This window comes from Pinus tabuliformis, chromosome 1_1 (genome assembly GCF_031772625.1).
Source record: "Pinus tabuliformis cultivar Carrire ecotype Pingquan chromosome 1_1, CPIR1, whole genome shotgun sequence".
Taxonomy (NCBI): Eukaryota; Viridiplantae; Streptophyta; class Pinopsida; order Pinales; family Pinaceae; genus Pinus; species Pinus tabuliformis.
The window spans coordinates 48,384,103-48,456,191 of NC_142297.1; positions in this window are offsets into that span (position 1 = coordinate 48,384,103).

A 72,089-nucleotide genomic window follows, 5' to 3' on the forward strand; every position below is an offset into this window, starting at 1 on the left:
TTCCAAGCGCTTTGGTGAAGATGTCTGCAATTTGCTCGTTTGTGGAACAATGACGGAGATGGATTGTTTTGGCCTCAACATGATGTCGGATCATATGATATTTAGTACTGATGTGCTTAGTACGATCATGGAACTTTGGGTTCTTGGCCAACTTTATTGCAGATGTGTTATCAATCATGAGTGGATTTGATTGTATTTGTTTTACCTGCAAATCTTCAAGAATTTTCCTGAGCCACACAATTTCTTTCGTTGCTTCAGCTGCTGCCACATATTCTACTTCTGTTGTGGAATCTGCTGGTACTGATTGTTTGCGTGATCTCCAGGAGACAGCTCCCGATCCAAGACTCATAGCATATCCTGAGGTAGATACCCCAGTTTCTTTGTCTCCATCGAAGTCTGAATCAGAGTATCCAATCAAGTTGAAGTCGTCCACCTGTGTATACTTGATTCCAAGGTCTTGAGTTCCGTTCAAGTACCTTAGAACTCTTTTTGCAGCAGACCAATGTCCCTCACAAGGCTTTTGCATAAACCTGGAGAGGATTCCAACAACAAATGAAATGTCTGGTCTGGTAGTAGTGAGGTAGATGAGACTTCCTACAAGCTGTCTATACTTTGTTGCATCCTCAAATTCCTTTCCTTCAATAGATGTGAGCTTCAAGTTTTGTTCCATTGGAGTAGAAAGGGGATTGCACTCTGTCATGCCAAATCTGTTTAACAAATCTCCAATGTATTTCTTTTGAGAAAGAAATATGGACTTTGGATGTTGGGTTACTTCAATGCCAAGATAGTAATGAACATAGCCCAAATCAGTCATTTCAAAAAATTTTCCTAATTCTTTCTTTATGGATGCAATATAGCTTTCATTGTTCCCTATCATTAAAAGATCATCTACATATACCACAAGATATACAACTGTTTTGCCAACTTTCTTGACAAATAAATTTGCATCATCAAGATCAAAATGATTGAAGTTGAGTTTCAGAAGATGCTCAGTTAGTTTTTCATACCAGGCTCGTGGTGCTTGTTTGAGGCCATACAAGGACTTCACAAGTTTGCATACTTTGTGTTCATGTCCTTTCACAGCAAATCCTTCAGGCTGGGACATAAAAACATTCTCCTTTAGATCTCCATTCAAGAATTCAGTTTTTACATCCATTTGATGGACTTTCCAACGGTTTTGAGCAGCTAGTGCAAAGAGTGTCCGGATGGTGGCCCATTTTGCTGTGGGAGAAAAAGTTTCCTTATAATCGACCCCTTCCTTCTGTGCAAAACCTTTTGCCACCACCCTAGCTTTGTGCTTGTCAAGTGAGCCATTAGCTTTGTACTTGTTCTTGTAGACCCACTTACAGCCATTTGGTTTTGTTCCAAATGGAGGATCAACCAGCTTCCAAGTGCCATTCTTTATGAGGGCATCATACTCCTTCTGCATCGCTTCTTTCCATTCATCATGAGAAGCAGCTTCTTTGAAGGAAGTTGGTTCAAAATCCGTAGACAAGTTCAATTCACAATCATAAGTAACATCCATATCAATAGGTGAATTAGAGTTATCTACATCACCTCCATCTTGTCGGTTTGTATTTCTGGTTCCTGTTTTTCCAATTTCATCAGGATGAACACTTTCAAGTGTCTTTGTCAGCCACTTTGGGGGACCTTTTGGAGATGGTCCAGGCTATTTTGTTGATTGAGTTGGGACTGAATCAAGATTAAGTCTCCCAATTCTATCAATTACATCACTTAAAGCATCATCCGTTGTTGGAGTGTCATGCAGGGGAGATTGTTCTTCAGAAGAAGATTCCACATGCTGATCTAGTATAGGAATCCCCCCTTCAAGATGTGGAATCTGATTATCAAACTCTTGAAATGATTTTGGTTTTGTGAATTTATCCAAGCGATCAAGTTGCCGCTCAACAACACTGTCAGATTTGGATGATTCAAGAAAAATGACATCTCTGGATAAAACAAACTTTTTATTTACTTCATCATAGAGGCAGTATACTTTAGATGTGTTTGAATACCCCAGGAAGATACACTTACGACTTCTAGCACCAAGTTTGTTTCTATGTACCTTTGGTATTAAAGCATAACAGGTGAAACCAAAAATCCTGAGATGTTTTACCGAAGGAACATGTCCATACCATAATTCATAAGGAGTCTTGTTTCTTATAGCACTAGATGGACATCTATTCTTTATATATGCAGCACATAGAACAGCATCAGCCCAAAACATTGTCTTTACATTTTTGAAGAAAAGCATGGATCGTACCATATTCAAAATTGTTCTGTTCATTCTTTCAGCTACACCATTCTGTTGAGGATTATAATGCACAGTTGTTTGATGTTTAATCCCATGTTGGCGAAGATAGTGTTCCATTATCAGTGCGAATAGACCCAATATGAGATTGTGCATCATTTTCAATCCACTTATGAAAATTCTTGAATGTTTGAAAAGCATCAGATTTGTTCTTCAATAAGTAAACCCAACACATTCTGGTGTAATCATCAATAAATGTCATGATATATTTATTTCCATTTGCAGAAGGAACAGGCATTGGACCACATAAATCTGAATGAATAAGTTCAAGCTTCCTATGTGCTCTTGAATGTGAATCATGAAAAGACTGTTTGCTATGCTTTCCTAGAATGCAAGCATCACATTGTTTATGTTTTCTAGGAACTGTAGGCAAACCAGCAACACCATTTTTCTTCAACAAGCGGAGACTATCATAGTTTAAATGTCCAAATCTAGCATGCCATAATAAACTTGATGGAACTGTACCTTCTTCATGATGAGAAATATATGAAAAATGTTGTGCATGAGCAGAGGTTCCTTGCAGTTTAAGAAGTCTTTCTTATTCTATACCCCTCATGACAAGTGAGTGGTCAGATGCCTTTCTTACCTCAAGCTTGCCATCAAACATATGAATTGAGTGACCTTGCTGGCGGATGTGGACCAGGGAAAGCAAGTTTCTTTTGAGCTGTGGGAGATATAGAACATGATCTAGAAGAAAGTCTGGAAGACCAGGCAGTTTAAGCCTGATTGTGCCAAGCCCTGATGGCTTGATTTTTGACTGATCTGCAAAGTATACTGCTCCATCAACATTGTCAGTGAAATCTTCAAAGAAATCTTTCCTATGATTCATATGACAGGTTGCTCCTGAATCAAGCAACCAGTCATTTTTCGAAGAAGCAAGTGAAGCATTAAACAACTCTTCATTTACTCCAATGTTACATTGTGCCTCAATATAGTGAGCGGATTCAGGTGCTTTACCTTTGTCTGTGTCATCAGTTTTACCTTTCTGCTGGTTTCTTCTCTGCTCAACCTTGTCCCATGGTAGCTTGCATGTAGAAGCATCATGTGATCCATTTCGTTTGCAGCAAATGCAATGAAGATCTGCCTTTTCTGCTTGAGGATGTCTGCCCCCCTGCCTCTGAAGTATCTTCCTCTTCCTCTTCGTCCACCTCTTCCTCTTGTAGAATCTTGAGTAGGATGCTTTTCTTTATGAGCAAGGAAAACAGTCTCTTCAGAAGATTCAGGGACTATTTTCTTTCCAAAGGCTTTCTCTCTTTCAGCAAACTTTTTCACAAGAGTGTCAAAGGTTATATCTTTAAGATTTCCATTTGCTTGTAAAGACTCAAGATAATTAGAGTAGGTAGGATAGAGTGCTTTGAGAAAGGCAATAAGAGAGATATCCATCTCAACCTTAGTGGATTTAATAGCATGCATTATATACTTTATTTCAAATGCAAGAGCAAGAGGATCATTATTTTTCAGTTCAAGAGTGAAGAGTTTAATCATGAGCTGAACAACTTCAAGTGCAGAATGTGTATCATAGAGTTCTTTCAGCTTTTGTAAAGCTTCAAAGGTAGTGGAATAGGATGAAATATGACGACTTACTTCCTCATTTACAGATGTTGCGATGAATGCATAGGCTTTGCTGTTCTTGTTTTCCCAAATGACAAGTTCTTTATCTGATGTAGGCTGCACATGGTCTTTGTCTTCTTCTCCGACACACACTCCTTTCCACAGCTCATTGTAGATGAGGGTGTGTTTTACCATTCGATACCATTCAGAATAGTTCTCCTTGCCAGTGAGAACTATTCCTACCATAGAAATGATTGAATGCATTTTGTAAAAAAAAAATACTTCTGCTGATAGAAAAAAATATTCTGCTGATATACAGTGAAACTGTACTCAAAAGGGTATTCTCAAAAATTTCAAATCTCTTCCAATAAGTACCTCAATACTTCAAGCTGCAACATATTTTCTCCAAATTTATTTCTTCAAATCCCTCCAAAAGCATCCAGTATTTCAAGTATTAAGTGTTACATATCACTTCAATCTTTTTTTTAAATGTAATAAATGGCCATAAAATATTACATATTGCTTCAATCTTTTAAATGTACTGCAGGACATTGGATAGAATAACAAAATATGTAGGAGCTTTCATAACCATAACGCGTTCTTTAGTAGCATTACTATACCATCAAAACAATCCTTGTACTCACCGGATTTTAGAATATTCTGAAAAACCACTTTAAAGTTGCATGCGCCGACTGAAACACTGTGCCCTTCTTCCTCCAACACCATAACCTCTGCCACTTTTCCAAGATTCAGAGAATGGAATAAATTTCGATTTCGATTCGCTTGAAGAGCATTCTCTCTGATACCACGTGGATTTATGAAGCTACAAGTCACTTTATCAGGCACAAATAGTGAAAATAAGGAAATTCAGAGCAGTTAATTTCCCGAATAAACAAGTAGCAAGTTACTTTGTTATAACCATTAAGAAGGCATATAAAGCATCCTAATAGTAATAGTTCATAAGATTATTGTACGTGATACTTGCTAGAAGTTTGAAAAGCCTATCCTTGTTTTCATTGCATTTACAAGAATCATATTTGACTGCATTAACCAGGAGGCACCTCAGGCACAACACTATATTCCGTCAACGCTTCCATGCATCAGATTGATGTATCACAAATGCTCGTCTTGAATCGACTCTCAGCATTCACGAATTTTACATTAGAGGCACAATCGAGCACTCACAATAATCAAGGCCGCGGTCTCTCAGATACGTGATGCTGAGTTCAAATTTCCGCAGAAGAGAAAAACAAGAGAGAGGTGGTCCCAGCTATTGAATCGGAAATGGAATAGAGAGCGTCATGGAGAGATTGCAGTGGCGTTTCATGAACCAAAAACGATGCCAGAGCACTAGAGCATTGGCAGAGAGAACAGAGAGAGAGGGGCAGCATCGACAGGCAGCAAAAAAAATGGTATAACAATGCTCAGGTGCATTCAATATCAAAAACGCACATTCAGCAGGGCAGAGGACGCAGTGTCAGGAATGTACCTGAATGTTTCTGAGAGTAACGTGTTGCAGGTCGGCATCAATTCTCCTCAACGGAAGAATCTACAACGTTCTCAGAGACAGAGGCAGCGCTGGTGCGCCAGAGAGCAGAGTGCGTTATGTCAGGCAAAAGCTCAGGCAGATGCAGTGCTAGTGCACCAGAGAGCAGAGGAGTTACAACTATTTCTGGGACCTGTTCTCTAATACCATGTCAGGCCAAGGTAACTCCAGAATGAGCGAGAGAGAAAACTGATTGATTTTATTCATTAGTTAACTTATATTTATATACATAAATACAACGGATCAGTTCATCTTCTAGATGACTGTCCAGTTCACCCATCCGTTTCGGATTAGGTGTCAACAGATGCTGGGAGGATGATGCTGGATCAGACAACTAGGTTGTAATTCTCCCTTCTATTAAATAAAGTTCTTCAAGTTTTCTTCAATATGATTATGAAATTGTGAATGTTCTTATTTGTGAATGCTATTATATGTTCATTATACATCTGATTCTGTAATTCTTATGATATAATAGATCAAGATGATTTGATGGTTTTTTGTTACTATGTCTCTACAGGTACTCTCCAAGCAGGATAAGTACGGGGAGGAGTTGCAAGCTATGTCAAGGTGGGGAGAGATCAAACAAGGGAATAAGAAAAAGTTCCAGATTGGTCCCTTTGTCTTTCTCTTATCTGTTATACATAGAAGAAATCGTGAATTGCTTTAAACTGTTGTTTCTAGGTGTTACACAGTAATTTATCACCGCTTTCACTCCTGGTCTTCTCCCTGTGTCCTGTGTCAAAGTCAAACATGTTCATGATAGACAAATTCTCTCCTATGTTGCCAATTGACCCACTTTTCCTAAGTTATCTGCCTCATCGCGGATATTAGCTTAATAAGCACACTGAAAGGCACTCATGAATAGTCCATTCGCGCTGCCAGCACGAAAGTATACTTGATTCCCACGATGGCCTGATTTTAAGCACCAACGCGGGGCTATGAGTTTCCTTTGGCGATGATCTAACTAGTTGCATTTATCACTTGCGATGTCAGCACTGAAACTCAGTTTTGTGCCTGCGATGATCCAGATTGGGCGAATTGTTTCCAATAGTCAGCCTTCCAGATGACTCCAGACCTGGTTGTTGGGCTAGTTTATGTCGCCCTTTGTTGTGGGGAAAAGTATCCGACTCGGATGACCCTATCCCTACTCTAAGGGTGACAGTACTTAGCAACAACTGAAAGTAAAGCTTTGATATTTTCCTTTATGAAAGTACAGAGAAGGAAGAAAATATTGACCAACCGGTGTCTTTCGCTTTTGTCGATCCTGTCCTCTCTCTCTTTGTCTCTCGTTCCCAGCTCCTTGCTCCCTTTGCCGGCCCAGCTACACACAGATCCTGCACAAACAAGAGAGGGAAACTACAAGAAACATATACTCATAACTGATGCATGGATTAGAGTGAATCAGATATACAAGTAAATACAATACATCAATGCAATACAAGTATATAGGAGAACATTCAAAGCTTTATTGATAGAAGTAAAAGGGTTCTGAGAAGGTTACAACCATCAATGGCTCCAATCCAGCAGCACCTCCCCAGCAGCAAGAAATCTCCTCTTCACCTCTATAAAAGCAATCACCCAATAGCTCTAACTATAAACCAACAACACTTCCTTGCTTTGCACAAAATTCCCGCCTCCTTAGACCTCATAGAAGAGCTCTATATATAGGATAGAAGAAGAGAGGATGAGTCAGCTTGAGACATAAAGCTGCCTTGTGTCCTCTCCCTCTTCAGTTAATCTTCAGTTCTTGAGTCCACTTGGAGATCCTTGCTTACACATGGATATCAAGTACCTCTTACTCATCACAGGGCGAATCTCTTGAACCAAGTGTCAGTTTGGAAGCTTCCTGGGCAATTGACACCTTGCAGAATGACTGTGCCACTTGGCCAATCTCGCCCAACGCAGGTAGCCTTCATTAGATTTGACTTTCAGCGCAGGTACAAGGAGGAGCAGTTGCATTACAGCGCAGATGCTCAGTGGAGCAGCTGACATGATCCAAAAATAGCCCGTTTCTGAGTGTTTTCAGGTGGAGAACTGATGGGAAGTGCTGTGGTTTGCTGACCTTGTTCTTCTAGGGGTAAGAACAACATGTTTAGGGACTGAGGATCCCTGTAATTATTGACATTTCATGCTCCATGCTGCGAGGCACAAAAATGTCTATAACAGTTGCCCCCTAAAGTATGAGGCCGTTTATCGGGTGAAATGCTTTATCTAGAGGGTTCGAAGTTCATTCCAGTGCTGAGGAGGCGCCCTGTAATACAATACAATACAATACATTATTTTTCATTTTGTTTTTCATGATCTAGCTGTGGTAGGCATTCCCATGCTCAGCTTTATAAATACATTTTGGTACATAGAACAGACGATCGTCTGATAGTAGACTGACAATTTTCTGCTGAAATTATCATCCTTTGAATAGGATGATCATCTGCTGCAATGATGTACATGACAAATGCTTTTATATTTCCTGAATATATATCGCAGCCCGGATGGATGAAACTAGATCCGGGGTCTTCAAACTCGTTCGATCTTCACTCTAAGTACAAGTCGATCCATGTGAGAATTGCGCTGAAGTCGAACATGGAAAGACATCGCTTGATTACCGGCCAATAATGAAAACTGTTAACAAGCGCGAGAGGAATCACCGATAATGATAATGACCCTCAAGGTACTGCAGTAAAATTCACGTGGCGTGAATAAAGGACTTGGCGTCGAACGCCACGCAAAATCTCCTGGTCGAAGGTCATTGATGTATACCTGTCGCCGGAAGTGAGAAACTTTCCATTGAGGCATGCAAGCTTCAAAGTACTGATGGGGTTGTTCCTAGATCAACTTCTTGGATAATGAGCTGAAGTCGACAAGAAGCGATCCGTCAAAGGAGAGCCTTAATGAATCCCACATCAATGACACGGAACGGAGCTAATGATTTTAGTGGAGGTGAAAACAAACTGTGACATATGATTCAGGGTGGCGATCATGAATGGATGAAGGATAATGTATGGTAGTGGATGGGACACGGTTGACACTTTCAGAATGACCTCTCTTGAACATATAACGACACTGATGCGATGGATCGGTAGCATTACCCAAAATGTGGATGGTTTGGCGAGGACCATGGTGATGAGACCGGTGAATGAAACAACCCAACCCGATGTGGTATGGAGGAAAAGTGTCATGTTCAAGAGCGACTTGCTACCATTAAACTTTGATGTTCTCCCAATTTTTCCCCAGTCATTTCTGACCAGTACCTCTTTATTTTTGTCAAGCTTGAGGAGGATAACATATGCTTGTTCTATAACCTGCCCTTCGGGCAAGCCCATCGCTATGTTTTAACGAGCCTAGCGATAGGGAAACTCGTTCTCGTCTAAAGACAATTTTGTCGCTATTTAATCATTTTAACGAGTCTAACGACAAAGAAAACTCGGTCCTTTTCATTTTTAGAGAGTCTGAAAAGGTACAGAAAGTTAACTCCATAATTCCTTTTTCTTCATCTAATCCCTTAAGTCCGAAAAAGTATAAAACAATACATAAGGGATGAGTTTTCGATTGCTTTAACGAGCCGAACAAAACAAGCGCTCGATCTTTTTGTGTAATAATCCCTCAGGTCCAAAAAGATTAAAATCTAGAGGAGGGATAGCGTTCCGGTCGTTTAACGAGCTGGAAGGCCAAAACTCGGCAAACTTTTCATATTTTACGAGTCAGTGAAAAGAGCTCAAAGAAGACTCGTCTTTTGAGGAACGAGTGATAAACAGGGATAGCAGCAGATTCCAGGTACAGGTTGGAATTTTCCAATCACGGCAGTGTCACAAGGATGGCTAGGTGAAATCACTCTTCGCAGCTGTTTCTCAAAAGAGGTAAACACACAAATGGGGGTGAATGATCGGCCAAATGAACAGTGGAGGTGACGGTGCACAAACACGACCAAGGCTTTTATGGCTGATGAATTTACGATCTCAAAAGGTTATTTACCGGTTCATTTTTTCTGAATGAGCTTGAACTCTGAAGGAAAGCCTGCTCATAAACTTATGTTTATTTTTTAACGAGCATGAACTATGCGCTAAAACTGCTCGGATCTTGCGTTTATTTTTTAACGAGCATGAACTATGTGCTAAAACTGCTCGATATACCAGTCATAAGAACGCCTCCTGTGAGATAGCTATTTTTTAAGGAGCTTTACCTCACGAAGCTATGCTCCAATTTTGGCAAGTTTTTACCTTTGCCCCACAGGCTTTCTTCATGTAAGGTCAGAAACGGCTAATCCTACGAGTTTAAAGGGTTAGACCTACAGGTTTAAAGGGAGGACCTAAAAATTTAAAAAATAAATAGTCGTCCCTTGCTTACATTCCAAAAGTTTGCATGCCCCCAGGCATAGGACCCCCAGGCATAGGACAGAATTTCGAGGCTGCCCCTCCTCTCCCCTACTTCTTCTTTTCTTTGGGTGTTCACAGCTACTTGTCATCTTGCCAATCTAATGTTAACGATACTAGTCTTCTCGTTATTTTAAGGGGTCTTATGCGGTACTCAGGCTTCCTGTCGGCCCAACTTTTAACAAACAGCTATTTGTGACAAGAGAAGAACACTACTCAAAGACAAAACATTGGTATTATTGAGGGAGGCTTGCTTCTTTCTTATTATCCGAAGAGGGTTCTATTTGCTGCCGCAAATCAATCTCTTTCTTCGGCGATGTCTAACATTAGGTTACTAAAGATGGTGGCCACCTGTTGTAACAATAGAATCTCTTTCTTTGGAGGCTGCCCCTACTTATCCTTCAAAACATATGTTTTAATGGGTGAGGCTTGTCTTCAAAGATGGTTACTACTTGCTACAGCAAATGGTCCTCATCCTCGGTATCCTGATTATCTAGACAAGGGGAGCGAGAAGCTTATTATCTCACTCACATAACTTTGACAAAAGAATATTATTCCAGAACAACCCCTCTTCCATCCACGGACGGGGTACGGTCTAGTCATATTTTTTGCGGAAATTCTACCTTATACCCAGGGTTTCTTCTGCGCGAAGCAGACCAGGGTGCATGCCCCCTGGGTCCTAGTCTTTCTTTCCGAATCACTCGCACTCATCAGGAAGGAGGACTGGGGGTGGAGGCGAACCTTGAGTGAACAGACCATTTAGGAATGGTATTTGACTATTTGCGATGCGAGATCCCGGAAATGAAAGTTGGTCTACGAGCTTGACCACCCTTCCTTCGTGTGGAAAACACATTACTCTAAAGAGTGAGGAGACTATCGCTCCCATGCAATAAATATAGCCACGTCCAAGGAGTAGGTTATAATCCAAGGGTCCTTGGATGACCAACACGTTCATATTAACGGTCTTCCCTTTCAATGTAACATGTACATTGGGGAGGATTCCTAATGGTCGACTGGTTCCTTTATCAAAACCTGAGAGATTTCTTAACTCAGGTAAAAGCGCTGGGGAACCCAGTGCTTTCCAAGCAACAGAGGAAAGGATACTCACAGATGCCCCCTCATCAATGATAGTACCAGCCATAATCATTCTATAGATCTGGACAATGATTCTGAATGGTATACTGGCTGGTAACCGGGGTCTGCCTAGTTGATTCCAATCAAAGGATACAACCAGGTTGCTTGGTGGTGGGACCGAATATACGGCCGGGTATGAACCTGATGATGTTCCTTCCTGCGATAAAGGAATGGGCGCATTGCCCTGACGCTCATCAGAGTCGGTGCTAATGAAAAGAACCTGGATGGTGTCATCCTTATTCTCTTCAGTGAGGGTGTCGCATGAAGATGACTCTTCGGCGACGGTGTCATTTGAAGATGGGTCTTCAATGACAGAGTCATTGGACGATGAAACCTCTGAAGGAAGAACCGGGTCAACTGCCGTTTCGACCTTTAGACTCTCGTCTGGTCTGGATTTAGTAGGTTCATTCTCAATGACTGACACTTCAGCTGACCACTTGAGCGGGTCAACTGGATTTTCAACTATCAAGGGATTAGGCACGAGTTTTTGGTATCCAGGAGGAAGTCGTAACGGTGAAACCGGACGATCTTCCAAAACTCTCTTGGCCTCATCTAAGAATGGACATTTGTGGATGGCATGCTCGCCTTCACACAATACATAGGGTGATCTTGGTCTCCCTCTTCGTCCTTCACTCTTGATAGTTGACGGACTGCAATCAACATGACTATCAAAGGTTGATGCTACCGGATTGTGCAACCTCGGGGACCAGTCCCTTAGTATCCGGGGAATACAAGGACAATCACGATGGAAGTGGATCCCTTTGCAAATGACACACGACGATTTAGGCCCGGTCGGTGCAGTGTGTGGGTTTTTGTCAGTTGTCTTTTGCTTGCCCCCAGCTGCCTTCGCCATAGGCTCCTTCTGCTTCTTTTCTTTCTTCTTCTTTTCCTTCTTCTCCTTGGGAGGTTGACTTTTGCCAGCTCTACCTTGCGAAGATGAAGGATCAGAGGAAGTATTGTAAGAAGTGGAAGGCTGGTGGGTAGTTCTAGACTGTTCTGACTGTTGATTCGACTGCTCAGGATTAGTGGCGATCTGGACTACATTAGTTGAAAAGAGCCATACAGGTAGGCCAATTGTCAATCCTGGAAGTGACAATGTCGCCATATGAGGCGCACCAACATCTCCCCAAGAGGAGAAGGGATTTGGACTTCCGCCAAGGTTGCCTCCTTGGTTGGTGGGCTCCATACTTTTCAACTGAAACATCAACGTGGGAATAACAGGTGATTTTGTTCCGCTTAAAATAAATTTTATTAACGACGCTTTTAGACACAAACTTGCTTTTTCATGTTTTAAGAGTCGAGAAAAATCTAAAGATGACTCTAGTCGCCTTCGATGTATTAACGAGCCCGAAGTGACAAATGCTCGGTTGGACTTTTTCAGTTATAGAGTTTGAAAAAGGCCAAAAGAAACTGCTCTGGAGATCTAGGCAGAGGGTGTGCCAAACCTTTCGCGAAACCACAGAATACGTTTTACGGTACGGGTGGTCGATCTTCGTGAATGCTGTGTTCACTGCATCGCGATCAGTAGGGCGGCCGACACGGCTTCCTAAGGATAAAGGATAATTGCCTATAGGGGTCTCCCAATATACGCGACGGTACGCGGGAGCACAAGTCCGTATTAGTGCCACCGACTCTCAGGAGGAATCACCCACCTTCGTAGAGATCGACAGTCACTATGTTTAACGACGCCGGAACACGTCTCTACCTAGACCTCTAGATGTTTGCGTTATGTTACAAAGCGTTGTTATGTAAATTGGGTTTATTTTAATGTTGATCTTGCTTAGCAGTTTGCCTTTAAGGATCACCACGAGATGTATATATACAACTTCCTAAATGCAATCTAAGATGAGAAGCAAAACTTTTCAATCTTTCAACTTTGAAAACCTTAATCTACTGAGGGAAAAGAAAGACACAACTTTTCGCACAGATCATAGAACACACACTAAAATGCAAATTTTCCTAAATCGTCAAGCACACAGTCAAATGCAAAATGCACAATGCAGATATTTCTTTTCGTTATCCTTAATGTTGATGTAAGACAAAAAGGAAATTGTTGTATAACTTTGAATCTAATTTCGAGCGAAAGTAAACAAGCTTGTCCAAAATCAAAAGACACCTTAAGATCGACTTGTTTAGACACTGGAAATGTATAGATTCAAACCATAAAATGAAAAACAAACAAACTCAAACAACCATGAACAGTAATAAAACTAGCTCTTAAGATCACAAAGACACTTTTACAGTTCAGGATCTAATAGGTCACAGCTATACTGGTTTGATTTTCACAATGGGAAACTGTAACTGAAACAAGAAATACTGAAAGAACAATCACAGCTTCATCACACAACTGAGGCAGAATAATGTCAAGGAAAGTTGGTTTACAGCAAGTACAATGACAAGCAATCAGCATCAAAACAACAGTGAAAACAGGGCTAAGACACAGTGGGAAACCTCAGGAAGACATAGCCTAACTGGATCAGCGCAGGCTCTGGTCTGTCAAATTGACTCTCAGCGCAGTTCCCGAAGGGAGTACCTGCGCTGGAATGCAGGCTGCCTGTAGACAGCCTGCACTGAGACACGAGAGTTGCGTTTACAAGGATTTCCGGGTCATAAAAAGCTCAAAAATGCACTATTTTTGCTGAAATAAAAAGCTATAGGTCAAGTACAAGCTAAGGGATGATCAAGAGGATGAAAATCTATCACAAAGAGTACAAGAGTCTTTTGTAGATCAGCTCTTCAAATCATGAATCTGCTAAAAAATGAGCAAGAGTAGCAGCCCCTCTACTTCGCTTTTGATATAGTCAAAAGCTTTTCGATTCGGTACTCTTTGGTTTAGGAAATGAATAGCAAAGATACTACAAACACCAACAAGATACTAGGCTCCCCAGTATGGTCGCCAGTTTGTTGTGGGGAAAAGTATCCGACTCGGATGACCCTATCCCTACTCTAAGGGTGACAGTCCTTAGCAACAACTGAAAGTAAAGCTTTGATATTTTCCTTTATGAAAGTACAGAGAAGGAAGAAAAGATTGACCAACCGGTGTCTTTCGCTTTTGTCGATCCTGTCCTCTCTCTCTTTGTCTCTCGTTCCCAGCTCCTTGCTCCCTTTGCCAGCCCAGCTACACACAGATCCTGCACAAACAAGAGAGGGAAACCACAAGAAACATATACTCATAACTGATGCATGGATTAGAGTGAATCGGATATACAAGTAAATACAATACATCAATGCAATACAAGTATATAGGAGAACATTCAAAGCTTTATTGATAGAAGTAAAAGGGTTCTGAGAAGGTTACAACCATCAATGGCTCCAATCCAGCAGCACCTCCCCAGCAGCAAGAAATCTCCTCTTCACCTCTATAAAAGCAATCACCCAATAGCTCTAACTGTAAACCAACAGCACTTCCTTGCTTTGCACAAAATTCCCGCCTCCTTAGACCTCATAGAAGAGCTCTATATATAGGATAGAAGAAGAGAGGATGAGTCAGCTTGAGACATAAAGCTGCCTTGTGTCCTCTCCCTCTTCAGTTAATCTTCAGTTCTTGAGTCCACTTGGAGATCCTTGCTTACACATGGAGATCAAGTACCTCTTACTCATCACAGGGCGAATCACTTGAACCAAGTGTCAGTTTGGAAGCTTCCTGGGCAATTGACACCTTGCAGAATGACTGTGCCACTTGGCCAATCTCGCCCAGCGTAGGTAGCCTTCATTATATTTGACTTTCAGCGCAGGTACAAGGAGGAGCAGTTGCATTACAACGCAGATGCTCAGTGGAGCAGCTGACATGATCCAAAAATAGCCCGTTTCTGAGTGTTTTCAGGTGGAGAACTGATGGGAAGTGCTGTGGTTTGCTGACCTTGTTCTTCTAGGGGTAAGAACAACATGTTTAGGGACTGAGGATCCCTGTAATTATTGACATTTCATGCTCCATGCTACGAGGCACAAAAATGTCTATAACACCCTTCCTTCCCTGGTGTGGTAGTTTCGTCAATTGTGCTACCTTCCTTGATGATAAGCTCTCTCTTCCACCTTTCATGGAGACTCCTTATCCTATTTAAACTCTCACCATTGATATGCATTTCTAGTTCCAAATAGTTGGCTAGTTGAGCAGTGCTGTTAGTGCTTTATGATTTTGCTAGATAGCTGGTGTGAGTGTGGCAAGTGTGGGATTGTTGAAAGCTTGTGGAAGGTTGTGAAGTGCCCTTAATACTGTGTAAAGCTTATGAGTGAGAGAGCTCTTGTATGTTGGGAGATCCATCTTCAAAGATTGAATGCTTGAAGAACATGCTAACTGGACCCTTCTAAGAAGGCTTGTGACGTCAAGACTTTGGTTGTAAGCTTACTCTTATTTCATTATTAATGCAATCAGTGATGTTTTCCTATGTCTTGTATGAAATGTACTTGATAGCTCATGACTTCTTGACTTTGTGAGTAAATAGTTCATTGTTGTGTCCGATTACGTGCTTTGTTGTATTTCCTTTGCTTTGTTTCAGGTTGATCACTCATGAGGAGAAGGAAGTGGAAGCTGGAGCAGCACAATGGAACTCCATCGACCACCAGTTGACGTAGGCCTCCAACTTTAATTGTTTAAGGAAAGCTATTGTTGATCTGTCCTTGTTTGTGACTAGACCCACTCTAGGGCTAGAGGGCTTGCCTCTATCCACAGAGGGAACACTTTCCTGCATCACAAATTGGCAACTCCACTGGGGATCCGTTTCGGCCTTTGTTTTTCTTGTTTGCTCTTTCCTTGGTTTTTTGATTTGGTCTCTTTTGAAGTTTTGGGGGATTAGTTATCAGTGCTCTGAGTTTTCGGCGTTGACCTGGGTAATACCCCTATTTGATTAAATGATTGGCTATTTTTGATTTGGGATTTTTGGTTCACCTATCATTGTTTTGAACATCATCGCGGATTTAGTTTTAACAGTCGTGTTGTCATCGTGCTCACCCTTTTGTAATATCATGTGCATCACGTAATTACGCCTCACAGTCGCGACGGTTCTGAAAATCAGACCATCATGGGAAAGTCGTGTACTTCCGTGCTAACATCGCTTTGTTGCTGCGGCTAGTGATTTATTAGCACTTGTTGCTTGTGTATTGAACACGCTGATTGTTGTAGAATTGATTTTCTCAATTCTGCTTCCTGATTCCATCAGTCCTACTGGTCCCTTGCTTTTCTCACTTGCTTGATGATTTGCTTTTCACTGTTCATGGTTAAGGCACTCTCTTATGAGCTTTGTTGAATGAATCTTGTTCTTTTTTCTTATGTGACCTAGATCACTATTTCAAGTTCCTTGAATCCATTGGCTTGGTTGCTTGTTTGCTCAAGGTTCGTTTGCGGCTTCTTATTGGTTTGATTGAGACTTCCCTTTTGCCTGTTTTTGGTTGATTGTTTAGTGAATGTTATTGAACCAATCTTTGGCATTGATTCGATTTCATTTTGCTATCGAACATAGATTACAATTGTTTGGATCAACCGGGCTTTTCCACACTTTCTTGTAGCTTATTTGTTTCTTTTAGATTTAAAGACATAAAAATCAAAAAGGTTGCATTCATTTAGTAAGAAAGTGAAAGTGAATTAGAATTTCAAGTTTGCATATTGGAAAGCGAATGATAAGATCTCTCATTAGTAGTATCTGTGCACTTTAGGAATTGGTGTTTGTATGCATTGAGTGACTGCCTTTGTTGTCTTGGTTTTCTTGGTTTGGAAATGATCTCTCTACTCTCCCATAGGTAGGTGTTCATTGAAGAAAAAGGATTTTTCAGTCATTCTAGCTGCATCCTAGGATTTAAGTATGGGGGATTTACGCAGTGCATTATATTAGATATCATTTTTGGGATTCAACTGCGTTAAGTAAGTCATTCAAACGTATGACCATTTCCATGAGAGGTAGTCGTAACTGACTAATTTCTCATGATTTTTGAATAGTTCACTTAGCACTCATTGCATCGGGTGAGGCACAATACTTGCTAATCCTAGGATTTATTATATACATACGGTAATGCCTCAAAACTGAAACATAATCCAAGATCAACTCTAAAATGAACTGAATAAATCTAACAAAACATTGGAACATAACACACACTATTTAGAGGTCTAAGCTAAAGACGTAATCTGGCATTGTTGAACCTAGTCACTTTTGTTTCCACTCAAGGTTGGGTGATTCCTCCTTCTGTGACTCAATAGTGGTCTAGTACGGAATTGTGCTCCCATGTACCATCGAGTATATATTGGGAGAATACACTAGGTTATCATCCTATATCCTTAGGAAGCTGTGTCTGCCACCTTGAAAACTGTAACGCATCGAACACAACATTCGAGAAGATTGATTGCCGTACGAAAAGTTCTTGGTTTCCATATGACTGCCAAGGTGTATATGCAGTTTTACGGATTGTTTGGTAAACCTTTTGCCTAGTTCTCAAGAGTAGTCACTTTCGTTCCTTTTCGGACTCCCTAAGAGAAAAGGTCCATCTAAGCACTTGTCGCTTCAGGCTCATTAAATATTCGAAGGCAATAGAGTCACCGTTTTGTCCTTTTCTCGACTCTTGAAACATGAAAAGGTCAAGTTTTGTTCCTGCATCATAAAATTTACTGCCCACGAAATATTCCTGGTAATAGTTCATGTTCTTGGTTGTGCTAAGAGTGTTTTTCAGGTTTGTTCTCAATGGAAACATTCCCTGAGTCTACCAGCCAAGGTCTTCCCCCAAATGGAAATCCTGGTCTGTTTCCTCCATTTGGAGATGTCAGTGCTTTGTATATGGCAACACTGTCTTTGCCTAGGTTAACCATCGGTTTGCCCATATGGTTATTTTCAACCTCGGTGATCCCAAGCATCATGACTCATGTTCCACCATCTCCTTCATTTGAACCATGGCACGATGATTCTAAGGTTGAGCCTACGCCTTCTTCCCCTATTTCTTCCTCCTCCTCTCCTCCTTCTCCTGGTGAAAGTTTCACATCTAGTAACCAGGAGACTAAGAAGAAGAAGAAGAATATGAAGAAGAAGAAGAAGTCCAATAAGCATGAGGCCACCTACGCAGCTACTACTCCAAGTACATCTCAGGTCAGAACACCTTCTGCTCCTCCGTGGAAGGTTAACTTTCCTTGTAAATTGTGCAAGGGTGACCAGCTTCTTCGTGATTGTCCTGGCATTCCTAGGATCTTAGAAGCATGGTCTCACAATCCGGCTCATCCCTCATCATCCTCTGAAGGTATGGCGATGCTACCCTATCGACTAACAACACTAAGAAGAAAGGGAAGATTTGATTCCCTTGTAGATTATGTGAAGGCAACCATACCCTTCACCTTTGTCCGCTCATGGACAAAGCTTCCGCCGTTTTGGAAATTCTTATAGCTTCTTGACCCCAACTTCCTGTTGGTTATTAGAGGCTCTCTTCAAACCCTCTCCTTGTTGACAAAGAGATTGACTTAGATTCTTCTCTTGTTTGTCCTCTTTCCAAACCTAGTTGTGTTAAGCCTGTTCCTGACCAACCATTGGTCAGAGAGAGTGTCGACTTGGGTTCACCACCTGTTGATCACTCTGTTTCGGAAGAGTATCATGCTCATGTTCTTCTCATCTCGTCAAATTCTCCTAAGTTCGAAAACAACCCTCCTATCCCTACTGGTCAAGAGGGTCATGCTTCGGTTCCTATAGAGCAGGAGGGCAATTATACGATTCCCCCACCAAGTAGTTCAGTCGTTTCCTTCGACTGGAGTCATTTGACCACCTTCCGCCTTCCATCCCACGTGCCTTTATAGATTACAGTACATGCCTTTGATAAGGTAGTACCTGACACTGTCTTGGATGAGGGTGCGTCATTTAGTCTCATGCCTTCCACTACTTTGCATGCTTTGGGCTCCCCATAGCTTGTGTCGGTCGCACAGAATATGTTAGCATTTGACAGACGAACCAGTCAACCATAGGGATCCTTCCGAAGTTCCCTATTACTTTGGGAGGAAAAATTGTCTATATAGACGTACTGATTGTCCAAGGTGCTTTAGATTTCAATCTTCTCCTTAGCTGTGACTATGTTTATGTCATGGGGGCCCTTGTCTCTTCACTTTTTCATGTGGTTTGTTTTCCACACGACGGAAGAATGGTGACCATAGATCAATTGTCGTTCTTAGGTCACCCGGTGCCTCCTGTGCCACTGTCATCCCCTATCAGTTCTTGCTCGCAAGCAGTACCTTCTTTTCCACGGGTCAATTATGTGGCTACCCATTCCGTCTCCGCGTCTACTGATGATCATGCAAATGGTCTCGTACATCATGTATTGGGGGCATTGGAACCCGATCTGCCATTAGTGCCTATTACCGGTAATAGTGTCTACTTGGATGCTGCTATTCCAACTAAGACTGGTAGCTATCTTAGAAACAAACAAGTAAAGTCTACTTTCGCTTTCCTTTATGAAAATAGATAGTAGTAGAACAAAGGAGACCAACCTTAGCCTTGCCCTTGATTTCCTCTCTTTCCTGATAAAGCTTTGCCACTTCTTCTTCGTCTGCCCAGCTTTAAAGAGCACCTGTGGAATCACAGCAACATAATACTATCGAAGGACAAAGATCTATATTCATAAATAACACAGGACCAGATGTGTGTTAACCATACAAATGCATATATAAGTAAACATACAAGAATATGGAGGAAAACTTGAATAGCTTTATTAAGATGAAAAGTAGAAAGAAGATTACAACCATATGTTCTGACCCAGCATCATCCTCCAGCTAGAAAGCTCTTCTTCACCTCAAGTAAAGCTTAGATCAGGCAACACTATGAATATACACTAGAAAACCAACAACACTTCTCTATAAGATACAAAATTCCAGCCCCTGGATCTCTGTGATGAGGGATCCATATATAGATGATTGTAGGGAGGTGAGTCATATTCTGGGGTCTTGATTAGTGTCCTCTCTCTGATAGTTCCTGCTTCCACTTGGAGAATGGTGATCTCTTACTCATCCTTGGTCGAAAACAGAGAGGCAAGTGTCAGAGGGGAAGTTTCTGGAAGATTCCATGATCTTCCACCTCGCATTTTTTCCCTTCCAGTTGTCCATTCCCGACCATCGCATCCTATAGAGGAGCCATTTAGTATGCATCACACCTTTTACACTGGGAAGGTGATATGCATCGCACCCTCTGCACTGGGTTTTCAGTAGGGTCCAGTTTTGACCATTTATGAGCAGTTTTTAGTGGAGAACATCTGGGAGATGATGTAATCAGCTGACCTTGTTCCTATAGGCAATGAAGAAATACTTTTAGGGACTTAGGAGCCCTCAGTTTATGGACATTTATGAATGGGGTTGAAGTGGCCAAAATTTCGATAACAGTTGCCCCCTAAAGCATGAGGTCGTTAATCTTTTTTATGTCGGGTGAAATGCTTTACTATGAGGATCCAAAGTTTTTTCGAGCTGGGAGGTGACCTGTAATAAGATACAATACAATACATTATTTTGACAACATTTTTTCATGATCTAGCTGAGGCGGGCATTCCCATGCTTAGCTTTATAAATTCATTTTCATGTACATAGGACAGAAAATCGTCTATGTGGTAGACTGATGATTTGGACTCATCATCCTTTGATTTGGATGATCATCTGTTTGGCAATGATGTACACTTGATGTCTTTATATTCTTGAATATATCGCAGCCCGGATGGATGAAACTAGATCCAGGGTCTTCAAAACTCGCTCAATCACAAGTCGATCCATGTGAAAAATGTTCTGGAGTCGAACATGGAAAGACATAGCCTGATTACCAGCCAATGATGTAAGTTGTTAACAGGCGCAAGAGGAATCACCAATAATGACAATGACCCTCAAGGTACTACAGTACAATTCACGTGGTGTGAAAAAGGACTTGGCGTCGAACGCCATGTAAAATCTCTTAGTCGAATGCCATTGATGTAAACCTGTTGCCGAAAGTGAGAAACTTGCCATTGAGGCATGCAAGCTCCAAAGTACTGAAAGGGTTGTTCCGAAGTCAACTTCTTGGATAATGAGCTGATGTCGACAAGAAGTGACACATCATAGGAGGGCCTTAATGAATCCCACATCAATGACATAGAACAAAGAAAATGATTTTGGGGGTGAAAACAATGTGAGGATACAGGGTTCATGGTGGCGGTCATGAAGGAATGGAGCATGAATGTATTGCAGTGGGTGAGACACGGGCGAATTGTCTGAATGACTTCTATTGAACATATCGGCAACACTGACGATTGATTGGTAGTGTTAACCCCAAATATGGATGGTGTGATGGACCAATGGTGATGACCAGTGAACGAAACAACCCAACTCGACATGGATGCAGAAGGAAAGTGTCATGTTCAAGAGCGACTTGCTACCAATAAAGATTTTTCAAGTTTTCTTCCCAATTTTCCCTAGTCATTGCTGACAAGTACCTCTTTATTTTTTTCAAGCTTGAGGAGGATAACATATGCTTGTTCTATAATCAGCCCTTCGGGCGAACCTGTTGCTATGTTTTAGTGAGCCTAGCGACAGTGAAACTCGTTCTCGTCCATTTGGACGAGTTTTTCGCTATTCGGTTTTAACGAGTTTAATGACAAAGATAACTCGGTCCTTTTCAATTTTAGAGAGTATGAAAGAAATGGAAAGGAGACTCCAACGATTCTTTTTCGTCATGTAATCCCTTAAGTCTGAAAAAACGTAAAATAATACAAAAGGGATGAATTTTCAATAGTTTTAACGAGCCGAACAAGACAAGCGCTCGATCTTTTTGTGTAATAATTGCTCAGGTCCAAAAAGAATAAAATCTAGAGGAGGGATAGCACTTCCAATGACTTTAATGAGCCGGAGAGGCCAATCGCCTGGCAATCTTTTCATATTTTACGAGTCAGTTGAAAAGAGCTTAAAGGAGACTCATTTTCGAGGAACGAGTGATGGTTTCGGGTAGCAGCTGATTCCATGTAAGGTTTGGAATTCTCCAATCACGGCAGTGTCACAAGGATGGCTAATAGATGTTGGCATTATGGCTAAAGTGTTTTCCTTGATGGCAACCCATTCAGGTGATAGATCACAGTACTTCAAGTCAGCAGCAAAGATTGATGATCAGCTATCAAATATTGAAGAAAATAAGGGGTACGCAGGTACACCTTTCATAAGGTGCGTGTTAGTGTCAGTCTTTCCAGCCTTCCTACAGTGATCAAATATGCTCTTACAAAGTGGTCCCAAAGTGTCAAGGTCAAATTTTGTCATTTCAGTGAGTCTTCAAGCAAAATTTGGTCACTAGGCATTAGGCCTAGGGTTAGCCCAAATGTCAGTCCATGTCATCATTCAGCTGAGCCTATCATCATTCAGAGGGTTTTCATTATCATCTCAGTGTCTAATGAGTCATTGTACACCTTGTTCATGCTTCAGTTGTGCCTAGGCAAGCTCATTTCCCTCTCCTAGGGTTTTGGAGGTAATTTCTCTTAGACGGTCAAATCATCAACAAAACTCATATCCTGGTGTTCATACACCTTCCCCTATCCTTAAAGTACCTTATCAAACACTTCCCATCCCTTAGATCTGCCAAATTCCTCATTTTTGCACAAACCCTAGTTTCTAGCTACAACCTGGCAATTTTCTAGGTTGGGCCTGTGTTTTTTCCTTTTGAACCCCTTCCCCTCACTCAATCTCTAAGATTTAATTTTCCCCTACTTCCTAACATCCCTTCCTACTTCCAAAAATTTCTCCAAGAATTTAGAAGCCCCCTATCCCCTTCATTTCGCTCCATTTCGACAAAATTCCTTGTTTCACACAACGGGTCAAGTTTCACTCAAATGATGTTTCTGAGAAATCAAAGATGAATTTTTGAAACCTGAGAGAGGTTATTGTCCAAAACATGCCAAGGAAGAAAACCATCCTTCACTTTTTACACCGGTGTCATTTTTTGAGAGAAATGTCAAGAATTTCGTTGCCGTAGGAGAATCAAAGACACCTCTGAAGTGACCTTTGGAAAGTCACGTTTTCTCCTAGCTGGGTTGGACAAATGATTTTCTTGATAGGTAAAATGATAACTAGACATAAAGAGCTTTCCAATGAGCTATCCTGAGCTCAATTTGGGGTTGAGGAAGGCATTCCAAAGTTGAATGCAACAGAACTCTTCTTTCAGGTAGCCTCATTTGGCACGTTTTGACCAGTCTTGGGATATTTGATTTTTGACAGGTCAAATCAACTCCTAATTGAAAGCTTCCACTTGGGATGGATAGTATACTCAGAGACCTTTCCAAAGAGCTATCCTGCACCTCATTCTGACACCAGGAAGGCCTCCAAACAGGGCTCCAAAGTGCGCGACCCGTTGAGGAGGATGTGCGCGACCCGTTGAGGAATTTGTGCCAGATTTGACCAGTTCAGCCCAGAATTTGCAGTTTAGCTCCAGTTTGACTTGCTGAGGTCGATGATGGTCCTTTTGACTGTACTTGTGGCACTTTTTGGGTAATTTTACTCTTGTTTTACTCTTCTAGAAGTTTCTCTCATGTAAAAGGGTAAAATTGACTGTATGAACTGGTTTCCAAGTTTTTAAAGGCAAGTTGTTTTGACTGCCTATTTTGTAGTGCTTAGATTAGAAGTTGTTCAAACAGCTACTAGGATAGTGAGATCGACCCCTAAAGGTGGGGAAAGAGGTTAGATCATCTATATTATGCACTCTTTTTCTCATTTTCATGGTTGGACTCTTGAGGGAGAAGCTATCACTGTATTATTCACTTGTATCTCTGCAATTTTTGGCTAAGGAAGACCAGGGTTTTGCAGTCATCTTTGAGGATTCTTGTGGACTCATTGTGTTGATGGTGTGTCTCTTCATGTTATTTTAAGCTTTGTTATGTGAGTCATTTCCTTTCTATATTGCTGCATATTAAACAAATGAAGTGATAAAGTTAGAATTCATGCTTGCCATGCTCTGCTTTCAAATTTGTTTAATTTCTATGTTTTATACTGTCTAAAGAGAATTCAAATTCATTGTTTGCTCTCTTTAGCCTTCTCATATTTCATTCCTAACCATCCACTTCAGTCAAAGACATCAATACAGGCTCCTACCTCGCCCCAAAGACCCCCCTGCAGAAACTGTGTCCAATCCCCGCACCCTAAAATTGCAGCTCCTCAATTTTCCACCAAAAAACCCAAAAACCCCCAAATCAACCTTCAAATCAGTTTACTAGCCTAATATCAGTGTTACCTTGATTGGTCATCTCTTCCTATTGAAAATTTACCGAGATTGACCAGAGAGAGCCTTCTCCTGCCCCGTAGGGCTAGCTACGAGGCTGAATGGTTTGATGTAGCTTTGAGATGTGCCTTTTCAGCCTAAGGTGAAATTTCAAACGCTAACATACTGGGGAGAACAACTAATCGTTTGCTCATTGTCATGTTATTTCATAAGTCTTAGACGGAGCCTGAAGTTATGCCAGGTAGCCTTCGAAAACACTCTTGTTTTACATCAGCGTTAGTAGATAAACGCTGCTTCAGTCAATCTCCGTGAGCTTGTGAATACGGACACTTCATTTGCATTTTACCCCAGCACATATATCAAGTTCATATCTGATGGTTGATGGTGGACAATGATCAAACACTTGAAAGGTTGAAAACATTCACTTGGCGACTCTAAATCATTTTTGAGATCAGATCCAAAGACTCCACTAGAGGATGATCCCGACCAGCAAAAACATGAAAGGACAACATGGACAGATCAGGTACTCAAGTTGGAATTTCATCCAAGACATTTTGTTCTTTGTCATAAATTATTTCTTCTCTTTTCCCAAGAATGTCAAGAAGGCTTTGCAAAGTATATTGTATTTGAGAAGAGATCCTCGGCCTGCAGTTGATTCTTTCCCTTTGAAGATTGTGAATACCAAAGATTTGCATGCCTCTGAGCTTGATCAGGATCCTTTTTCCAAATTTTGTGATGACCATCTTCAAATTGATGAGCCCCAAGCAACCAAGACCGATTATATACCTGCTGTACATACCCTTATACCTTGTAAAATTCAAGATCGGTATAAACCTCTTGTTTTACCTTCTGTTCTTCATGCTTTTCCCAAAAACTATGATCTATACTTGCCGATGTTTGATGGTGAATGTAAGAATGTCAACGCTGAGCAACATGTTCAGAATTTTGAGAATTTTCTAGATCTTTTTGAAGTTGATGAAGAAGATGTCAGTATTAGGCTTTTTTCTCTTTCTTTGCAAGCCAAAGTGAAGAGTTGGTTCAAAGCCCTGCCTGATGCAAGCATCTCAGATTTCCAGCAGTTTGTCAAAGTTTTTCTCGACAGGTGGATGATAGGATAGAACCTTCTCTTGATTGTAGAAGAGTATAACCAGCTGAAAAGATTGCCAAGTGAGACAGTACAACAGTTTTCGGCCAGATTTAATCAAGTTTATTATTCAATGCCAGCTGATATAAGGCCTACTCCTAAATCTGCTCTCTTGCACTATCCGGGTGCCTTTGATCCGGAGATGGAGTTTCAGTTGAGAGAAATGGATATTGCAACACTTCACGAGATGCAAAACAGTGCAGTAAATGTAGAGGCTCATCTGCTGATCCGAAGGGCAAGGTTGAAGGAAGAAGAAATGAAAAACATAGATCCGGAAAAATCGGCATCTTTAGAGGTGAAGCTTGACAATTTGGTAAGTGCAGTGGAAAATATGATGGACAAGATCAACGCAAGGAATGCTTATGATGTTCAAGATCATGGCTCACTGATTGAAGAAGAACAAGTTGCTGATCCAAAACATTTTGTTTCTTACCCTAGTTGTCATCGATCTAATAATGATTGTTTTGTAGATCACCTTGGAGAAGAGAGATCTATTGGTATGACATGCATGCTTGATGATATGTTTTATACTGATGATTTGCCTCAGTTTGATCATTATGATGATGATTATGTTCTCCAAGCAGAAGCTAATCTTGCAGAAAAATCAGCAGCCAGTTTGTGGGAGGAAAAAGTTCATTTTCAGTAGCTTGAATACAATGTTTAGCCATCACATATCAGCTATAACATTGACGAGGAAAGTGCATCAAAGTTTGAAGTAAGTGAAGGATCTTTGCCTTTTTGTTTTGATTCGTTTCAGTTCATCAGAGATAACTACCATGCAATCAGAAATCAAATGTAAACAAGTCTTGATTTGGACCATCTTGAGAGCAATGAAAATTTTGTTCAAGACTTCTCATATTCAGATTTGCAACCCCCGAAAGCCATTGATTGTCAAGTTGCAGCTGAAGAATTGGAAGTGGACACACATGATTGAATGATTCAAGGTGACTTTGTACCATTTTGTTTTGAATCAATTAGTTTTTGAAGGGTAGATTGCATAGTAAATCATTTAATGTTGAGGATGAGACAGATAACAAAATTCTTGAGCAGCCTGTAGCATCAGATTTGCAGCCACCAAATGAAATTGAAGGGCAGATTATAGATGAAGGTGTGGCAGCCGAAATACATGATTTGATGATGTAGGAAGATTCTATACCCTTTTGTTTCGAAGCATTTCAGTTTATAAGGCAGAATCTTTGTAAAATCTCTCAAGAAAAAGATGAACAGCTAGAAGGATGTCATGCATTTTCAATGGATACATTACAACAGTCTTTTCAAGTTTTTCATGATCCAATAGCTGATGTTTTGGATGAGGTTTGCAGTCAAAGTCTTTCTCCAGTGATTATAGGTGAGCTTGAAACATGTGCTGATACAAATTTGATCCGACAGCCGGTTTCTTTGTCATTTTCAGCAGAGGTCTCATCACAAGGCTCAGATCAAAGTTTGCATTCATGGTATGAGGAAAAGAGAAGTAATCCATTGGATGAGCTAAGTTCCAGTGTGCATGAATTTCAAGATCCTTATGTAGTGTTTTTGGAGGCGGATAGAGAATTCATATAATTCCACGGATCTGTTTCTAAGTTTTCATGGGAGTTTCCTTTCAGTAGTTCTCTCTTGTTATTCATAAGCGAGAACTTGTGGAGAATTCGAACAGCAGATCAGATACTTGCTTGGTTACATTGGTTGTTTCATTTCACTTGACCCGGTGATGTATGAAACTGTTAGAGTAGGTTGTGATGAATAAGCTCCCCTTTAAGCATCATTTTCAGTTTGTCGGTTGTGTCTAAGTGTTGAGTCAGTTTTTAGTTGAGAGAGAGTCAATTTGTGTTGTCAAGTCATCAGTTTTTAGTCATGCATTTCAGCTTGAGTTTATGACTCCATTGCCCAATGATTGTAAGGCATTGGTCTGCTCTCCCAGAGGTCTAAGGTTCTTGGCACCTCCAAGGAGCTACCATCCCCATTGGAGCCAATGTTAGTGTCAGTCTTTCCAGCCTTCCTACAGTGATCAAATATGCTCTTACAAAGTGGTCTCAGAGTGTCAAGGTCAAATTTTGTCATTTCAGTGAGTCTTCAAGAAAAAATTGGTCACTAGGCATTAGGCCTAGGGTTTTCCCAAATGTCAGTCCATGTCATCATTCAGCTGAGCCTATCATCATTCAAAGGGTTTTCATTATCATCTCAGTGTCTAATGAGTCATTGTACACCTTGTTCATGCTTCAGTTGTGCCTAGGCAAGCTCATTTCCCTCTCCTAGGGTTTTGGAGGTAATTTCTCTTGGACGGTCAAATCATCTGCAAAACTCATATAATGATGTTCATACACATTCCCCTATCCTTAAAGTACCTTATCAAACACTTCCCATCCCTTAGATCCGCCAAATTCCTCATTTGTGCACAAACCCTAGTTTCTAGCTACAACCTGGCAATTTTCTAGGTTGGGCCTGTGTTTTTCCCTTTTGGACCCCTTCCCCTCACTCAATCTCTGAGATTTCATTTTCCCCTACTTCCTAACATCCCTCCCTACTTCTAAAAATTTCCCCAAGAATTTAGAAGCCCCCTATCCCCTTCATTTCGCTCCATTTCGACAAAATTCCTTGTTTCATACATCGGGAAAAGTTTCACTCAAATGATGTTTCTGAGCAATCAAAGATGCATTTTTGAAAACTGAGAGAGGTTATTGTCCAAAACATGCCAAGGAAGAAACACCTCCTTCACTTTTTACACAGGTGTCATGGTTTGAGAGAAATGTCAAGAATTCCGTTGCCCCAGGAGAATTAAAGACACCTCTGAAGTGACCTTGGGAAAGTCACGTTTTCTCCTAGCTGGGTTGGCCAAATGATTTTCTTGATGGTTAAAATGCTAACTAGACACAACTATATTTCCAATGAGCTATCATGAGCTCAATTTGGGGTTGAGGAAGGCATTCAAAAGGTGACTGCAACAAAACTCGTCTTTCAGGCAGCCTCATTTGGCACGTTTTGACCAGTCTTGGGAGATTTGATTTTTTACAGGTTAATTCAACTCCAAATTGAAAAATTCCACTTGGGTTGGAAAGTCGACTCAGAGAACTTTTCAACAAGCTATCCTTCACCTCATTCTGACACCTAGAAGGCCTCCAAACAGGGCTCCAAAGTGCGTGACCCGTTGAGGAGGATGTGCGCGACCCGTTGAGGAATTTGTGCCAGATTTGACCAGTTCAGCCCAGAATTTGCAGTTTAGCTCCAGTTTGACTTGCTGAGGTCGATGATGGTCCTTTTGACTGTACTTGTGGCACTTTTTGGGTACTTTTACTCTTGTTTTACTCTTCTAGAAGTTTCTCTCATGTAAAAGGGTAAAATTGACTGTATGAACTGGTTTCCAAGTTTTTAGAGGCAAGTTGTTTTGACTGCCTATTTTGTAGTGCTTAGTTTAGAAGTTGTTCAAACAGCTCCTAGGATAGTGAGCTCGACCCCTAGAGGTGGGGAAAGAGGTTAGATCATCTATATTATGCACTCTTTTGCTCATTTTCATGGTTGGACTCTTGAGGGAGAAGCTATCATTGTATTATTCACTTGTATCTCTGCAATTTTTGGCTAAGGAAGACCAGGGTTTTGCAGTCATCTTTGAGGATTCTTGTGGACTCATTGTGTTGATGGTGTGTCTCTTCATGTTATTGTAAGATTTGTTATGTTATTCATTTCCTTTCTATACTACTGCATATTAAACAAATGAAGTGATAAAGTTAGAATTCATGCTTTCCATGCTCTGCTTTCAAATTTGTTTAATTTCTATGTTTTCTACTGTCTAAAGAGAATTCAAATTCATTGTTTGCTCTCTTTAGCCTTCTCATCTTTCATTCCTAACCATCCACTTCAGTCAAAGACATCAATACAGGCTCCTACCTCGCCCCAAAGACCCCCTGCAGAAACTGTGTCCAATCCCCGCACCCTAAAATTGCAGCTCCTCAATTTGCCACCAAAAAACCCAAAAACCCCCAAATCAACCTTCAAATCAGTTTACTAGCCTAATATCAGTGTTACCTTGATTGGTCATCTCTTCCTATTGAAAATTTACCGAGATTGACCGGAGAGAGCCTTCTCCTGCCCCGTAGGGCTAGCTACGAGGCTGAATGGTTTGATGTAGCTTTGAGATTTGCCTTTTCAGCCTGAGGTGAAATTTCAAATGCTAACAGTGCGTCCACGCAGGTCAATGTTACATAAAGTGCGTACATACCCGCAGTTATCCCGTTCAGGAGGTGCGTACCCCCAGTTCACACATTTCAAGGCAAAGAAATTCACATGTGGGGTTTTCTTATGTTTTACTCTTGGTATTTAGCCGACAGTATTGTGTTATTATGGTGTCAGCTCGTGGTATTGATCCATGATTTAAGGAAGATCTTTCCTATATAAAGCAAAGGAGATCATTTGGCTTGAGCAAGTTTTTGGTTGAATATCTTCTGAGGGCTAGATCTGGTCTAGATCTAAATAAGGCGAATCTACTGATGGACCGAGATCTCTTCGGCGCATGTTTAGATCTGTAGATCTGACTGTCTGGGTTATTTCTGAAGTCTTGAAATCATCTATGCCCGAAGGTACGCAGGTACACTGAGAGAAAAGTGCGTACATACGCAAGAACGAAGCGTTTCAGGTGCGCCGGTACGCAGGCACAAAAGGGTTTCAGGTGCGCCGATACGCAGGCACAGAAGGGTTGCAGGTGCGCCGATACGCAGGCACAGAAGGGTTGCAGGTGCGGAGGTCCGCATGCAGTTCAATGGACTCAGAGCGAGGTACGCAGGTGAGCAGTTGAGCAGGGTGCGTACATAAGCAGGCGAGCAGTTGAGCAGGGTGCGTACTGTAAGCAGGCAAGCAGTTGAGCAGGGTGAGTACTGTAAGCAGGCAAGCAGTTGAGCAGGGTGCTTACGTAAGCAGGCGAGCAGTTGAGCAGGGTGCTTACTTCTCTTAAAATCTTTGTTTATCATTGTTGTGTTCTGGGTTTGGTCCTATTATTTTTGATATGGTTACTACAGTTGACTGGGTGATTCTCTTATACTTGATGATCATTTGATGCTTATGGATCCAGTTTGAAAATTTATGAAAAGTGGTCCTTGTAAGAAAAGAAGTAGGGGGTTGTAGCTCCCTTCCAGGAGAGACTAAAAAACGAGAGAGAGAGTTGTAGCTCTCTGCAGGTTGCAGCCTGCGTACTGGTAAATGACTGCACCAGTACAAAACCATTGTAAAAGGAGTTTCTAATTTGAATGAAGATAGAGACATATTGCAGCAGGTGGTTTTCACCCACATTGGGTTTCCACCTTACATCTTGTGTTCTTTGGTGTGACTATCTGTTTTCTTTGTTCATGCTCATTATTTTATTGTACTGACATGCAAAACTAATTCACAGAAAAAATAAGGAAGATTTATTAAAAGAATTAGATAATACTGATTCACCCCCCCCCCTCTCAGTATTATTTCCAACAATTGGTATCAGAGCAGGTCCTTCAGAGAAGCTTGATCGCTTGAAGGTAGATCGTTCATCATGAGCAACTACGAAAGAGAAGCATCAATCAGGCCACCAGTTTTTGATGGGACAAACTTCAATTATTGGAAGGTAAGAGTTACTGCCTATCTTCAATCTCTTGGTACAGAAGTTTGGGACATCGTAGAGACAGGCTATGCTTTTCCTTCAGCTACTCCTACAGATGCAGCTGAGAAAAAGAAGTATGAAACAAATGCGAAAGAAATCAGTACTCTATTAGGATGTATATCTCAATCAGAATTCATGAAGGTAATGCACTATAAATCCGCAAAAGATATATGGGACAAAATTGTCACGAGCTATGAAGGAGATGAACAGGTAAAGCGTGCTAAACTTCAAACTCTCAGAATTCAGTATGAGACTCTCAAAATGTATAATGATGAAAGTGTGGCTAACTATTTTCTTCGGGTAGATGAGGTTGTTAATTGTATGAAAAATTTGGGTGAAGAAATAAAAGAGGCTATTGTGGTTGAAAAGGTTCTAAGATCATTGTCCCCCAAGTTTGAATCTAAAGTATCTGCAATAGAAGAAAAGGAAAATCTACGAATTCTTACTATGTCTCAGCTACATGGAATTCTAACTGCTTATGAAATGAGAAAGGGAGGTCCATCAGACAGAAGAGAAGTTGCTTTCAAGGCATCAGGCAAAGGAGATTATTATGAAGCAAGCCACGTCCCAGAAGAAGAGGAAGAAGAATCAAATTTTGTCAGAAATCTTCAAAGGGGTTCTGGAAGGTTCAGAGGTAAGTTACCTTTTAAATGCTTTGCATGTGGAAGAGTAGGTCATTATGCTGCAAAATGTCCTTATAAGGATAAAGGAAAGGAACCTGCTAGATGGAACAAGAAATAGAACGCAAATAAGAAAAGCTACTACACTCATGAAGATAGTGATGGTCTATCAAACAGTGATGAAGATGAACAAGGTAATGAATATAAGTTGTTAATGGCATTTGAAGATGATGATTATATGGATGCTATAGATGTGGATAACCTTTATGATGAAATTACTAGACTCAAGAGATGTATAGAAGAAAAGAACATGATCATTGATATTCTACAATTTCAAATTGATGAAAAGGAAAAACATCTTGAAAAATTAGAAGGTGAAATTGTTGGTCTTAGAAAAGAGATTGAGAAAAAAAAAGCTATTAATCTCAAGTTTGTCAAAGGATCTGAAACTTTGGATGAGATTATCAATGTGCAATAGTCTCCACTAAACAAGACAGGTCTGGGCTATAATGGAGAAACTTCTCAAGCATCCACCTCAAAAAGTTATCTTGATGCAACAAGAAGAAATGAGCAAAAGCACAATGAAGATCATCAGGTAAAGCAGGGACGAATTACAAACAGAAACTATCAGGGACAATCCATCTTAAGGGTGAACAAAAGCTACAGCCAGCCACAGGTAAAATATTCTCAATTTGGTTCAAGAATAGATGACAATAGAAATTACAATCAATTGGCTGGTAGATTCGATAACCGCAGAAATTTCTTCAATGGACAATGCTTTTCTTGCCATAACTTTGGTCACAAAGCAGCTCAATGTGTTGCATATAAAACAATCATGACTAGGGAAGCTCAAAAACAAAGAAGTATGACCGGGATTACAAAAAGGACCTATAACAACTTTTCGGTTCTTGAAAATGAAGTTGAATGTTCTATTTGCAATAACTTTGGTCATGAAGACTCTGAATGCAGGAGCAGGTTTCAGCAGAAAAAGGAACAAGCCTCAAGCACCAAAACATGGAGAATAAAGGAACCACAAACAGAAAGATGTGGGATAGCATTTTATGCAGAGGGGCAGGAAAATCTATGGTACATTGACAGTGGATGTTTGAAGCATATGATAGGTGATAAATAAAAACTTGAGTCATATTCTACTCTAGAAAAAGGAAAGAAAGTCTCTTTTGGAAATGATACTCCTGCAACTATAAAAGGAAAAGGCATTGCTCAGTTAAAAGAAAAGGTCAAGGCTGGAAATGTTTTGTATGTTGATGGATTGAAGCATAATGTTCTAAGTGTCAGCCAGATGTGTGATCAAAGAATCGAGGTTATATTCAGATCAAATGGATGTCTTGTTCGTGATCTTGATACAGGTAAAACAGTGATCAAAGGAAAAAGAACTCCAAATAATCTATACATATTTGAAGAAGGACAACAATAATGCTATCTGAGCAAGGATGATGAGCACTGGTTATGGCATCGGAGGTTGGGACATCTAAGCTTTTCACAAATAAGGAAAGCATGCAAATATCAGGCAGTTCGCGATCTTCCAGATATCAAAATTCCTGACAACACCATATGCAAATCATGTCAGTTTGGAAAACAAACCAGAACTAACATTCCAGAGAAAGAAGGTTCAGCTAGCATGCCTCTTGAGCTAGTACATACAGATACATGCGGTCCTTTCAGGAAAAGAACACCTCGAGGAGAAGAATACTTGATATTATTCATTGACGATTTCTCCAGGTTTTCCTGGTTAGGACTTATGAAGCACAAAGATGAAGCATTCGAAAAATTCAAATCCTTCAAAGCCTTGGTTGAAAATGAATCAGGTCACAAAATTAAGTGCCTCAGATCCGACAGAGGTGGGGAATTTACTTCAAATGAATTTTTTGATTTCTGTGAAGAACATGGGATAAGAAGAGAATTCTCTACAGCAAGAACCCCTCAGCAAAATGGAGTTGTGGAAAGAATGAACAGAACAATCCAACAAATGGTTCATGCTATGCTTGATGAGTCAGGAACTCCCGCAACTTTCTGGGGTGAAGCTGCACATGCTGCGGTTGTTATTCTCAACAAAACAAATGTCCGGGTGAACAACACTCAAACTCCTCATGAGCTCTGGTGTGGTAGGACTCCTTCGGTAAAGCACTTCAAAATCTTTGGGATCAAATGCTATATCAAGAATACTGATGAGCAGCTTGGCAAACTTGAACCTAGAGCAGATGAAGGCATTCTTCTTGGTTACTCTCCACATAGCAAAGCATACAAATGCTACAATAAAAGACTTGGTAGAATTGTTGACAGCATTGATGTAGTGGTTGATGAGAAGGGATACATTCCTAGGCAAGTACATCATGAAGACATCAAAGAAGATGAAGGCTACCCCCAACGACAGAATGATGAAGAAGAAGAACCTCAAGAAGAACCAGAAGAGCAAACAAGAATAGAAGAAAAGACTCCCTCCAGATATGTTCAGAAGAATCATCCAGAATCTCAGATTATGGGGCAGAAAGAAGCAGGTGTACAAACAAGAAGAACAGTTGCAGAAGCTTCAAGCTATTTGGCATTACTCTCCTCTACTGAACCACAAAATGTGAAAGAAGCATGCAAAGATGAATGTTCGGTGAAAGCAATGGATGAAGAACTTGAGCAGATCGAAAATAACAACACTTGGGAGCTGGTTCCTAGACCAAAAGATAAGAATGTTATCGGAACAAAATGGGTCTTCAAAAATAAATTGAATGAAAATGGAGAAGTAATTAGAAACAAAGCCAGACTTGTTTGTAAAGGGTATGCGCAGCAAGAAGGAATAGACTTTGAAGAAACCTTTGCTCCTGTTGCAAGACTTGAGGCCATCCGAATGTTCCTTGCTCTCTCAAGTTTTCAAAACTTCAAAGTATTTCAAATGGACGTGAAATTAGCCTTTCTGAATGGAGACTTGGAAGAAGAAGTGTACATTGAACAGCCAGATGGGTTCATTCTTGGAAATGATCCAAATCTTGTATGCAGATTGAAAAAGGCTCTCTATGGTCTCAAACAAGCTCCAAGGGCTTGGTACTACCGTTTGGACAAATATCTTCATCAACAAGGCTTTTCAAAACGATCAGCAGATAGCAATATTTATATAAAAGTTGAAAATGACAAATTGCTAATACTTGTTGTGTATGTAGATGACATTATTTTTGGGAGCAATGAAGAAGCTATGAGTCAAAGCTTTGCCTTGGTCATGCAGAAAGAATTTGAAATGTCCTTGCTAGGAGAACTGACATATTTCCTTGGTTTGCAAATCCAACAAAAAGAAGGAGGAATCTTTTTATCTCAAACCAAGTATCTCAAACAGATTTTGAAGAAATATGGTATGGAAGATGTAAAACCAGTATGTACACCCATGGTCACAGGATGTAGCCTCAGTGCAAATGATGAATCTGCAGTAGTACATCAAGCAACCTACAGATCTATGATTGGAAGTTTACTTTATTTAACAGGTACCCAACCGGACATCATGCATGCAGTTGGAATAGTTGGAAGATTTCAGTCAAATCCGAAGGAGACTCATCTTCAGGAAGTGAAGAGAATTTTCAAATATCTTCAAGGGACTCAAAATTATGGCTTATGGTATCCTAGAGATACAGATCTTACACTTCATGCTTATACAGATGCAGATTGGGCCGGAAGCATGGATGACAGGAAAAGCACAAGTGGTGGTGCGTTCTTTATGGGTTCCAGACTGGTATCTTGGTTCAGCAAGAAACAGAGTTCGATTGCCTTGTCTACAGCTGAAGCGTAATATGTTGCTGCTGCATCTTGTTGCACCCAACTCCTTTGGATGATGCAGACTTTGCAGGATTTTCAAATCACTTGTACATCACCAATCCCCATCTTATGTGATAACACAAGTGCAATCAGCATCTCAAAGAATCCTGTTATGCATTCAAAAACCAAGCACATACCAATCAAGTATCATTTTCTCCGGGAACAAGTGCTTGAATAGAAGGTCAAGTTGGAGTATGTTCCTTCTAAGGAACAAGTTGCTGATATTCTCACCAAACCATTGCCCAGGGACACTTTTGAATACCTCAGGCAAAAGCTGGGGGTTGTTGATGCATCATCTTATTGCTGAACCTCTTCTGATTGATGGTACAGGTTCAGGGGGAGCATATAATGCATTGTTGGCATTATGGAGGATGTGCAGAAGGAAATCTTGGAAGTAGCTGCAATATGTCTCTATCTCTTTCATGGTGGATTATGGTTCTTCGTTACAGATCTGGTTCATATTTAGGGGGAGCATGTTCTTAGGGGGAGCATAACCCTTTGCCCTTGATGTAAAAGGGGGAGAATGAACCTGAAGTTTTGATGTTGCCATCAAGTCCGAAGGGGGAGATTGTTGGCATTATGGCTAAAGTGTTGTCCTTGATGGCAACCCATTCAGGTGATAGATCACAGTACTTCAAGTCAGCAGCAGAGATTGATGATCAACTATCAAATATTGAAGAAAATAAGGGGTACGCAGGTACACCTTTCATAAGGTGCGTACACGCAGGTCAATGTTACATAAAGTGCGTACATACCCGCAGTTATCCCGTTCAGGAGGTGCGTACCCCCAGTGCACACATTTCAAGGCAAAGAAATTCACATGTGGGGTTTTCTTATGTTTTACTCTTGGTATTTAGCCGACGGTATTGTGTTATTATGGTGTCGGCTCGTGGTATTGATCCATGATTTAAGGAAGAGATTTCCTATATAAAGCAAAGGAGATCATTTGGCTTGAGCAAGTTTTTGGTTGAATATCTTATGAGGGCTAGATTTGGTCTAGATCTAAATAAGGCGAATCTACTGATGGACCGAGATCTCTTCGGCGCATGTTCAGATCTGTAGATCTGACTGTCTGGGTTATTTCTGAAGTCTTGAAATCATCTATGCCCGAAGGTACGTAGGTACAGTGAGAGAAAAGTGCGTACATACGCAGGAATGAAGCGTTTTAGGTGCGCCAGTACGTAGGCACAAAAGGGTTTCAGGTGTGCTGATACGCAGGCACAGAAGGGTTGCAGGTGCGTTGATACGCAGGCACAGAAGGGTTGCAGGTGCGGAGGTCCGCAGGCAGTTCAATGGACTCAGAGCGAGGTACGCAGGTGAGCAGTTGAGCAGGGTGCGTACGTAATCAGGCGAGCAGTTGAGCAGGGTGCGTACTGTAAGCAGGCAAGCAGTTGAGCAGGGTGAGTACTGTAAGCAGGAAAGCAGTTGAGCAGGGTGCTTACGTAAGCAGGCGAGCAGTTGAGCAGGGTGCTTACTTCTCTTAAAATCTTTGTTTATCATTGTTGTGTTCTGGGTTTGGTCCTATTTTTGTTGATCTGGTTACTACAGTTGACTGGGTGATTCTCTTATACTTGATGATCATTTGATGCTTATGGATCCAGTTTGAAAATTTATGAAAAGTGGTCCTTGTAAGAAAAGAAGTAGGGGGTTGTAGCTCCCTTCCAGGAGAGACTGGAAAACGAGAGAGAGAGTTGTAGCTCTCTGCAGGTTGCAGCCTGCGTACTGGTAAATGACTGCGCCAGTACAAAACCATTGTAAAAGGAGTTTCTAATTTGAAAGAAGATAGAGACATATTGCAGCAGGTGGTTTTCACCCACATTGGGTTTCCACCTTACATCTTGTGTTCTTTGGTGTGACTATCTGTTTTCTTTGTTCATGCTCATTATTTTATGGTACTGACATGCAAAACTAATTCAAAGAACAAATAAGGAAGATTTATTAAAAGAATTAGATAATACTGATTCACCCCCCCCCCTCTCAGTATTATTTCCAACAATAGAATCACTCTTCGCAGATGTTCCTCGAAGGGGTAAACAATCATATGGGGGTGAATGATCGGCTAAAAACAGAGTGGAGGTGATGATGAGAACATGACCAAGGCTCAAAAGCTAGCGATAAGGCATTCACAATGGTTATTTACCAGTTCATTTTTTAATGAGCTTAAATGCTGGGGGAAACATTTGCTCATGACTTATGTCTATTTTTTAACGAGCTTGAACTATGTGCTAAAACTGCTCGTGGGGGGTTTATTTTTTAACGAGCTTGAACCCTGTGGTAACACTGCTCGCTAGTCGTATGATAAGGATGTCTCACTCAAGGTACCATTTTAAAGAGGCTTGCACCTTTTGAAGCTTTGCCTCGAATCCTTTCTTTATGCAAGCTAGGAAACGACCAGCCTTACAGGTTTAAAGGGTTAGAGGTCCTACAAATTTAAAAAAAAAAATGGTCGCTCTTCGCTTGCATGCGGAAAGGTTTGCATGCCCCCGAAATAGAAAAAGGTGAGCGGCGTAGAGTTACTCCACTTACATAACTTTAACGAAGGTATCTTATTCCAGCCTAATCCCATTTTCCTATGAGGACAGGTGTGTTAGACTAGTCATATATCCTTTGTGGACACCCACTCTATACCCAAGGTTTTCCTGTCGAAAGAGACCAGGGTGCATGCCCCCTGGGTTTCAGTCACATCCTCTTGAATCACTCGCACTCATCAGGTGGACAAACTGGAGATCGATTAGACATTCCTTCCGTGGAGAGACCATTTAGGGATGGCATTTGACTATTTGCAATGTGTGAACCGAAGAATGACATTTGGTCTATGAGCTTGACCATTCTACCTTCGTGCGGAAAACACATTACTCTAAAGAGTGAGGAGACGATGGCTCCCATGCAATAAATATAGTCACATCTAAGGAGTAGATTATAATCCAAGGGTCCTTGAACTACCATTCCTTTCAGGTGAACGGTTTTCCTTCTCAAAGTAATGGGCACATTTGGAAGGATCCCTAAAGGTCGATTGGTTCCTTTGTCGACGCCTGTCAAATTTCTCATTTCAGGAAAAAGCGATGGCGAACCAAGCACTTTCCAAGTAGTTGAGGAAAGGATACTCACAGAAGCCCCTTCATCGATGATGGTACCAGCCATGACCATTCTGTAAGCTTGTACAATGATTCTGAATGGTACACTAGCTGGTAAACAGGGTCTGCCTAGTAGATTCCAGTCAAAGGAAATGAATAGGTTTCTTGGTGGTGGGACCGAATAGACGGCCGAATATGACTCTGATGAACTTCCTTCTTGCGATAAAGGAACGAGTGGACTGCCCCCAAGTTCATCGGAGTCTATGTTTATGAAAAAAATTTGAATGGTGTCGTTCTCTTTCTCTTCAGTGACGGTATCATTCGAATATGAACACTCTGAAGGCAAGACCAGGACAAATGCCATCTCGACCTTTTGAATTTCATCTGGTATGGATTCAGAGGGTTCATTTTCATTGATAGATGCTTCAGCCAACCATAATGACGGGCTAGCCGGATTTTCAACCAGAGGAGGACTTGGCAAGAGTTTTTTATATCCAGGAGGAAGCTGTAGCGCTGAAGCAGGACGGTCATCCAAAACTCTTTTGGCTTCGTCAAGGAAGGGACAACGGTGGACGGCGTCATTTCCTTCACACAATTTACAAGGAAATCTGGGATTCCTTTTCTATCCAAGTGCTTCACTTTCACTGGTTGATGGTGTGCATTAAACATGATCATCAGAGGTTGATGACACCGAATTGTGCAAACGAGGAGACCAGTCCCTTAAGATCCGAGGGATGCAGGGACAATCTCGGTGATAATGGTCTCCATTGCAAATGACACAAGGAGATTTAGGTTTAAACAGTGCGGTGTGAGGCTTTTCGCTAGATGATGCTTGGTTGCCCCCTTCTGATTTTGGTTCCTTTTTATTCTTTTCCTTTTTCTCTTTCTGCTTATTCTTCTTCTAAGTTACTTGATTTTAAGCTTTATCAGCTTTACCAAGTGAAGAGGAAGGAGGAGAGGGAGAATCAGATGAAGTAGAAGGTTGGGAGGCAACTCTAGTGTCATCTAGTTGTTGACTTGAGTGTTCAGGAATTACGAGATTCTGAACGACAGAGGTAGAGAAGAGTCAGACAGGCAAACCAATTGTCAACTCTGGAAGTGACAATGTGGCCATATGGGGTGCACCAACATCTCCCTAAGAGGAGAAAGGACTAGGATTTCCTCCAAGGGGAAATCCTTGGTTGGTAGACTCCATTTTCTCAACCTAAAGACCAACGAGGGAATTTTTGATGTTATTCCGATTAAAATAAATTTTAGATGCTTTAACACTTGTTTTTTCAATTTTAAGGAGTTGAGAAAAAACAAAAGATGACTCTAGTCGCCTTCAATTTTTATTGAGCCTGAAGTGACAAGTGCTCAGAGGACCTTTTCCTTTAAGGAGTCTAAAAAGGAGCAAAATGGACTTCTTTGGAGATCTAGGCAGAGGGTATTACCAAACCAATCACAAAACTGCAGAATACTTTTTACAGTATGGCAGTCAATCTTCCCAAATGCTGTGTTCAGTGCATTGCGATCGATAAGGTGGCAGACACGGCTTCCTAAGGATAAAGGATGCAACCTATTGTGGTCTCCCAAAATATACTTGACGGTAAGTGGGAGCACAAGTCCATATTGGCACTTGTCATCTCAGAGTGGAGGAATCACCCAACCAACAATGAAAGCAATAGTTACCAGGTTTTATGATGCCATAATACATCTCTAGCCTAGACCTCTAGATGTTGTGCGTTAGGTTCCAAAGCGTTGTTAGATTCATTAAATTTATTTTAAGTTGATCTTGCTTAAAAATTTGCCTTTCAGGTTCACCGTGTGATGTATATATAATTCCTAAAATGCAGTCTAAGATGATAAACAAACGTTTAATCTTCTTTTGGCAATCAAAATCCTAGCTAATAAGGAAGGAAAGTTAAGAATCTTTCAGCAAAGAGCACAGAGCACACGCTAAATGCACTATCCTAAATAGAACCAAGCAGCCAAAATGAAAATGCACATGCATGTATTTGTTTTTAACCTTCTTAATGTATGAATGATGATAAGAAAGCTATGTGAAAATCTGAATTATTTTTCATAGTGACAGTGCTCAACAAATTTCTTTTCAAAATGAAGTGAAGGTAAGAGAGACACTTTGCGAATTCGGAATGAAAATTTCTTTTTGACACTTTCAAAACTATTAATTCAAATCATATGAAATAGTAACTATATAATCGACTATCAAGAACAATGGGATTGTCTTCTAAAACTGAAAACGACAGCTACGACACTTTCAGATCAAGAAACGACAGTTCGACTATGCTACTTTTTTGCAAAAGAGAATTGAAAATGGCGCACAATACATAAAAAAACTTACAGTTCTTTGCACTATGGAGGCGGAATAATGTAAGAGAAGGCGGTTTTCAGAGAGATACACTGACCACAGATAGCAAAACTCCTGAATAGGACTAAAAACAGTGAGGAAAAGCCAAAGTTTGAAGGTAAAGTTAACCTTCCCTGACCATCGCACCTGTCACACTGTGAATTCAGTATGCATTGCACCTACTGCACTTGGGAAGTGTGATGCATATAGACTGCCTTGAAGGCAGGGTGAGATGGTACCAGTGCGAGACTTTAAATGAATTTTTACTCACAATTTGCAATTTAGTTTAGGGATTTAGGCCGATTAAGTGATGTTCAGTATATGTAAATCACAGGGGTAGATCTAAGGAGGTTACTAGAGCCACCACTTAGGGCAATTAGACTGTTTGCAGATTGATTGTTTAATTCATAAACAAAACCCAAAGATAGACTGAAGCAACATTAATCTACTTTGCATTTGTATAACAAATTTAGTTCGAAGGCTATCTGGCTTGGCTTCAGGCTCCGTCTGTAAGTTTATAAAAGAAACAAAGATAGGCCAACATACAATCTAGTCGCTCCCCAGCGGAGTCGCCATTTTGTTACTGGGAATAGCATCCACTTGGATGTTGCTATTCCCACTAAGACTAGTAGCTATCTTAGAAACAAACAAGTAAAGTCTGCTTTCGCTTTCCTTTATGAAAATAGATAGTAGTAGAACAAAGGAGACCAACCTTAGTCTTGCGCTTGATTTCCTCTCCTTCCTGATAGAGCTTTGCCGCTTCTTCTTCGTCTGCCCAAATTTAAAGAGCACCTATGGAATCACAGCAACATACTACTATCGAAGGAAAAAGATCTATATTCATAAATAACACAAGACCAGATGTGTGTTAACCATACAAATGCATATGTAAGTAAACATACAAGAATATGGATGAAAACTTGAATAGCTTTATTAAGATGAAACGTAGCAAGAGGATTATGTAAGAATTTACAGGGTAAGTTCCACAGAAAGAATACCAAAAGGACACCGCTCACAACCAGATCTCAAATCAATACACCAGTATTTTTGACGTGGTTAAAACCCTCAGAGTGCAAGGAGGGAAACAGTCCACGGCCTGTCCCAACGTGGGTACTACAGGCAATTTATTAATCAAAGAATGAAAATTTACATAAGCTTCTCTCATGCACGGATTACCCGAACAATGACCCTCCATGCGCTTTAAATAGAACTCATGGACCAATCGGGTGTCAAGCCACGGATCAAGTGTCGGTAATACCGAGGTGAGAGTGAACCGTCGGATCACTACATATCGTGACCGTCGGATTGTAAGTTACAAAATGTACAACGGTAAAGAAACACACTTTACCTAACTCTAACCTAACTCTATACTAGACCAAGTTGAACTTAACTATATCCTATGTGTCGGAATATCCTAACATCCCCCCTTAAGAACAACTTGGGATAGGATTGAAGGATTTACAAATATGACACAATAGGAGAAGGAAGGAGGCACTAGAGCCTATCCCCCCTTAGTGACAACTTCCTGAACTCCAAGCATATATCGAAGTTTAGTGAACTTCGCCTCTGTGAGAGCCTTTGTGAAGATGTCTGCAACCTGATCATCTGTTGGACAATATTGCACTTCAAGAACATGGTCATGAATGAGCTTTCTGATGAAGTGCATGTGTAGTTCAATGTGTTTGCTGCGCTGATGCTGGACTGGATCTTTGCATAGCTGAATGGCACTTTGATTATCACACCAAAGTGTGGTTGGATGCTGCTGCTCAAAGCCAAACTCTGATAGGATCTGACGAAGCCACAAGGCTTCCTTACTAGCTTCCACGGCACCACGATACTCTGCTTCTGCTGACGAAAGAGAAATGGCAGCCTGTTTCTTACAAGCCCATGTAATAGGTCCTGAACCAAGAGTGAAGACATAACCGGCAGTAGACTTCCGATCATCAAGGTCACCAGCCCAATCAGAATCAGTGAAACCAACTAACAGAGGAGCTGCTTTGGCACTGTAATGAATCCCAAACTGTACTGTACCTCGAACATAACGAAGTATTCTTTTAGCTGCTTTCCAATGACTTTCACGGGGGTTTTGCATAAAACGAGCAACAAGGCCAACAACAAAGGAAAGATCAGGACGAGTATGGGTTAAATACAAGAGTTTTCCGACAAGTTGACGGTATAAGGTAGCATCAACTTCAGGAGAAGTACAAGAGACTGAAAGTTTGACTCCAGACTGAAAGGGAGAAGGGGCTGGCTTACAGTCTTCCATGTGAAAATGACGAAGAATATCACAAGCATACTTGGACTGGGAAAGGAAAATACCCTTCTTGGGATTGCAAGACTTGAAGACCGAGAAAATAGTGTAAGTGTCCTAAGTCTGTCATTTCAAATTTCTTTTTAAGGCTGGACTTCACATGGTTTATAAGGTTGGGATCACTACCAGTAAGAATAAGATCATCAACATAAAGAACAAGGATGATAAGAGAGTTGCCCACTTTCTTGGTGTAGACAGTATTGTCAGAATGACACCTAGAAAAGCCAGATTCTAAAAGAAAGCTATCCATTTTGGCATACCAAGCCCGAGGAGCTTGCTTGAGGCCATAAAGGGATTTCTTAAGTCGACAAACGAGGCTGGAGTCTGTTTGTATGAAGCCAATGGGTTGTTCCATATAGATTTCTTCCTGCAAGTCCCCATGCAAGAAGGCAGATTTAACATCCATTTGATGGACTTCCCATTTTAAAGAGGCAGCAAGGGAAAGAACAAGGCGGATAGAGTTCATTTTGGCAACTGGAGAGAAGGTTTCAGTGTAGTCAATGCCTTCAACCTGTGAAAAGCCCTTAGCAACTAGACGAGCTTTATGTTTATCAACTTTCCCATCTGGTCCATACTTGGTTCTGTAAACCCATTTGCATCTAACAAGTTTGCGTCCCTTTGGTAGAGGAACAAGATCCCATGTATCATTTGTCATCAATGAATGATATTCTTCATTCATAGCTGCTTCCCAATGTGGATGGCCTGAAGCTTCTGCAAAAGTGTCAGGATCATGATTTACTGGAGCTTGAGCCAGTAAAGAAGAGGCTCTTTCAAACTGAGAACGTGTACGTCGCTGATCTGTAGGATCACCGGCAAGATCACCTGCTGCATCCCGAGTAGCACGGACCCATCTTGGAAGTTGAGGATCCTGAGAAGGTGGGGGAGGATTATCATCCTCGCTTTCATCATCAGAAGAAGAAATGTTTTCAAAGATAGAAGAGATAGGAAGAGGTGGCACATCCGCCGGACTAGGCTCGCAGGCCGATTTATTTTCATCAAATTTTACATCTCTTCTAATGATAACATTTTTGGACTTAAATGGAATAAGTCTATAACCTTTTACATCTTCAGAATATCCAACAAAAGTACATTTCTCACTCTTAGGTTCTAAAGCTTTATGCTTTTCATCTGGAATATGGGCCCATGCTTCACTTCCAAACACACGAAAGTGACTTACATCTGGTTTAATGGAACTCCAAGCTTCTTCTGGAGTGATATTCTCTAGAACCTTAGTAGGAGTGCGATTGATTATATAATTTGCACAATTAATTGCTTCGGCCCAAAAACTAAGACTGAGTCCTTTAGATTGCAGCATACAATTAGCCATTTCCTTTAAGGTGCGATTTTTCCTTTCAGCTACACCATTTTGTTGTGGAGTGTATGGAACAGTATGTTGCATTTGAATTCCATTTTCGGTGCAAAAGTTGATGAATGCGTTTTTAACATATTCTCCACCATTATCAGTTCTTAGCTTAAGAATTTGATGTCCAGATTGTTTTTCAACAAATGCTTTGAAGGCCAAAAAAGTGCTAAATACTTCGCTCTTGAGTTTTAAGAAGTATACCCAAGTGCGTCTAGAGAAATCATCAATGAAAGTTAAGAAGTACTTGCAGCCAGAGAATGAAGCAACAGGAAGAGGACCACATAAATCACTGTGCACAAGCTGTAAAGGGGCTGAGGCGTGCCAAGAGGCACGTTTGTCAAAACTGTCCCGATGATGTTTTCCGAGTACACATCCGGAACAAACACCATCTTTGCAAGATACCATAGGAAGACCTGTCACCATATTTTCTTTACATAGATGCTGAAGGGAGCGATAGTTTAAGTGACCAAACCGCTCATGCCAAAGTTTGCTCACTTCATCATTATGAGCAACAAATACTGAGGGAAGATGGGATGACCCAAAGTTGTGAAACTTATACAACCTTTTGGAATCATCAGCAAGACCAGTAGCTAGAATCTGTTTAGGATCTTTTAGATCCTTGATTACAACATCATGAGGTGAAAATTCAACAATTTTACCTTCACCTGAATGAGTTATCTGATAGACAGATAGAAGGTTGCAGGATAAGTTTGGAACACATAATACATCATTGAACTGACCATTGTCTAGATGAACAGTTCCAGTCCCTACAACATTAAGAGATCTATCATCACCAACATATATATTTTTGGTGTTACAATCATTTAAAGAAGAAAACATGGCTTGGTTTTTGGCCATGTGACAAGAGGCTCCAGAATCAATGAGCCACTCATGAGAATGAGAAGAAGAAGAAGATACATTTAATGCATAACCAGACTGAGATGATTGACGATGACATGCAGAAAGTGCCGTTCCGGAAGTTGAAGTTGAAGTAGGCTCCAGATGGATGTTATGTTTCTTCATTGCGGCTTCCAAGGCTTCCATCTTCTTAAAGCATTTAGATTCTAAGTGGCCATCTCGATTACAAAAGTTACAATGTCTATCAGTCTTCTTCCATTTGTTTTTATTGGGCTTATCATTTTGCTGAAATGATCTTTCATTTTGAGGCTGAAATGGTTTAGGACCATTCTTTTGAGGATATGACTTCTTAGGATTCTTTGAATTTGGATACTGCTGGGCGGCTAACGCTTTGGTGGAAGAGTTTCCAAGATTAAGAAGACCAAGGTGTAAGAGTTTTTCTTGTTCTCTTATTAAGGAATCACAAAAGGAGTCAAAGGAAGGGGCCTTGTATTCTTGTCCTTGACAAATGAAAGCTTCCCTTGTAGAATGGAAAGTGGAAACAAATACAGAGTAGGCTGGTCCCAACTTAGTAAGGATGGAATAAATAAGGTTACCATCATCTTTCTTAACTTTAACACCTTCCAAGAGATATCTAAGGGTCTTGAATTTGGACAAGAAATCTTCAATGCAAGAAAAATTATTAGGATCCAAAGTAAGCAGCTCATTTTCAAGTTGATGGGCTCTAATTTCATTTTTAATCCCAAAAACTTTAGCAAGTTTTTCTAATGCTTCATGAGGAGTCTCAAGTCCTGCAATGTGGAATCTAAGATCAGGAGAAATAGACATCCCTATCAAACCACGTGCTTGATCTTGTCTATTTTCCCATTTTGCCACCTTGTCTTCATCTTTGGGTTTCTTCTCTTGGTTTGTGGCTATTCTGAAGAGACCTTTACTTCTAAGTAAATCTTCCATGTAGGCTACCCATTGGAAGTAGTTAGTGCTGTCAAGAATGACTTGGCATGGACTTTCCATTTTTAAAAAAACTGAAGCTGAAGATGCTGAAAGTAAGTGTTCCAATGGATAGATCTCGAAAAAATAGGCGGTTTTAAAAAAAACGGCTCTGAAAAAGGCTTCCGGATGAAGAAGTTATGGCTTTTTGAAAAAAACTTGTTGACGTTGCCGGCAAAGTGCGCGAATGTGCGGGAATGAAAAAATCCGCCCCCACAAAATGGAGACTTGAACCCAAGACCTCTACTCTCTAAAAATAGCTTTGAACCAATTGATCTATACAAAATATTTGAGAGAGAGAGAGAGGGGGGGGGGGGGGGGGGCCTCGATTTGCGTGCTTGCCTTGAGAAAGCTCTTTTTCCCTACAAAACACAAAACACAAAACCCAACACGAATATGCAAAGAAAAACGAACCTTGCGGCTCGAAGTTAGCTTTAGCCAAAAAACTAAAAAATTTTAAAAAAAATCTCAAAGTTAGCTTTAGCCGAAAAACTAAATATTTTTCTCAATGTTTCTGATTTTCCGAGATCACACTAAGGTGCAGGGAAAAGAGCATACGCATGAGAAAAATCCTTCCTTTCTGTTTCTGATTTGCCCAGATCGCACAGAGTCGCAGGGCAAAGAGCATACGCAGAAATGAAAGGTATAGATCCGGTTAAAAAAAAAGGCTAAATAAACTGAGACCGAAATAAGCAGAGAGAAAATAACAGTAAACTGCAAAAAAAACACTGTATACCTCCCGATCTGAAAAATGACGCAGCTAGGGCTACCGGAAACCTTTTCGCATGAAACGAAAGGGGTTCCTCACTGGAACAGATGCTCCGAACGCAACAGAGCAGTCCTCTCGGCCCGAAAGCAGTCAGAAACAACAGATCTAGGAAACGACAGCCGCATGCAGTTCTACCGGCTTCAGATTTGGATCACCAACGGACGCGGCCCTCAAATAGCTCTGATACCATGTAAGAATTTACAGGGTAAGTTCCACAGAAAGAATACCAAAAGGACACCGCTCACAACCAGATCTCAAATCAATACACCAGTATTTTTGACGTGGTTAAAACCCTCAGAGTGCAAGGAGGGAAACAGTCCACGGCCTGTCCCAACGTGGGTACTACAGGCAATTTATTAATCAAAGAATGAAAATTTACATAAGCTTCTCTCATGCACGGATTACCCGAACAATGACCCTCCATGCGCTTTAAATAGAACTCATGGACCAATCGGGTGTCAAGCCACGGATCAAGTGTCGGTAATACCGAGGTGAGAGTGAACCGTCGGATCACTACATATCGTGACCGTCGGATTGTAAGTTACAAAATGTACAACGGTAAAGAAACACACTTTACCTAACTCTAACCTAACTCTATACTAGACCAAGTTGAACTTAACTATATCCTATGTGTCGGAATATCCTAACAGATTACAACCATATGTTCTGACCCAGCATCATCCTCCAGCTAGAAAGCCCTTCTTCACCTCAAGTAAAGCTTAGATCGCCCAACACTATGAATATACACTAGAAAACCAACAACACTTCTCTATAAGATATAAATTCCAGCCCCCGGATCTCTGTGATGAGGGATCCATATATAGATGATTGAAGGGAGGTGAGTCATCTTCTGGGGTCTTGATTAGTGTCCTCTCTCTGATAGTTCCTGCTTCCACTTGGAGAATGGTGATCTCTTACTCATCCCTGGTCGAAAAAAGAGAGGCAAGTGTCAGAGGGGAAGTTTCTGGAAGATTCCATGATCTTCCACCTCGCATTGTGTCCCTACCATTTTTCAATTCCCTACCATTGCACCCCACAGAGGAACCATTTAGTATGCATCACACCTTGTACACTGGGAAGGTGATATGCATTGCACCCTCTACACTGGGTTTTCAGTATGGTCCAGTTTTGACCATTTATGAGAAGTTTTTAGTGGATAACTTGTAGGAGATGATGTAATCAGCTAACCTTGTTCCTTTAGGCAGTGAAGCAACACTTTTAGGGAATTAGGAGCCCTCAGTTTATGGACATTTATGATTGGCGTTGAAGTGCCAAAAAATGTCTATAACAGTGCCTCTTGACATGTATTCCTCCCAGAGCGCGTCCCTTCCATCCTGCGAAGACCTCTTGGGAGCCATGTTCTTATTAGGCCCATGAATAAGTGTAAGAGGATAGTTTGTTCCTGTCTCAACCTCATTAAAAAATGAAAACAGGGGTCATGAGCATAGTTCTCGATCTTGTGTTAAGCTCATTAAAAAATGAAACAAGTCTTGAGGAAAGTTCTTGCTCTTGTGTCAACCTCGTTAAAAATGAAACAAGGGTTATGAGCATAGTTCCTAAGCTTGTGTCAAGTTCATTAAAAAATGAAACAAGGTGTCTGAGGATAGATCTGATCTTTGTCGACATTGTTAAAAAATGAAACAAGGTGTACAAGGATAGTTTGTTCCTGTCTCAACCTTGTTAAAAAATGAGACTAGGTGTCACGAGGATAGTTTGTTCCTATCTCAACCTCTTTAAAAAATGAAACAAGGAGTTTTGAGGAAAGTTCTTGATCTTGCGTCAACCTCATTAGAAAATGAAACACCTCCCTTTCCAAATCAAGTCTTTGATTAAGATCTCGTAAAATCCAAGTCGAGTCTTTCCAAGATCTCGAAAGTGAACCTTCATTCCATCCACCTTATTGAATGCAATGAAGCTTGGGGGGCATGTACCTCAATTTGCGTCATTATGCTGGGGGCATGTGAACTCATAAAAAGCATAGTTTTTTGTTTCAAGCTTGTGTAAATGTGGAATTGAATCCAAGCAGAGTTCTCCATGGTTCAAGCTTGTGTAAAAAATGAACCCATACCTTATTTTCATCTTGTGATTTCCATTTATCCGCTAAATTCTGCTAGATGAGCCTTAGTTTTTTCATTCCATTGCCACCATCTCTTTGGCTGATCATATGCCTTCACTTAGTTGTTTTTCCCTTTCCTGAGGAACCGCAGCGATGAGTGGTTTTATTAGCCAACCTCTTGACCATTACATGTTTTGAGCAGTTCCACCATTGCCAGAATCAGTTGCTACCCTTTATACCACTTGTTCCTCTAGGACGAGTCTCCTTTAAGCTCTTTTCTGACTCGTAAAAGATGAAAAGATTGTCGAGTATTTTTTGCTTTTTGACTCATTAAAGAGAATAAAAATGGAGGTCTGCTTTCATCTCTTTCCCGACCATTTAAAGATGAAAAGATTGTCGAGTTATTCCTTTCCGCTTGTTAAATGAAATGAGAGGCGGTATGCTTTAAGCTCTTTTCCAACTGTGTAAACGAGAAAAGATTGCTGAGCTTTTTTCGTTTCAATCTCATTAAACGATGTGGTTTCGATTGTTTTTCTACTTTTTTGGGTCGAGGTCACTAACCATGAAAATTACTCCTTGATCGTAATGATCAAGCGGTTCTTTTGAGTATCGTTTTTTACTTTTTCGGGCTTGAGAGACACAACTTTACAGAAAAGGACCCCCCTAGAGTTTTCTTTTCCATGTCTTTTTGAAACTCTCTAAACATGAAAAAGACTCTGAGTTTTACCTATGTCAGACGCATTAAACCCTGACAACATTGGACTCGCCACCATGACAAGACTCGAGTTTCTCCCCCTAGGGCTCGTTAAACTACTACTAGGTTGGATTCGACCGAATTTCAAACTTATATCACGAGCATATGCTATCCCCATCAAGCTTGTTTTCAAAAATAATTGGGGTACTCGCCAGCAATGGTGGGGGAAATTTTGGATAACATCATTGATTGTTTATGGAAGCTAGTCACTCCTGAACATCGACACTTCTACTTCTTGTTGGGTTGGGACATCCACACATCGTCATTTGGCCTTCTGCGGGTTTGGGTTATCATTTAGCCTCATTCCATTTGATTCACACTGTTGTCATAAAGCCTCTGATCCCCTGGTACCTGAACGCTGCCACCCTATGGAGTCATGTCGCCAACATGTTCAAGAGTATAATCCTTCTACAATTTACACCTCTGTCTCCTTCTCTAATACTCTGTTTCACCATATACCACTTGTTCCTTATCTCGTGTCGTTGATGGGGGAAGCATTATGGCCCTCCTGCGATGGGTCATCTCTTGTCGACATCAACTCATTATCTAGGAGATTGATATAGAGATCCCCTTTAGTACCTTAGAGCTTGCAAGCCTCAATGGCAAGTTCTTCACACCTGATGGTTGACTTTCATCATTGGTCATTGATTGGGTGATTCCATAAGTGTTCGACTTCAGCTCCTTTTTCACACTTCGTGGATTGTGCTTGCTAGTACCTTGAGAACCATTGGCATTATAGGTGGTTTCTCTCGCGCTTGTTAACAATTTTACTCATTGATCGGTAATCAAGTGATTTTCTATCATGCTCGACCTCAGCACATCTATTCGCATGTTAGAATTTGTACTATGATTGGTTGGGTTCAAGACCCCAAACTCAGATCACACACGTTCGAGCTGCGTGGATTGATTCGTGATTACATGACTCATTGATGGGTGGCTGCGACCATGCCTTTGTCATTATGATGGTCTCATTAGCTGGATGGCTGCATCCATACCACAGACCTATTCCGTATGTCTTTTGGATGGCTGCACCCATGCCTAGACTACATGTACTTCAGAGATATCAGTTTGACTTCCATACAGGTCCTTACAGATGGTGCTCCAGCTCAGTCAGTTTTGTAAAGCATTTCACCCCTCCCACTCTCTCAGGCTTCATAATTTAGGGGGCATCTATTACACAGTAATTTATCACCACTTTCACTTCCGGTCTTCTCACTGTATCATGTGTCCAACTCAAATATGTTCATGACAGAAAAATGCTCTCCTATGCTGCCAATTGACCCACTTTTCCTAAGTTATCTACCTCATCGCAGCTATTGGCTTAATAAGCACACTGAAAGGCACTCATGAACAGTCCATTCAAGTTGCCAACACAGAAGTACACCTGATTCCCACGATGGCCCGATTTTAAGCACCACCGCGGGGCTATGAGTTTCCTTCGGTGATGAATCTGACTAGTTGCATTGATCACTTGCGATGTCAGCGCTGAAACTCAGTTTCGTGCCCATGATTATCTAGATTGGGTGAATTTGTTCCAACAGTTAGCCTTCCAGATGACTCCAGACCTGGTTGTTGGCCTAGTTTATGTTGACCTCCCTTCCCTAGTGTGGCAGTTCCATCAATTGTGCTACCTTCCTTGATGATAAGCTCTCTCTTCCACCTTTCATGGAGCATCCTTCTCCTATTTAAACTCTCACCATTGATATGCATTGCTAGTTCCAAATAGTTGGCTAGTTGAGCAGTGCTATTAGTGCTTTGTGAGTTTGCTAGATAGTTGGTGTGAGTGTGGCAAGCGTGGGATTGTCGATAGCTTATGGAAGGTTGTGAAGTGCCCTTAATCTTGTGTAAAGTTTATGAGTGAGAGAGCTCTTGTATGTTGGGATATCCATCTTCAAAGAGTGAATGCTTGAAGAACATGCTGACTCAAACCTTCTGAGAAGGCTTGTGATGTCAAGACTTTGGTTGTAAGCTTACTCTTATTTCATTTTTAATGCAATCAATTATGTTTTCCTATGTCTTGTATGAAATGTACTTGATAGCTCATGACTTCTTGACTTTGTGAGTAAATAGTTCATTGTTGTGTCCAGTTACGTGCTTTGTTGTATTTCCTTTGCTTTGTTTCAGGTTGATCACTCATTTAGGAGAAGGAAGCGAAAGCTGGAGCAGTGCAATGGAAATCCATTGACCACCGGTTGAGGTAGGCCTCCAAATTTAAATATTTAAGGAAAGATATTGTTGATCTGTCCTTGTTTGTGACTAGACCCACTCTAGGGCTAGAGGGGTTACCTCTATCCCTTAGAGGGAACACTTTCCTGCATCACACTAGGGTAGCTGCCAAACCTAGAGTGATAGTCGTTCGAAAAGACACTAGTTTTCCCAGAAACAAAAGCACAACAAGGACATGTATAGCAGGGGGTACAAAATGTACAAATAGATGAAACTACACCCGTACAGGTAGTGGAATCATTTAAACAACTCGTACCAAGAAGATAGGGTGAACAGTCGTAGGAGCAAGACTTCACTCAAGAGATTGAACAAGAACTTGAGCAAATGGATATGGATATGGAGGAGCAAGAGTTAGAGCAAGACATCAACCTCATGCCTTACCACCAACAGATTGACCTACCAGCTTCACCATATCTAGAAGCAGAGCAAGTCCCAAGTGACCAAGGAAACACTGAGATCCTTGGACACAATCTGGAAGAACAAATGCATAACATATCATTCGATGAGTCACAACATAGAGTTGTGCATTTTCCCAGAGTGTATACTCATGTCTGACGTGTAGAAATATCCAACAGCATTGGCCGATAATACCAAAGCATATGCCAAAGCCACTAGCTCGAGTGTTCTCTTATTGATAGCTGAGAACGTGTGAATGGCTAAGCAGTTATAGACAACCAAGCAAGGAGGAGAACTGGTGATAGCATCTGCTGAGAAGAGTTGAAGAAGGTGATACCAGATGAATTATAGTCCCTTAAGATAGTCATGCGGGCAATGTATTCCAAGTTTGGTACTGTGCATAAGGCAGTTGTCCATCTCAACGGTTCACATAAGCGATGTGTTAGGACACCATGTATCTTGTCCAACTTGCATAATATTTTGAACTACATGCAAACATGGAGAATGAGATATAAGGGAGCCCCATTACACTTGCCCAAGATGATGAAGCTCAGAGCGATCGAGCTAAAGGCACACATCTAGAGTCAGATCTGGAACTATGAAGAACTCCCATAGCTCATCACTAGTTTGCAAGCTTTCCTTGCATGGGTATTCAGTAGTATGGATGTTGTTGTGTGTGAACATGTGATACCATATATCGGGACGCCCACCAAGGAAAATACAAAGGCATGAGTCTGAATGGAGCTTGACTTGTAATTTGACGAGTTGACGTGCATAGCCACCAACACAGACTTGGTGATCAATGTAGACACCATGCATCAATATGTCGTTGGTCCAAATGCACTTAAGACAATGATGTGCATGTTATTAGATGAGTTAGATAGAGGAGCCAAAGAAGTGTACCCAGATGCTACAGAGGCAAGAGTTTATTTTGAAAAGATGTCACCATAGAGTACATGGACACCATTGCAAGCTACTGAGCTTGAGATTAGTTTTCTACTGTTAATCACCATGAGCATTTCGAAGAGCTAGTCTTCCCACAATTGTCCGAGTCATAGTGGTGTCTTGCATGGCTTCCTCAAGCCTATTTTGTCTCACATGGGTACATGCACAGATTGTATGTAATCTCTTGTCAAGTGGAAGTTCAAGTGTCTATAGTTGGATGTAATAGTCATAGAGTAGATGAAGAGTCATGAGGGTAGCTGAACAATCACAAAGGAGAATGTTAAGGGCCACCCCACCCTTTTCTATATATGGTCCCTCATAACTCATTGTATAGGATTTTGTTGAGCCAAGCATCTAATAGGAATATCTTAGAGAAATATTGGAGAGTATTGTAATGAGCCTTGGCTTCTCCACTGTGCAGAGCTAGTATATCTCTTTAGAGGAGCAGGCAGAAGTGACCGTCAAATTCCACTGGCGGAACTAGTGGTTGGTCATGGTTGTATTGAATTACTAGAACTTTCACATCTTAATATAATAGAGCCAACACGTTTCATGCATATGTTGTATTGTGTTTCAACTATTTTTTTTACTCTAAATGATATATGTATATGTTTTCTTGCACATGCACGTATGGCTTTCCTATGTGTGTATGTATGAATCTTACCAAAATGTGTTGTTGGTTTAACCATCGCTTTGGACTGCTAGCATACTTTCCTTCCAGCTTTTGATGCATCTTTGCTCGTGTGTTCCCTTCTTAACTCCATGATTTCACAGGTTTCCAAGGGGCACACTCACCTCACCCTCCGTGTGTTAGAACTGCTCATGCGCCTTCCTTGACTTTTCACATATGTCAAACCCTTGCTACGAATAGGGACATCTTACTTGCCTCTGCATGCAACCGTGGTCAAGGCAATATCGTATGACCCACTACTAGGACTCCTACACTAAATAGTTTGAGGTCTAGTTGGGAATTCTTACGGGGGAGATCCCCTGACATGTTGGCAGGTCTAGCACCATCAACATTTTTGGTGCTAGAAGGAGGGCCATATGACAATTTGTGTCCTCTCATCCAGTTTTCAACCTTCGCACATCTATCATGGATTTTGTTATAGTCACCGCTCCACAATGTTTTTCACATTCCAAACCTCTCAACATCATGAGGGATTTTTTTGATCTGTTGTCCTAATTCATGTATGATGGTGAAGGTGAAGTGGCTTGGCCTGTGTTCTTACAAGACTTCTTTAACATGCTGGACAAGGTAGATGAAAATTATGATGAAGAGGCCAGCCTACTGCTTGCATGAAAACTTCGTGAATCTCCACAATGGTGGTGTTGCATTCTACCTCCTAGAAACATGCACTCACTTGAGTAGTTTTGTTAACTCATTGAATCTACTTTCCATCATTTTGATCTAGAACCTCTTGACCAAAAAATTGTTACAACAACGAAAGGCCCCGCATGAATCGCTTATGGATTTTGGTAGAAATTTTGTGATTTGTAGTTTTAAGCTCCAAAAAGCCAGATGAAATTTCCATATCTTTGGAAAAAATTTGAATATTGTCTTAACAAATCAGTCAATCCCAAGAAGAAGTGTGAGCCCAAGCCCTGCTCAACATACTTTGGTGATGGAGTTGTGCAATCACAGACGGACATGGTCATTGTCATGAGAGATTGTCTGGCGTCCCCTCATCAAACAGCTCCATCATTGTAGAGTGATGTGGGAGAGCATGCACACACATTTGTTCAACCGTCAAATCCTCCAAACATCACTACCAATTTTTGTGCAAGACTAGTTATGAATCCATGGGGTTGTCACATGTATTTTGTACCTCAACCTCTGTCTTCTTACTCAAATGATCCTCTGGATGACGTTGTCATGTGTTCTTCTATTTTAGACTCAACACTTGTTCTGAATGAGGATCAAGCCATAGATGGAGTTGGTGTTGCAAAACCAACATGCGCTGTCATTCATGAAGAGTATGACTGGGAGGTTGAGCATGAATCCTCGGCGAAGGATGTCTCCCTTCTGTCTGAGCCTCCTCCATACCTTCCTGACATCTTTGATGATTCTTTCATCCATTATTTCGCATGTGTATATCCATCTACGAATGCACCCATTGTTGAGCATTTGCAGAACACATGAGATATCCGTCCATCATCCAACAATAGAGAGGATAAATTATTCATTGAAAATCCACTTGATTTCTCATCTTCTCTTTTCAGAAACAGAGAAGGTGAATTTTTCCACTTCTCATCTACCCCTCTATTTGATTCATCATATCATGAGGATGCTGATGAAATCATTTATTTTTCGGATCGTAGTTGTCATGATCTATTTATTCCTGTATTTGATCATGATGATGATTCTATTGTAGTTGATTTTTCCAAGCCACCTGTTTATGATGATCTATCTATTGATGAAGTTGAAACCCCCCAGACTGTTGAGGCACTTAAGCCCAGGCTGATGGTTATCTCAGGCCCTCACTATCCTAAGGTTGGTCTCACTTTTGATCAAGAAATTGTTAAAACACCCAAGGCTCGTTATCACTCATCTATATGATTTGAAGTTCAATCTCACAAACATATTATGCTTCCTCCATTCGAACTACATGATCCCATTTCTCATGCGTTGGAGGAATCTTACATAGCAAGCACACATGCACGATGCAATTTTTCTTTGTTTCTTTTGTTTTCTTGCATGTCACAGTCAAGAGTATGTGTATGCTTAAAAACTAAATGTAGTGTTGCACAACACTATGATAAGTCCACAGCCCATATGTCATGCACTTGCACCCACTTATGTTCCGTGGACACATCTAAACTTGGAGTGTGCTTGTCTTCATTGTTATATCTCACATGTTTGTTGGTTCACGTAGATGTGTTTTCTGTGAACCATGCCTTCACCATCATGGGTCGACCAATGCGTCGGTGGATACATAGGAAGTATCACTTTAGTGATCAAGCCCATGCACCATTAGCTTAGGAGTAGGAGTAGTGTTTGCTTTTAGTTTGTTTGATTGCATGTATGTTTGCTTCTTACCTTGCATGTTTGTTTGCTTGTATGCCTATTTTATTACTCGCTTTTCTTTTGCATTACTTATGCTTCTGCTTTGCTTTGTTGTTTGTTTGCTTGTTTATAGGTTAGCTTCACATGAAATCGTGCGCAACTCTTGAAACAAGCTGGGTAAAGTGCAAGAGGTCTTTTGCAGTTATCAATACTTGGTTATCTATCTTCTTGCCTCTGTATGAAATTTTTTTTATCTTTAATCCATGATACGCTGATGGAAAATACATATTGTTTGAAGTGAACCTTGGTGAAAATATAATTCTTGCACGCTAACTAGAGTCACATACTCTAGTCAGTTGTTTTGGGTTAATCCTCATCACCTCAATCAAGTAGAGTAAGGTGAGGCGAAAAAGTTAACAAGCATGTTAGAGGTATATATAAACTACTTCTCTTAAGGAACAACCTTTCCTGATCTCAATAAGTTTGGATCCCTCTTCGGCCTATGAAATGAATAAGTGCTTATGCACAGTTATGAAAATGCAAAATTGAAAAATGAAAAGTGAAAAATTTCAAAAAAAATGAATAATTAATAAAGAAAAATAAGAGAATGGATTCCTACATAGAGAGGTGATGTAAGTAACTCCGCTGGGGTACTAAACAGGTTCACTGGAAGCGGAGTGATGCTTGTGTTCCTGCGTGACTTTGTTGAGGTACTGTTGAGGCCTGTTGGAAGTGGAGCAACACCAGAGATGAAACTAAAATTCTGATGACTATACTGCTTGTACACCAATATACCCCTCATACTCAATTGAAACAACTATGTTGAATTGGCTTTTAATGTGTTTCGATCGACCAAGAGATTGGCAGATGGTGCATCTTACAATCAAGAAAGTGTGGAAACCAGGATGAACAGAGAACTGAGCAATACTTCCAGGTGTTTTAGAATTGTTTTTCACAAACAAGGTCCATTTAGAGAGTTGGAGTTCTACCAGTGTGTCACCAAGTGTTGTAGCAGCTATAGCCACCGTCAAAAACTTTTCCTTAGCTTCATTTTGGAGCCTCCCTACCAACCATCCTCAGCAACATGTCTTGCACTATTAAGTACATGAGATTCAATGGTTTTCTAGCAGCTTGCTAGCTTATCCATGATAGATTGCTTCACTCCATTCATAGGTTGCTACTCCAGACTTCGTCCAACTACTGGCTGAGCATCTTGGTTTAGAAATTGTGCAATTATGGAGGGGAACCAGTCTTCCCAGTGAAAATCCTATTAGAAAACCTTCCCAGTGAAAATTGTGTAATCTGGCCCAATATGACAACTCGGCTTGTACCATATTGCATGCAGGTATCCTGCGTTCCCATGCACAGACATGATACATTGGATCATCTCGCACACTAATCCCAAGATCATAACATTGAACAGTGTTAGTGGGACGGATATTGCTACCTTTAGGGCATTGGATTATCAGCAGATGTACCATTTGTCGAATCCAATGATCACCATGGAGACACCCTTCAGCATACCCAACAACAATGCCAACTCGAGGCATATCTTGAATAATTAGGTAAAGGATACAACCAAATTTAGGATGACATCCAACCAGATTTACAAGACGAAGATACTGCGGAAGTCATATCAATACTTGGTCATCTTTTCATGTTGCTTGTATGGCCAAGAGAGCACGGAGACCTTCCTGCAGAGTTGGGTGATCATGGTGGACCAACTGGCCAGTGAAGGAAAAGAATGTAACTGGTTTGACATATTGGCTTATAGGCTGAAGGAATAGGTCACAAGAGCTCGACAACTGCCCAAAGGTTAGCAAGTAGAAATCTACATGTCTTCTTACACCTTGGATGTAATCTGTGCCTATTAGGAGCTCCTGCAGATGAAGTGGGCATGGACATCAACAGAAACCTCTATCAACACTTATTGTAAACTATTTTCTGAATGCATCTATAGAGGAGTTATCACACAATTGTCAGATCATTTTGTCACCCTGGTGTACAAGATGATATTTAAGGAGGATCCACCTTCCATGTCGAAGGTAGTGATGAAGGAACTGATCAATATAACGGATTGGTATGCCTCGCCATCCGACACCTTCATACGAATGTACAATTTGGAGAAGCCCCTACATGTTTTGCCGAAATTTTCCATGGACAAGCTTGTCATGTAAGAAGTATCATACCACATCTTGGCAGGAATGGCAGCTAGGCTATGCTGGAAGAAGAAGGCACCTTGGCCCACTCTTCCATTGCATATTGGGTTGTATGAAATACAGAACCTTAAGCATGAAAATGTCAAAATAGAGGAGATCAAAAAATGTCCTTTCCACATCCAAAGCTTCAACTTGTATGACCTGCATCGTATTGTGAAAGATCACTACACGGCAGTACAATTTCAGTGGATCCACGAGGCATATGATTAGGCGAAGGAAGACACATGGAGATATTGTTACAAATTATCCAAGCCCACTGAACTGGTCAACATCACTATGGAATGGTTAGCGAAGCAGCGTGAACCAACATCTAGGAGAGCACCAGCAATAGAGGTAAACATACCGGTGTACGACAAAGGGAAAATAAAGATTGTCCACAGCGTAGAGGCAGAACAAAGTTGTGAGTTCATAGCAGACCCATTTATACAGAGAGCGTCTTTAGCAGTAGAGGTGAAGAGGCAATAGCGTGATAGGAGGAACACTCAAAAGCAGAGGTAAAAATAGAGGATGGAGGAAACAGTGAAGGAGTTGCATGAGTTGAAGGAGAAACTCTGGAAGGAACAGGAGCAGTGTAGACAGGAGAAGGAACTGCATCAAGAACATGTACATTAGGGGGGTGTAACATGTACAGACAGATGAAATTGCACCCGTACAAGTAGTGGACTCATCCGAACAGCTGACACCAAGTAGATAGGGTGAACAGTCGCAAGAGCGGGACTTTGATCAAGAGATTGAACAAGCACTTGAGTAGATGGATATAGATATGGAGCAAAAAAAGTTAGAGAAAGACATTGACCTCATTCCTTACCACCAAGAGATCGACATATAAGCTTCACCAAATCTAGAAAAGGATCAAGTCCCAAGCAACCAAGGAGACACTACGATCCTTGGAGACAATCTGGAAGAAGAGATGCACAAAATATCATTTGATGAGTCACAACATAGAGTTGTGAAATCACGTAGAGTGTCTACTCTAGATGACAACACATCTTGTGCGTAGTTTGAAGAACAAGTGATCGTGTCTGATGTGCACAAACATACAACAACTTGGCTACTACTACCAGAGCATATGCTGAACCCACTAGCTCAAGTGTTTTCTTCTTGATAGTTGAGAACAAGTGAATTGATACGGTGTTACATAATACCAAGCAAGGAGGAGAACCCAAGTAGATTTGAAGAAGGCGATACTAGATGAAGTAATTTTGATTGGAAATGATCATAAGTTAAAACTGATGTAGAATTTAGTAACCATTATTAATTTTATTGTTAACCTAAAGTTCAGGAATCGAGGAAACTACTTGAGAAGAAAGACTGTACGACAATTGATTAAAAATAAGAAAGATTCACAACATAAGGGAAAATGATAAAAATACAGTGATACCAGACAATAAAGTTGATTACGGAGTTCATCCCTGATGGACTACGTCTCTGAGTTTGCTTTCAAGATGGTTGATTGCTTTATTAGGATTGAAACCAAGTAGTTTTATTACATAAATAATATACCATATTGAATGTGCACACATGCACTTTTGATCACTCTCGAAAGGAATCTCTCTGAACTAGCTTTCCAATTCTTGTCGCGGTTCACAATTCGGACTCCGGATGCTCCTGTTACACTAGAAACAAAACTGCCTGTGACGTCCAAAATCTGCATACAAAAACCAAAACCACCAATATCCACTTCAATGAAAAAACAATGCCTCTTATAGGTCTGCAGGTGCATTCAAATCTCCTCAAACTGAATTTGGAATGCGCAAGCTACAATCTAGGTTTGAATTGGTTCGGCCTTGTCATGGTTGGACACTTAGGATGAGGTTATATTAATAATCACAACAAAACTTTAACAAAACCCATTTATAACTTGGGATAAAGCTTTTAACCATTAACAGTTACTGTCAGCACAAATTGGGTGGACTACTGGCATGTGACCAAGTGGTCTAACACTTGGCGGCCACCTACATCAATTATCCATGGGATTATGGTTGTCAATCTGTTGCAATTACACCTACTCACATGAATACCAGGTCCACTGCGGTTATCCAAACCCAAAGGTCAACATACCCCAACAAATTTCCTCAGCATGTTCACATGGCAATGGTTTCCAATACGTTTAGCATTGAGGTGACAGTTAAACTCTGTATTTCCTCTATTCACATGACCGGTTTTGCCATGATTTGATGCTGTGGTGAACTCTCTGCTCGCTGACTCCACTAACTAACATTTCCTCTGTTCACATATGCCTGACCCTTCGCTATTCCGCTGCAGTTAGGGTGGTTGTTAGGGACTGTCAAATGTATTTGCAATTTTTTTTACTTTTTTAACATGTTTCATACCCTAAGAGTTAAACACAAGGGTTTTAGACTTAGGAAAATAGGGTTTTTATGTATTTTTTTGATCTGTTTTAATACATAGATTGGTATTGTAATGTTTTGATAGGTTTAGAGATTAGGTTTTAGGTTAAGGTGAATGGATTTAGGTTTAGGATTAGGTTAGGGTTTTAGGATTAGCTTTGGATTAGGGCAAAAAAAAACATTTTACATCAAAATGTCATAGAGTGACATTTGCGACATTCGTCACATGATGACAACAACAAAACCTTACCTGATGACAACCCATATCAACACCAAATCCTACGAGGCGAATGACAAACACATTTCAACAACCAAATCCTGGAAGAACTGATGACAACCATATGTTGAAAGCCAGGTACAACACCACGTCAACTAAACACCATGAAAAACCACAAACATCACCTAGCTAACCTAAACCATAATCAACTTTGTCGAAACTGACGACACTGAACTGAATGCTGATGACGACACTAAACACTGATAATTAAATGTACAAATAATCTCATGAGATACTCCTGGATCAATCCTCTCTACTTGAAACCTTTTGGACCACAAAATTTTGACTAAACAAATAGTCGATGAGGGTAGAGCTCCCTCTCTTTCCACCTTGTTCTAATGATGTACCAATACATTCGATCAATCACCTGAAAGTGATGACCCTAATGATATTGACCATGGCACATTGATTCGATGACCTGTTCCATCCATATGTAGTATGAACAACTGGCAACAATGGTCAAACAACTTGTTATGAACATGGCAATTGATTTCTTTCCATGAAATACCATGATTTAGTGATTCATAATCATCTTTGAAAATAATCTCTATAGGATATTGCTCAATACCATTACCATGTACTAACAGTCTATGTTGCGGAATGACAGAGACAATCAAAAATATTCTTGACATCAAACTAGATACTTGACCTGACATACTTTCCTCCTTCCTGAATACTAGGTGAACTTGTTGCCATAGACCCATCCAACTGTAAGGTGAAAATTGTTGTAACTTAGTTTGTCTTTGAAAGTTTTGAATTAGCTGTTCATTTGTTTGAATCACTTTTTCCTTATTCATTAAATGATGTTTCCATTCATTATCACTTTCCCTTGATGCATAAATTTCCCTTAGAGACTTTGACACTACTTTAGAAAAGGCTTTGATATGACAAAAAATAGGTTTCCTCTCGACTTGAAAAGAGGTTTCTGAATTGTTCAAAACATGAAATGGTGACACAATACAAGAGAAATTGAACACTAACTTTCCCCAATATTGACCTGTATCCCTGTAACTTTAATTTCCAAACTTGGAATGAATTGATTCATTCTAACATTAGGAGGAGCTTTAGGCACAAACTGTAATTCATGTTGTATTCCCTACTTATGAGTAAGATGTTTGGTTTTACATAGAACTAGAATAGTTTCTATCTCTTTGATCAAACTATCTTTAAGCTAAGACTCATAACCTAAACAAGCATCATGTTGAGTGCTATGGTGTTCCTTTACACACATGAGTACAAATATTTTATTTGAACTTATTAATCGCTTCATTTGATTAGCATTAATATTCAAATGATTTTTACTTTGATGTGCCCTGACAATAAATTCAACCTCATCTTTCTTAAGGTGATATTTATGCTCTCTCTTGTAAAATATTGCATCACGATCATAAAGATAAGGACTTCCTAAGACAACTCCACATATGTCTACTGGAACCACATCTAATTCCAATTCATCAATGTAATTAGCTATTATGGGAAATCTTAATCAACACTGTTTGGTGACTTTTATCTGAGTTGATTTATTTAGCTATCCTAATGGGTAAGGTCTTGGATGATCCAGTGTTTCCAAACCCAAACTTTTAACTAAATATTTATAGATTAAATTCATGTGTGATCCACTGTCAAACATTGTATCTATATTTGTATACTTAGAAGTTATCCTTATGTTAAACAATTCAACTCTTTTATCCTCATTTGAAGGATTTACGTTTGATGAAGATGCAATAGTTTTCGAACTTGAACCAGTGTCAAAATTTTTACCTTTTGTAACCATTGTAGTTATCCTCCTTTCATCATCTAAATATGAACATAGATCTTGCTGGACTGCTGCAATTTCCTTCTTTTCATCCTTCTCCTTAAGGAACTTTTTGGGCTTATGTTTTGGATGAAGTTTCCAACACTTAGATTCATCATGACTAATTATCTGGCAATGAGAACAAGTAGGTCTTTCCTTCTGAGTTATCACTGATTTCTTTCTCTTCGAATTATTCTTCCCTTTGTTTTCATTGGAATCTTTGATTTCCAACTCTTTGGATGGCTACGATGAAAAATTTAATGGTCTACCACCTTATTCAATATGTATGGCCTAAACACACACTTCATAAAAATCATCAGGATTAAACATCAATAATGTATGCTGCAAATATGTATGTAAATTGTTGATGTATTTTAATAAAGTTTCACTTGTATCTAATAAAATACCAAGCGACAATGCCTTCTTTCTAAACTCCTGAGTAAACTCCTTAACACTATGCCCTTTACGTTGCCTCAGATGCTGCCAATCAATAATATCTTGTTTCATTTATTCTAAAGGATAGAATTGTTTCCTAAGAGATTTTAAAAACTTAGGCCATGAAGAGATGACTTTTCCTTTATGCTTTACATCTATCTGATTTTTACTTTCCCACCAGATTAAAGTTGTTCCCCCCATTCTAAGTGTAGCTAACTAAATTTTAGTTTTATCATTAGAAATTTTCTCAATACAACAATACACTTCTAACTACTTAATCTAGTTATCTAGCTTTTCAGGATTCATTTCACCATCATAAATAGGTAACTCAAATATCACATCATGTTTCAAAAGAGATGTTTTCTTAGGTTTCTTTTCTATTTCAAATTCAGTACTGGAAGAAGAAGATGATGATGATAATTATGGAGATGATGGAGGTGAAGGTGGTTTATCAGCCATTCCTTTAACTTTATTCTTCTTCGATGCCTTTGACAAAGAAGCTTCATCTCTCACCTTCTTGTATTCGTAGAGTTCTCCCAACATCTGCTGCATAGTAAAGAATGCTTACTGAAACTGTTCATCACTCATCTTAGTTTCAGTATTTTCAACTACATTAGATCATGTCATGGTAGAATTATCAAGGACTCATCACTTTCCAATCTCTGGATTAATCTGCTCAAGGATTCCTTCTCCTCGTTGTGACTTTGACCTGGTGAACATTTAATGGAACATTTTCCAAACAAAATCTGCTCTGATAGGAAATTATATGATCTAAAATGATCATAAGTTAAAAATGATGTAGAATTTATTAGCCATTATTGAATTGATTGTAAACTGAAAGTGTGAAATCGAGGAGACTGTTTGAGAAGAAAAACTTTACAACAGCTGATTAAACATAAAAAATATGCACAATAGAAGGTAAAATAGTAAAAAGACAATGATACTAGACATCAAAGTTGATTACGGAGTTTGTCCCTGATGGACTACGTCTCCGGGTCCGCTTTCCAGATGGGAGACCTCTTTATTAGGATTGAAAGCAAGGAGTTAGATTACATAGAGAATATACTAGACTGAATGTACACACAAGCACTTCTGATCACTTTCAAAAGGAAGATCTCTGAACCCATTTTCTAACGCCTATCAAGGTTCCCAATTCTGACTCCGGATGCTACTGTTACACTGAAAACAAAACTACCTATGACTAATGTGGGGTAAAATGTAGAGGATGAAAACTACCCTCAAAGGCCTTCCCGGGACCTTCGACAGACTGTAATATTATCTAAAAAAGCTACCACTTACACACATGTTCATCTATCAAACATAAATTGATAGGGTATGGAAAGAGGATCACCTTTCGTTCCTTCTAGATTCCCTTGGGGATATCCATGCAACAAGAAGAACTCCTTCTAAGCCATCTCCAAGACAATTCCTGCACAAAGGACAAGGCAAACCAATCACAGCATACGCTTCTGAAAATAAATGTAAGAATTCATAGCAAACATTTATAAATGTATAACTTAACTACTCAACTTGACAAGTATCAGAATGAACAAATAAATGCACAATGTCACCAACGATTTGGAGTAGGGAACACAACTGCAGTTCTATATTCAGAATGGAAGAGTGATTACAACAATCCATTTTATCAGTCTTCATTACCCCTTCTTCCTCTCTCTCTCTCCTTCTTTCAGCTAGATCCTTGAAGGATATGACAGTTCACAACACCTCTATGGGCTATCCTTCCAAATGCTCCGATCCATTTTGCAATGGCCCTCTTGTTACTTATATAGAAATTGAATTAGGACTGCCAAGCTCCATCTAGAGTTCATTAGAGTAGAAACCATGAACCTGCCTTGTTTACAAGCTTCTTCCCATTTGCCTTCATTCTCAAAATAGAATTTCTCCAAATATCTTGATTTTTGGAGTTTCTTTGCTTTTCTTGCACAAATTTAGGGATTTAATATCTAGATATTTATGAGCAGATTCATTGGCATAATCTTTTGAACATCACTTAAGTTCACTAATGCTCCCCCTGGTCTAACCACAAGATTTAGCAGGGTGACTAAAGCTCCTTTATGCTTGGTAACGAGCTTTATAAAGCAGGTTGTCATTTTATAGAGAGTGTTAGTGTGGATTCTGGGCCTGCAATTGTGGTAATTGTTTCAATCATCTTTTTTGTCATCTCTAAGTTGATTAGGAGGTCAATTTGTCCTATAACAGATGCCCCCTAAAGTATGTTATTAGAGGCAGAGACGATGGTCGAAATACTTTATGAAAAACACTGTAATTTGTTGTCAAAATATTTGTAGAGAGAGAGAGAAGTTTCGTGCGGTAAGGAAAACCTGATACAACAAAGATACATATATATATAAACTACTAAAATCATTTCCTGAGTCGGGCATTCCCATGCTTAGTAGCTATGTCAGAGTAATTTTCTCCTTGGAGATATAACAATGCTAGCCGCCAATATGGCACGGGGCAGATCTAGTGTCATAATAGATCATCCTGAAATAGTTGTCTCCAAAGAACAATATCGCAGCTTGGGAGAGGAAACAAGGCTGAATGATGCAAGCCTCTACCCAACGTCTTGATTCCCGCTTCACCGAACATCATAGGTCGGTACATGTGATAATATGTGTTGACGTCAAACATGCATGAAATCATCCGATTACCAGCCAATAATGGAGACTGTTAACAAATGTGAGGAAGGCCAATGATAATGGTGATGGTCTCCAAGATGTACAGTGCAAACTAATGAGTGTGAAAGATTTTTTGTCGTCGAACACTCGTAGAATCGCTTAACCAGGAGCCAATAATTAAAACTCATGATCAAACACAAGGTAACTTGGCACTAATGTCTACAAGCACAAGGGCACCGAATGTGTTTTTGGGTTATCTTCCTAGATATAGTGTTGAAGTTGATAGGAAGAAACCTGTCGAAAGGTAGGCAATGACGTGTCCTACATCAATCGACATGAAATCGGACAAGGATGATTTTGTTTTTTGAAGAACCTTTTGAGATTTTGGGTGTAAACAACAGAGGGCATGATGAAAGGATATGTAGGATCGGTTGATAGAGGAAACAAATGGGAACCCTTGAACAATAGAAGGCATGACAATGGTTTTAACCAAACAACACTAGACTCATGAACACTACAGAGTGTTTAAGATACAGAGATGCAATTACATCAGGGTATATAAGCTAAAAACTCATAGGTTGGTAGGATTCATACTGAGAGGCTATCAAAATGAAGGTTTATCTGAGGGAGTGCCATGTTCAAGGGAATGTGCTGCCAAACCACACTTTTGAATACAAGATATAGTTGTATTGTCCACTTTCCCTATCTGATTTTTTAATGAGTCTAGATGGGTAAAATCATCGATATTTTCATGTTTAAAGAGTCTGAAAATGATCGCAAAAAGAACGACTCTTTGCCCTATCTGATTAGTTTAATGAGTCCAGACAGGAAAACTCGTCGATTTTTTCATCTTTTAAGAGTCTGAAAATTATTGTAAAAAGAACGACTCTATATCTTGTTTGTGTATTTAAAGAGTCCAGACTAGACAACTCAGTGGTCTTTTCATATTTAGAGAGTCTGAAAAGATCGTAAAGAGAGACTCCATGGTGGTCCCTTTGTCATAGTTGTTAACCGGGGGCAACAAAAGTTTAATAGTATACCCGGATCGGTTACTTTTCCGTATTTTAATCTATTGAACCCGGATAAAGAGAAACCTTTTTCCAATAGATGTTGACCTCATTTTGTTACGAGTACGAGGTGACAGACTAAACTCGTGTTTTGTCGTGACACTTTAATGAGCTCAGTAACAAAAACTCAGGATTTTTCATTTTTTAATGAGCAAGAAAAAGTACCTAAAAGAATGCTCGGGTCATCTTTAGCATGATTAACAAGTAGCAAGACACAGCTCGGGAATTTTTCAATTTAAAGAGTGAGGAAAAAGTGCCTAAAAAGGATTCTCCATTGGTCTTTTTTAGTTTATGAGCTGGAACAAGATCAAAAAAGAGGTGCTTAGAGCATCGTTTGCATATTTAACGAGTGAAAATGATGAAAAACTCAAGGATGTTTATATTGTTTAAAGAGCAATAAAATATCCCAAAAAGTGCTTTACTGATTGTGGTATGGATGCTTAATGAGCCATACTACAAAACTCAGAGATGTTTATATTTTTTAAAGAGAAATAAAATGTCTCCAAAAGTGCTCTGCCATTGTTAGATAGATTTTAACGAGCTTGTTACAGGGAAAAGTGTCTACACAGAACTGATTATCCCACTAAGGTGTGATAGCTACCTTAGAAACAAACAAAGTAAAGCTACTTTCATTTTTCCTTTATGAAGTATAGATGAGAGAAGAACAAAGAAGACCAACCTCTGTCTTGCACTAATCTCCTAGTTTGATTCCTCTCTCTCTTGATAGTCTTTCGCTACTTGTTCCCTTGCACGCCCAGCTTCACAAAGTACCTGTAAGATCACAGTAGCATAGCACTATACAAGAACATGGATCTATAATCATAAACAATCTAGGATCAGATGTAAATTGACCATACAAATGCAGCAAACATGAATGACACAAGAGTATGGAGGAAAACTTGAATAGCTTTTATTGATAAACAAGAAAGAGCCAAGGGGAGTTACAACCAGTTGTTCTGACCCAACATCATCCTCTCAGCAAGGAAGCCCCTCTTCACCTCATACAAAGCTTAGATCACCCAACAATCTGATGTTGTCTCAAGAAACCAACAACGATTCCTTACAATATGCAAAATTCCAGCCTCTGGATCTCTGGGATGAGGGATCCATATATAGATCTCTGTAAGGGAGATGAGTCAGCTTGTGATTTGATTAGTGTCTTCCCTATGATAGTCCTTGCTTCCACTTGGAGATTGATGATCTCTTACTCATCCTTGGTCGAATTCAGAGAGGCAAGTGTCACAGGAGAAGTTTCTGGAAGTTTCCATGCCTCTCCACCTCGCGGAATGACACTGCCATTTGTCACTTCTCACCCATCGCACCCCATAGAAGGGCTTTTTGAAATGCAACGTACCCACACAGTGTGTTTAGGTGAGATGCAATGCACTTTGCCTATGGAGCAGCTTAAATGATCTTGTTTTGACCAGTTTTGAGCAGTTTTTCATGGAGAACTTCTGGGAGAAGCTGTAATCAGTTGACCTTGTTCCTTTAGGGGTTGGAACAACACTTTTAGGGACTTAGGAGCCCTTGGTTTATGGACATTTCATGCTTGGGGTTGTAGTGTCCAAAAATGTCTACAACAGTTGCCCCCTAAAGTATGAGGTTGTTAATCTTTTGATGTCAGGTGAAATGCTTTATTATGAGGATCCGAAGTTCTTTCAGGATGGGAGGAGACTTGTAATAAGATACAATAAAATACATTATCTTCATAATATTTTCATGATCTAGCTGAGGTGGGCATTCCCATGCTCAGCTTTATAAATTCCTTTTCATGTACATAGGACAGACAATCGTCTGAGTGTAGACTGATGATTCCTGTAGATCCATCATCCCTTTGATTGGATGATTATCTCTGCTGCAATGATGTACATTTGATGTCTTTATTTCCCTCAATATATATTGTAGCCTTGATGGATGAAACTAGATCCGGGGTCTTAAATCTCATTTGATCTTCACTCGAAGTACAAGTCAATCCATGTGAGAGATGTTCTGGAGTCGAACATGGAAAGACATCGCCTGATTACCAGCCAATGATGTAAGTTGTTAACAGGCGCGAGAGCAATCACTAATAATGATAATGACCCTCAAGGTACTTCAGTAAAATTCACGTGGTGTGAATAAAGGACTTGGCATCGAACACCACGCAAAATCTTACAATCAAAGGCCATTGATGTAAACCTGTCGTCAGAAGTGGGAAACTTGCCATTAAGGCATGCAAGCTTCAAAGTACTGAACGGGGTGTTCGTAGATCAACTTCTTGGATAATGAGATGATGTCGACAAGAAGCGATCCATCATAGGAGGGCCTTAATGAATCCCACATCAATGACATGGAACGGAGCAAATGATTTTAATGGAGGTGAAAACGATCTGATGACATACGGTTCAGGGTGGCGGTCATGAAAGAATGGAGTATGAATGTGTTGTAGTGGGTGAGACATAGGTGAATTCTCTGAATGAATTCTCTTGAACATATCGGCGACACTGACATGATGGATTGGTAGAATTACTCCAAATTTGGATGGTGTGATGGGACCATGGTGATGTGACCGGTGAATGAAACAACCCAACCTGACTTTTATGCAGAGTGGAAGTGTCATGTTCAAGAGCGACTTGCTACCAACAAAGTTTCTTCAAGTTTTCTTCCCAATTTTCCCCAGTCATTGCTGACCAGTACCTCTTTATTTTTGTCAATCTTGAGGAGGATAACATATACTTGTTCTATAATTTTCCCTTCGGGCAAACCCATCGCTATGTTTTAACGAGCCTAGCGATAGTGAAACTCGTTCTTGTCTGCTATGTCCAAGTTTGTCGCTATTAAGTTTTAACGAGTTTAATGACAAAGATAACTTGGTCCTTTTCAATTTTAGAGAGTCTGAAAAGGAACGTAAAGGAAACTCCAATATTCCTTTTTCTTCATCTAATCCCTTAAGTCCAAAAAATTATAAAACAATACAGAAGGGATGAATTTTCGATACTTTTAACGAGCTGGAGAGGCCAATGGCTCGACAATCTTTTTATATTTTACGAGTCAGTTGAAAAGAGCTTAAAGGAGACTCGTCTTTTGAGGAACGAGTGATAAAATTGAGTAGCAGCTGGTTCCAGGTAAGGTTTGGAATATTCCAATCACAGTAGTGTTACAAGGATGGCTATTGAGATCACTCTTCGCAGCTATTCCTCAAAAGGGGTAAACAATCAAATGGAGGTGAACGGTCGGCCAATACAGAGTGGAGGTGATGATGAGAACACGACCAAGGCTTTTAAAGGCTCAAGTACTTCATTCACGATGGTTATTTACCGGGAAATAGTTCATTTTTTAGTGAGCTTAAATGCGAGGGGAAACATTTGCTCATGGCTTATGTTTATTTTTTAACAAGCTTGAACTATGCGTTAAAACTGCTTGATGTGGGTTTATTTTTTAACGAGTTTGAACCCTGTAGTAACATTGCTCATGGCAGGTTTATTTTTTAACGAGCTTGAACCTTGCAGTAACACTGCTCGTGATAAGTTTGCCTGCCCCCAGCATAATAACGCAAATCGAGGTCATGCCCCCCAAGCTTCATTGCATTCAACTCGATGGTTGGAATGAAGGTTTACCTTTGAGTTTTGGAAAGGGGATTTGTTTCATTTTTTAATGAGGTTGACACAGTAAAAGAACTATCCTCATGAATCCTTGTTTCATTTTTTAACGAGGTCGACACGAGATAAGAACCATCCTCAAAATACACCGTATTTATAGTATTTGATAGAAAATAAAAAACAGATGGATGATTAAGGTTGCTAGAATAATCTTCGTGGTAATCTGGAAGATGGGAGCGATGGTGGTAATCTTCCCATGGTGCCTCTCCTATCATCATTGATTAAACAATTCCTTCGTCGGTGACATGCACTCGTGACCAAGGATCTGAAGGGGTACCATATTCCTCAGACCTATCTATCCAAATGCTTGATGAGCGTTGATTTGGGTTTGCCTCCCATGCTAGGAACATTGATTGCTACAATATTTCTGTTGGGCTTGGAGGCAAAACCTGCGCATGATCCATGTCGATATCGTTTTCTGAGATCTTTTTAGAAGATATCATATTGCAGGTTTCTACCGACGCTACTTCCGCCAAATTGATTGGAGGTGGAAGGGCGAAAGTTCCCATTAATATAGGATCTTTTAGTAGGCCTACTCCAATATTTTGAAGCGAATGGGGGCTTCCATGGATCATTGGAATGCTTCCCGTAACTTGAGAACCATTTGGGAGGAAGTTTTGTTGATCGACGATTGTAATCCCTCCTTGAAAGGGAAATGAAATCTTCCTAAAATAGGTCGACACAACAACAGCCATAGTATATATCCATGGTATTCCCAGTAGGATGTTGTAATCGAGATTTCCGTCGATTACCTCAACATCTATTTCTACTGTTTTCCCTCCTAGTTCAACCTTCAAGTTACTTATAATACCATATGGGGTATATGTTCGTCCGTCAAATGCTTTTAATGTCGTCGAAGATCGCGGCAAGGTTGGAGATCCTAAAGTTTTCCAGAAACTCATCGACATAATACATGTAGATGCCCCCTCATCAATAATTGTTCGATGAACAGTTTTGTTGAGGGCTTTCACTTGAACGAGGAAAGCTAGTTGAGCTGGTAACTGAGGATCGTATCCTTTATGATCGAAGGATACGAGATTGGAATCCTTTGGGTCTATCCCACTAATGGCTGGTAATAAAGCCTGCTTTTGGGATGGGCAATTTTGTAGTACCTCAAGAGTCGACATAGCGGATGGCGATTGGGCCAAATCTTCCACTATATTATAATGTTGTGCCGCTCTAGCGCGGGGATTAAACATCGAATTGTGTACTACTCCCTTTGGCGGTTTTATTGTCAACTCAGGAATGATGGGTGGTGCAACATCTGTCAAATTTGTTGTCGAACTACTAGGTTGATCTTTATCCT